At 34.7% G+C, this 72,089-nt stretch overlaps 1 protein-coding gene across 2 annotated transcripts; it reads right to left on the reverse strand.

Annotated features, from left to right (window-relative positions):
* Window positions 1-26,453: 26,453 nt before the first annotated feature.
* On the reverse strand, window positions 26,454-44,005 carry LOC127175192 (rab11 family-interacting protein 2). Of its 2 annotated transcripts, none has more exons than XM_051126123.1 (6): window positions 43,809-44,005; window positions 41,542-42,153; window positions 36,858-37,267; window positions 35,396-35,744; window positions 33,868-33,964; window positions 26,454-30,156 (listed from the first exon to the last, which is right to left on the reverse strand). In XM_051126123.1, the coding sequence occupies exons 2-6, from the start codon at window positions 41,892-41,894 to the stop codon at window positions 29,926-29,928; spliced, it is 1,440 nt and encodes a 479-aa protein (XP_050982080.1). In that variant the 5' UTR covers window positions 41,895-42,153; window positions 43,809-44,005; the 3' UTR covers window positions 26,454-29,925. The 2 variants fall into 2 exon arrangements, with proteins under 2 accessions (XP_050982080.1, XP_050982079.1); XM_051126122.1 differs by having other exon boundaries at window positions 33,868-33,967.
* Window positions 44,006-72,089: the final 28,084 nt, after the last annotated feature.

Consider the following 72,089-nt stretch of genomic DNA (forward strand, 5'->3'; position numbering starts at 1 on the left):
ATTTCACAATTCTGACTTTATAACTTGCAATTATGTGTAAAAATGTTGCTAGGATGGCCAAGTGAAGTCTTCTCAAAAAAAGAAAATAGGTGCATGACGCTTCTGCAGTAACGGTGTATTATGTATCTAAAGGTGCATTTCAAGGCCTTACGGAAACTTTCATCAAAATATGGCTTGAACAGGAATGGGTCTGTTATTCATCCCAGCTGTGCATCCCTACACTTCAATATCCTTTGCACTCACCAGCCCCCATTAATCCTAATGTCTAAGTTATTTCACTCCGGCAGTATCTACAACTACATTAATAATCTCTGAGAGCAGGAGAGAGAGAGAAAGAGCGAGAGACACGAAGGAGACAAGAGAGGGAAGGCCGGCCTGTCAAATGCAGCACAGTCTTAATCATTGCATCAAAGTGTTATTGTGCAGCACAGAACTAAGGCAGCCCATGGTGAGCTTTCTCTGGATTCTCCATGTCAGATGGACTATTAATATGAAATACAAGCTGGTTGAGGAGACTAATATTCAAACCTGCTGTGATGCTCAGGGGGGCAAAGATACTGAAACATGGCTCATATTCTGCAGACAATCACAGCACTTAGCTTTCAGTGAGAAAACCACCACACCACAATGTTGGACAACCACACGCCTGCTGTGACTGCTGTGAAATGCTGCTTTTCAAGCATGTGATTTAGTTTTGAATGACATTTTGAATAAACGGCATTTTGAAATATATTTAAACACATGCAGAAAAAATAACTAAGGCCACAAGAGCTTCTTTATTGGTATCAGTTGTTCCACAAAGAACATCTTTGGAATCTTTTGGAACATCTATGGAAACTTTACAAGGAACAGAAGATCTATATTATTGTCAGACACCTGTATTCACTGTCTCAGAATTCACTGTCTCATACAAGGTTTAAAACACAGCTTTAATGCCATTATACAAGTAAAAAATGAAAATCAGAGATGATTTCAAAAATGTCATACATGTCAAGTGCAATTCATACAGAACAATAAAAGCTACCACTTAAATGGAATATTGCAGCGTATTGCACCATATTGGAGGTGCTGTGAGAGGAATGATCCAGCGATGAGCAGATTAAGGGAATGGCTAGGGGAAAAATGAAAGGGTGTAACTCGATTAGCCACTTGATTTGAGTGACATGTAGGTCTTGGGCCGAGTCAATCCAGGGAATCACTCAAAGGAAAAGATGATGAGAAGAACATGCCTGCCATTGCCTCCCAAGGCTTATTTACATTAAATTAGATTCTATTAATTTTCCAAAAATGCCATTAAATGTGACTGCAGGGATATATATAAAAAAATCATATTGCCAATTTGACAATTGTGATTTGTTGGAGGCTTTGCTCTTTGCTCATTTAATTCATTAGATTAGATTGTTTCAGGGGAAATGAAATACACAGGAGCTGTAATGGAGGTGCATGGCATTGCCTGTTTGTGTATAAGGATGTGCATATGAGATTTGTCGCATTAGTGCACTTTTCTCATTTAAATGTATCAAACACAACACAATATACTGCTGTCTGTATTTACTTGAAATTGCATCTTCAAATCGCTGAAGGAGTGTGCATGCGAATGCATTTAAGCGCTTTTTATCTAGTCTCTGTAGTATGAAAACATATATTTTTTTCTTGCATATGGTTTAATCTCCCTGAATGCATGTATATGATTATGATAATGTTTATCCATGTGGATGTATTTGCAGCTATGAGCATAAATCTATGCTGTTGTCTTACTCATCCTCCAACACAATTTAAATCCACGACTGGAGTCAGGGCAGGTCAGGGGTGAGGTGGGGAGAGCTGATGTGTGTATATTCATGTGTGTGTGTGTGGATGGGGGGTAGTGTATCTGTGGTAGTAAAAAGAAGACTGGAACTCGATAGCATGAGCTGAATCACATTCAATCTGTGTACCAAATTGATGGCGATGAAAATTGGAGAAGAGGGACACAAAAAAACACTTGTTTGCAGATTAATGTTCTGAATGGCGGTCTGTGAGTCTGCCCTTTATGGATGGCTTCACATGTGGGCCTCAAGACCAAGTCTGAGGATTACCTACAACTCACTCCTGTTACACACTGCACACACATACACACACGTACACATACAGATAGCTAGCATACCTACAGCCCTGATTTTGTTGCATCTATAAAATAATCAGCAAACCACGTTTAGACTTAAAGGGATAGTGTAAGACCTTTGTTCGTCTTCAGAACACAAATTAAGATATTTTTGATGAAATCTGAGATCTTTCTGACCCTGCATAGACAGCAACACAACTGACACGTTCAAGGCCTATAAAAGGTAGTAAGGACATCATTAAAATAGTCCATGCGTAGCTTCATAAAATTACGGTTGAGCCACTGATGTCACATGGACTATTTTATCAATGTCCTTACTATCTTTTTGGGCCTTGAACGTCTCAGTTGCACTGCTGTCTATGCAGGGTCAAAAAGCTCTCAGATTCCATATATCCCAAAATATCTTCATTTGTGTTACAAAGATAAACAAAGGTCTTGCAGGTTTGTAACCATATGAGGGTGAGTAATTAATGACTGAATTTTCATTTTTGGAAGAATTATGCCTTTCAATAAGATTTTGAACATTTCCAACAATCCTAAAAGTAAATAAAAGTGACTATTCTATAAAAGAATAATTCTGTTATCAAGGTCTACTTTCAAGCTTTTACTTGCACTCATCTTGTTTGCCATTTGACACTGACACTTGACTGTAGCTTTCACTGCCACATTAAAAAGATTCACTTTAGTTCAATAAAAAGCATTAAAATGCATTTTTGCTAAAAATGTATTCACCCTCAGATGTAGATGAGTTTGTTTCTTCATTGGAAGAGATTTGGAGAAATTTAGCATTACATCACTTAATCACTGTTGGATCTTTTACAGTGAATGGGTGCCATCAGAATAGGCGAGACACTGCAGGTGAATAGCAGGGGGAAAAAAAACCTAATAGTTATCACTTTACCCAGTTGATTAATTACACTGATAATTGCAAACATTTTTTGTAATACAAGTTTTCTAAAATGATAGGTTTAAATATGCAAATGAGACATTATTTAAAGAAATATCCACTAATTTGCATACATTTCTAGTACAAATCTAAACACTGGATGAAGTCAGTCTTAAAATTCTTGTTTAATTTTTTTTTCTTGACACATTAGAGTCAAATGTTTTTACAGGGGGAATTTTGGGTATTTGGTCACTCCATAATTCAGAAAAAATTAGAACAGACAGAAAACAAATTTTTTTTTTTCACAGTTTTGGGGTGAATAAAATGTTGTACATAATCAAGCAAATTATATATGAACAAATCCCTCTGTAAAAACCTTCTGTAAAGTTTGGTGTGTGTAAGTGCTACTGAAGTGGAGATTTATGGCTCAGTGTAGGAGAAAAAAAAAAACTAATTTTGAGAAAACAGCCTTTAAAAATATGTATTGTAATTGATAAAGTGATAAAGTGCTATAAAAGACACACTTAATATTGTCTTTTTAATGTTTTATTTCCACTAGCCTAAAAAATAAAAACACTTTATGAAAAACCAAAAGCCTAAAATCTTAAACTTGACAGGTGCGTGAAAAAAACAGTGTTTTTGCCTGCAGTGTCTCCCCTTAAGTGTCCAAACAGCTGATAAAACATCACAATAATACACAAGTTATCAATATGACTCCAGTCCATCAATTAACATCTTGTGAAGCAAAAAGCTGTGTGTTTGTAAGAAACAAATCCAAAATACAAGTCCACAATCCATAATAATGCTTCCCTCACTGGACAAAGTCCCTACATTGTTGTCCTTTCACAACAAAATACATTTTGTTTTTTACTGTGTTCACTTGTAAATTGTGCTTGATCTCTGCATATTTCTCTCTTGATTCAGACAAGAAAACACATTTAAAGATGGATTTTTAATAACATTAGAAACATGCAGTTTTTTGCTTCACAGGACACTTATTGATGGACTGGAGTCATAACGATTACTTGCAGAGTGATGTAATGCTCTCCAAATTTCTCCAAATCTGTTCAGATAAAGAAACAAACTCATCTACATGATAGCCTGAGGATGAGCAAAATTACAGCAAATATTCATTCTTTGGCAAACTATTCCTTCAAAGACTAAAAATAGTTTAATGTCTTTATGTGAGAATTTAGGGATTAATATGTTTTGGACTCCCAGATGTCCCAAATTGAATGTTGGACCTCCCAGAATGGGTACCTACAGATGAAAAATGCATTTAAAGACAATAGATTTCTTACTTGCTCCTATTTATTGCACAATTTTAAAATGCAATGAATTTATCTTGAGGATTCATACAAATGTCTGTTGACTAACAGCAATAAATAATGCCATAAATATTCAATATTTTTAATCTAGTTTAATATATCCTCCCGTTTTATGCAAATTATGAGTCATTAGCATAATCACATTTGACTACATCCTTATAAACCAAGTGAAAGATTACAGCGCATTTTAAAATACACGTATATTAAAGACACATATTCAAATGTTAATGTAAACGTGGTATGGACTGTGAAGGAATTAGTGCGCAGTGTGTTCGGGCATTAGCAGACTCATATATGTGTGACAAATCGCACAAATTCTAGGTCGGAGCGTCCGTGAGGAAAGTTTCCAGTTGCCTAAATGTGTCATCAGATTGTTTTAAGACCTCACTCTTGTGTGCTCAAATACAATGTAAACTCTCTGTGACTTTTTCTGCATTCTTTATCAACTTTTTCCCCTGCAAAATTCATTACCGGATAAAACGAGAGCAAACGGGAAGGGGGAACAAATTACGGGATGGGGAGAGAGAGTGATAGTGAAAAGAACATTACCTATACCAGCACTTAAGTTGACATGGGGCCTGTTAAATCTTCAGCCAGATATCAGGCTGGATAAAGACGCCAGAAAAGGCCATTATGCAGCCGCAGGAGACTCTATCCTTCTCCCTTATTTCACTTGTCCCTCTCTCGTTCCCTCTCTCCAACCTTGAACTTGTCAGGAGTTCAGTGGCTGAGTGTCTAAGGGGCCCCCTGGATGCAAGTGAGCAAGAGGTCCCCTCGGATTCATCCGACATCTCGCCAGCCCAGCTCCGTTTTCACCCGGTTGCCCATCTCTCATCCCAACTTTCACTCTCTCACTCACACGCACTGACAAAACCAACAAACTGAGCTTTATCTTTGCCCCAAACATAACATTAACTACCGAAGAACTGGTAAGACACTATAAATCCGCCCCCAAAAGCCTGGATGGCTTCCTTCTCAAATAAGATCATTATTGCACTAGTAATCCCATTAAATAGATCATTTTGCAAATATCTAAATCCAATTAATAATGTGTTTTCAAAGGAGGTGAGGAAAAACAGTATGCTATAGAGAGTTGACACGCTGTGACTCACAGGCCTTTGTTGCCCGCCTCAGCGTCAGCACTGCACGTAAGGCTGAAAAAAAGCAAACTTAAGCCTGGAGCGTCATGTTGGGGAAAACAGGATGATGAAAGCCACACTCATTACAGGAAAATAAGACATTCACTTTCCACAAGCTTTTTAATTAATGCGTCAGACTCCGAAAAGGCCTTTCCCCACAATCCATGGTGCTTTAGAAAAGCAGAGCTTTTTTGATATCCATGAACCCTTGAATTCATAAGTCAAGGAGCACTCTGGTTAAGTGAATTAACATGTAATTAAATAAGTGAGCATCTGTTTTGTGGATTTTAGAGATATATATACCAGAGACTTTTTTTTTTTTTCATAAGATTTTCATAAGCACAGTCTAAGTACAAGCCAATTAAATGACTGGTCTGAAGATAATTTTAGTAGTCCAGAATAACAGTACCATGAAATGCTGTGCATACTGCCAGTGCAACAAATCACGGCTGCTGTGAAATAACAGAAGTACAGTTAATTAGAGCAATGCCTAAACAATGACTGCATGCCTTAAAGGCACAATATGTAAATATGTTTAATTAAAATATCCAAAAACCACTAGAACAGTGTTTTATATTTTGCTGACTTGTGTACATTATCCCAAATGTTTCAAAGAATGTTTAAATCCAGAGAAACGGGCTGTGTCATTAGCAATGTTTCCATCACCCTGTTTTTCTGCGTATTTTGAAGTATCGCATCAAACACCAGTGATGAAAACGCCACATTTAGAATAAAAATCCCTTAATTTGCAAAAAAGCTTTTATGCTCACTTGAGGTTGTGCGAAAAAGGGTAATTGCCGAATAAATTCCTCCATACGTGCCTTTAATAGCCTTTTGTATGGTCCTTTATGATTAATCCATATTGTCATTTTTACATTTTTTAAAAAAAGTTTAATATTAAAATTTAGTTTTTTCATAACTTTCAGTTATGCTGCACCGATATATACACTGCCTTTTAAAAATTTGGGATCAGTAAGATATTTGATCTTTCTTAAAGAGGTCTTTTCTGCTAATCAAGGCTGAGTTTATTATTAAAAATACAGAAAAAAACAGTAACATTGTGAAATATTACTGCAATTTAAAATAGCAGCTTTCTTAAAATAGAATTTACTCCTGTGATGCAAAGCTGAATTTTCAGCATCATTACCCCAGTCTTCATTGTCAAATGATGCTTCAGAAATCATTCTATATGCTGATTTACTATCAGTGTTGGAAACAGCTGTGCTCCTTAATATTTTTTCGGAACCTGTGATATTTTTTTCAAGATTCCTTGATGAATAGAACAGCATTTATTTAAAATAGAAATCTTTTGAGACAACATACCCTACCATTCAAAGTTTGGGTTGTCATTACAGTTTTATCTTTCTTTTTTTCTTTGAAAGAACTAATACTTTTATTCAGCAAAGATGTGTTAAATTGATCAAAAAGTGATAGGAAAGATTTATATTTTGAATAAATGCTGTTGGTTTGTATGAACTACTTTTCTTATATGTTAATTTATTAGAGACGTAGCGATATCAAAATGTCACAATATGAAAATATAGCAAAATGAAGCCCACGATACGATATTTATTGCGATATTTAAAATAAATAATAATAAAGACAAATGAAGACTTGGAAAAAAGTAACATTTTGTACATTTTAAAGTTAAATTCTTCTATCTAATGCACTTTGAGAGCTCCAACACATGTTCCTAAGAAAATTTAAATCAGAAAAAAAGTCAGTGAATTGAATGGTATCTGAACTTTAAAGCGGACTCCATCTTTTTAGTTGCGATATACTGTTCACATTCGTGTTTTAGCAAACCAAACAAATTAGCAGAATTAGAATTTTATATTATTGTTATTACTATGACAGTAATAGCCATAAATTGTAAAACAATTGCACTGTAAAAGAAATGAAAATTAATATTTCAAAGGTATAGCCTATTATTTTTGCTTTACACTACAGTAGGGAAATTACAATACTTTTTTCCTAATTTCTACATTCGAAACAGATTTGGACAGCAGTAATGTTTCTCATTTAATTTATACTGCACTTTTAAGATTTTATTTTGACGGGAAACTCCAGCTTCAGTGAAAACAGGCTTTAAAAAACACGTCTCACTACAAATCTAGTGAAATGCTGTAATTATCTGCCGCGAAAATAAAGCATAACTGGTGGCCGTTGGGTTTTGTATCGTAATGTGACCACGATAATATCGAGACAGTTTTGCTGTTGCGATACCACGATATGGCTAATAATGTTAAATCCATATTATTTATGTTATGTTTCTTTACACAGTTTTCTAAATTTTTACTTGGTCTTCCAGTCGTTGAAAGTCATACAGGTTTAAAACCACATGGGGGTCACTTTAATTTTTTGGGGTGAACTTTAACAATATAAACTTTTAATTTCATCTTTCATTAACGAGAGAAACCTACTGTACCAAAAGCCTCCATGTGCAGAACGCCATCATGTTACAATGTCACACTTATTAACACATCCAAGCATTCTCAGAAACAAGATGACAGTGCTAGTTAGTACTTCAGGTGGGGGTCATGACCGACACGCTGCTGTCAGAACACAAGCCTAACAAGAAACTAGAAATAAATGCACACAAAAGAGCAGCTGTTTACGAGGAATATTTGTGACCAGCGAAGATCTAGCACCTGTTACTTAATGCTGCCCCTGTATCTCAGCAGTGAAGCTTTACGTGTCTCATTTCCTAGCTCTTCCATAGACAAATACGTAAATATGTTATCTTCGGAGAGAAAAAAAGAAAAGCGTCTTGTGCATAAAGACTGCTGTTTTCATGTGTCTGAGCATGCAGATTGCCCCCTCTTGTTTGTTTTGATCGGTTAATGAGTGTGCCATTTAGATCGTTATCATGAATGAGCGTTCGAGGCTCACAGCATTACTGTGCCTGAAGAGGTGTGTGTTACTTTTGGGGAATTTATGCACAGACACTCATGCTGTTGATTTCATGCTTTTTGCTATCTCTTAGTTAACAAATGTAGTTAACAGAACATTGTTATGGTTGAAAGAAATGAGAGAGAAGCACTTGAGGGTGGTTATGACATATCTCTGCGCTCCACTGTCCTTATTTACACCTATATGGGGGAAAGTTAAAAACTAAGAGCTCAAATTATAAGATTGTGAACAACTGCACTGAATTATACTGTGCAGTCAAAGTCTGAGAGCACACTGAAAATTATATTTAAGTATAGTCACATACAAATGTAAATATTTAATATACATATACATTTAGTGAAAATGAATAAGAAATAATTCTTGATAGGAAACGCTGTTATTTTATAATATAAATACATGTGTACTGTGAATGCAACATAAGTCACTTTTGATAAAAAGTATTTACCAAATGCATAATAATGCAAAATGTAAATGAAGTAGGTTAGAATAATAATAATTATTAAAAATGCATTGAATAATTGTAGTAACATTACATTTTTTTATATTGAATACTGTTGGTAATTAAAAATGTTTGCTAGTGGTCTCAAACTCTAATATATATATATTCCACAAAACGTTAATTTTTAAATTTTGTTTTTATAAATAATAATAGTTATAATACTTATTATTATTATTTTATAATATAAATAAATGTGTACCATGAATGCAATGATAAAAGCACCTGCCAAACGCATAAAAATGTAAAATGTAAATAAAGTAGGTAAATTATCATTAATATAATTATGAATGCTAATAATGTATTTAATAATTTTAGTAACATTATTAATAATATTTTATAATATAAATAAATTTGTACTGTGAATGCATTGTAAGTCAGTTTGGATAAAAGTGCCTACCAAAGGCATAAAAATTAAAAATGTAAATAAAGTAGGTAAATTATTATTATTAAAAATGTATTGAATAATTTTAGCAACATTAAAAAATAAAATAAAAAAATAGCTAATAACAAATTTGTAATTTAAAAAAAAATCTAGTTGTCTCAAAGTATATAATATTTATATATTCACAAAATGCTTTTAATTCTTAATGTTTGTGTAAAATAATAATAGTTACAGTAATACTTATTATTATTAATATTTTATAATATAAATAAATGTATACTGTGAATACAAAGTAAGTCACTTTAGATAAAAGTACCTACCAAATGCATACAAATTTAACATGTAAACAAAGTAGGTAAATTATAATTATTATTATTATTAACAATGTATTTAAAAAGTAACATTTGTAAATTTTTATGCTGATAACTGTTAATTTAAAAAAAAATGGTAGTGGTCTCAGACTATATATATGTATATATATTTTCCCTCACAAAAATGTTATTAATTCTTAGCTTTTTAATAAAATAATAATACTAAAAAGTTATAGTAATAATACTTATTATTATTAATATTTTATAATAGAAATAAATGTGTACCATGCCAAACACATGATTGTAAATAAAGTAGGTAAATGATTATTATTATTAAAAAAGGTATTGAATAATTGTTAAACTGTTCTTAAAGAAACATGCTAGTGGTCTCAGACTATATAATAGATACTTTTTCACTAGTGGTCTCAAACTTTTGGATCCCATCTGTAAACTCTTGTCAGCGTGAAACAGAATCATTTAAAAGAAATAATCAGTACTAAATGTGTTTTGAAAAGATGATGTCGACCCTGATAAAACAGCACAGTGAAATGACTGGAAATGACCAATTACCATCATCCCAAAATAAAATCAGAAAGAGATGACAGTTAATAGAGAAAAACATGTGCTGAGAAAAAAGTTCGGGAGCGGAGAGAGAGAAAGAGGGAAAGATTCCGAAATGGAAGCTGAATGGGAGCAGAGGTCAAACTCTGGAGGTTAATACCTGCTGTTGAACACGGTGGCGAGCCTGCGCTGAGCTCATCTCACTAATGAAACAGAAACACATCCTCTCCTCAGCTCAAACGCCAATCGCTGCCAGCTAAAAAAGCAGCCCATTCATGCCTCCTGGCAGTCTGTGTTTAAGTATGTGTGCGTGTGTATGTGTGTATAAGGGGAATGTTACCTGCCCTAGTGGAGTTTGATTAATGAAGAGAACAATAGTGCTCTTGTGGATGGCTCTGTCAGCCCCACTTGGTTCTGGTCCAGTGAGTCAGAGGCTACTCCATACTCCGGCCTTAAACTCATCCACATCTATGCATCTGTGCATCCGTCTTCCTATCTGCTTTCTCCCTCAGTATCTATGCTCATCCCTGTCTCTCTTCTCATTCAATTCAGCCCCTTCCTGCTCTTTCAGGATATACAGTATATCACGTCTGTGTGTGTGCTGATAAGCACTGGAAACTGATGCAGACTTTCAGTCCTAATGGACATTCTCTGTCAAGGAATGAGAATACACCACCGCGAAGACTGCAGGACATTTTAGACATTTGTAGGTGTTTCCTTTAACTTTTTAAAACAAAAAATAATTGTTAAAACACTTTTCATGCTGTGGCTAGTTTATTTCATTTGTATGTGGACCACGTTTTCTTATTAAAATTACCACCATTGTTTCCACCACATCTCAAATTATTTTTATTTCTCTAAGACTAGTCTATATTGTTCTATACTGTTAATGTTGAAATGCAAAATAATATAAATAAATACATTAAATTAAATAAGACTAACTTATCTAAGACTAATTTCACTGATAGCATTATGTATCTCTCAAAATACACCCATGAAAATAACAAACTCACATTCTTTGTATAATTTGACAAAATTACAGTTTGATCGGAAAAAATTGCACAATAAAAATATGATCTTGAATAAATGTTATTGGAGCATAGAAAATGACACCAAGAATGAAAGACAGCAGTGATTTTTGAAAAATGTATACAAATAATTTTAACACAAAACACAAAATGGTATATGATGCCATGAAAGTATGTTTCATTTTTTGTTTAGATTATCATAGTCTTATTTTTGTTTGTTATAATTCATATATTTAAAATGTTTTTTTTTAGAATTTAAGATTAAAACTCTGACATAAATGTATAAAAAAATCGATACATAATAGTATTTATTTGAAAAGTGGTGAAAAACATGATTTTTTAAAAAAAAAATGACCATCAAAAAAAAAAAAAAAAAAAAAAAACACCTTATATCATACACAAGTCATACCTATACTCAAAAAGCATCCAAATAACAATTTATTAATTAAACAGATTTTTATAATTTACAATCAAAACTCTGAAACAAGCATAAAAAACATGTGACAAACATGATGAAGAAATAAAAATAAAAATTATAGTAAGCAAAAAAAAAAAAAAAACTGAAAAAAAAAAAAAGTTTGGGGCAAAAAACCCAACCAACCAAATGAACAAAAAAGCATGATGTTGCAGAAATAACCTTATATCATACACAAGTTATGCCAGTGCTCAAAAAACAGAACCAAAATAATAATAATAATAATAATAATAAAAAATTGTAGTGACCATCAAAAGTAAATAAATATATAAATAAATAAAACTGAGAAAAAAGTTGATGTTGCAGAAATAACCTTATATCATACACAAGTTATACATGTACTCAAAAAGCAGAATCCAAACAATAATAATAATAACAATTATTATTATTATTATTAAAATTACATTTAAGATCAAAACTCTGACAAAAGGACAAAAAATCTATAGATAAAGGTAATTAGAAAAGTGGTGAAAATGTGATGAAAGAGCACAAATAAAAAAATTAATAGTGACCATCAAAAAAAAATGTGAGAAAAAAATTTTGGAACAAAAACATGACGTTGCAGAAATAATCTTATCATACACAAGTTATGCCTGTACTCAAAAACCAATAAATAAATCCAATAAATAAATAAATAAAGTACCTAATTAATTAATTCATTAATTTAATTAAATGGATTTTCATAATTTAAGATCAAAACTCTGACACAAGGAAATCCATAAAAATCTACAGATAAAGTAATTTGAAAAGTAGTGAAAATGTGATGATAAAAAGTTGATGTTGTAGAAACAACATTATACACAAGTTATGCCTGTGCTCAATAATCCCAAAAAAAAACAAAACAACAACAACAAAAAAAAACAATTATATGTGCATAAGGATTGTATTATGTTAGGTCTTTGCATTCATAAATTCCATAACATGCAACAAAATAACGTATTGTTTACATTTCTGGTTTCTAGAAAGATGAAGCATGTTTCTTTTCCTTCTAGTATACAGGTGTATCCTTTTGCTCTTTCACTTCATCATGTGACAGCCAGCAATTACTCCACTTGGATGAGGATATAGGAATCTCCATTCTTACAGTCTGACAGCTTAATTTTTGGCCCGTCAAAACCGATGCCTCACAATTAATTACTCATATTTTCCCAGCTCGCACAGTCAGAGACCCCCTTTGAACCCCCCTCCCTCTATCTGTTGCCTAATTGTATCAAAACACCCCTTCAAATCGAACCACCTGCGAGTAGTTTACAAGGCCGACTCTTGTGCTCATTTTACTTGCAAATCGAGAACATTTCGGAGAAAAACACGGATGGGAAAAAAAGAGGGGTGACTGAGGGTCAGTGATATTCCAGCCAGCCCGTGCTTGATGGCTCATCACCCAGCTATGTGACACTCGCAAAACATTGGAGAATTTCCACCTTGTTTGCACTATGGAAACGGAGCGCGAGAGACCCTAATGAGGACATATGGGCGAAAAACGGCCCGAATGACGCTGTGGGCCTGTTTTGAGAAGTGCTGCGCGATTATCTGCCATGTTCTCGTGTTTATAAAATAAACCTTGGCATGTTTGCAAGCACGCCGCTAAGAGGGGATTGTGAGAGCCTGGGGTTGTTGGCCGTGACTGGGAACTGAACGATCATTCTTCATGTCAACACCACAATCATTTAGAAAGTTTGCCACAAAGGCCGAAAAATAAATGAAACATTGTGAGGCCTCCACAGGATAATTACAGCGTCAAAGGAAGAAGGTAAAACATCTGTGCTGACTCATATTCAGCAATGCTTCGTTTCTGCACCAAAAACTCTCCGCCATGATTTGGCAACGCTGTTTAGCATTATAGCCGAGGTGACCTTGTGACCTCCTGGATTACTAGAAGATGGGTTTTCAGTGCAGCGTTTGTGGAAATGGTGTCAAATCAGCAGAGCATTTGACTGTAATATAAACGCTCTGGCATACAGAGAAAATGAGAAAGTCTCTCGATAGCGAACGTGAATGACTCAAGCTAATTCATTTCTTAAACATCACTGTAATCCTCACTGGTAGCAGTTTTATAGTGGGGTAAATGATTGTTTATCTCAGATTAATTTGATTAAAGAGCTTTTAAGTCTCTTCTGTGGAGCGCCCATGGAGCTTTTCTTTGTGAGCGGCGGAAAGCAGCAGTGCATCTTTCCAGCCAGTCATTTTCTGTAGATTAGAGGATTGTAATTAATTGGGCAATTGGCTAATTGTCCTGTTTCTTAATGAGGGACCACAGAGAGACGGATGTCTCCTCTCGCGCGGTGACCTTTTTCATGCCGGAGACGCTCAGCTATAGGCTAAAGAATATCCGAACGTAAAACGTCCCAAAGAATGATTCTATTGAGGTTCGAAAAATGGGAAGAATGGGAAAAAATACGGCTGGGAAATCATATCACCTGTTGTTAGCGGCTAGCAGAGAGGATTAGAGTGAAATTACACTAAGTACCTTGACACCTCTAATGCAGGCAGAGAAATTAGAGTATTCACATGAGACTGACTGTTAAAGCTTTATGAAGATTTCAGACGGAGTGAGATGCAATAAAAGTGAAGTGACATTCACACCGGAGGAAGCCGGTTTGATTTTAGGCACCTGTAAAACTGAGGTGGCAGGTGTTAGAGGGATTGGGTCCCGACATCGTGATCTATCAAAACCAATCTCGCGTCATTACGTCTGCGGCTTTCTAAAGCAATATGTTCCATCCCATTGAATAAGATCACACTGCTTCACTTTGTGATGAAGTGCACGGGACTATCATCACTCTTAAAAATTACTACTGTACAAGAAAGGATGAAAAGACTTGGAAAATGTAAATAAAAAAAAAAAATCTGTAAATAATTGGAATATTTATATAATAATTATGGTTGTCAGTTTAAGGCATTTTTAATTAGTTATGAAAAATAACACAGTTAACGCAGTTAACACATTGGCTCCGCCCCCAGACCTGTAGGTCATCTTATATTACATATAGTTGACTGTTGACAAATACGATGCCCTAAATTTCAAGATATTGCAAAAAATGCCCCTGTATGTGTTTCGTCTCAAATTTATATATATCACATATTACACAATATCACACAGGCAGCAAGAGCAATATGACACGAGTGCTGATTTTGTCATGATCTATCACAAGCTTAAATGTGCTGTTATACAACAGTTCAGTAAATAATAAGTTGATATTGTGTAATATTTTAAAGACAATATTGTGTTTTTGCTGAATTTTGCAGAGAACATATTACCTTTGAACCCATAGCAGAATTGTTGCATGTCTTTGAGCAACACAGCGGTGTTTAGTTTCTGAATGAATCCCAATTTTGAAAGAATTGTGTGAATCAATGATTCAAAGGTCCATTCATAAAGAGAGCCATGTACTTCATTCGTGAATGAATCAACATTTGAATGAATTGAAAGAATGAATGACTCATAAAGACAATTACCGACACCTGCTGGCAGATTTTTTAAAAAATTATAAAAATAAAAACATTGAAGGGATATTTCACCCCCCAAAATTTAATTCTGGCATCATTTACTCACCCTCATGTCGTTTCTAAACTTTCTTATGTGGAAGATGAAAGAAGGTGTTTTGAAGACTGTTGATAACAAAGCCAGTTACCAATGACTTTCACTGTATGAACAAAAAATACTGAGTTGTTTCTCAAACGATCTTCTTTTATGTTCCATAGTTTACTTTAGGCCGTTGCATCCTAAATGTTTATGTGTAATTTCTTTCTAAAGCTACTATTTGTAATGTCTACTTGCTACTTTCTCATTTAACACAATAATAGGTTTAAATCATATTTTGTGGGTATTTTCACAGCCAAATTTAGTTTGTGATTAATTAATCGAAACATCATGTAATTAATTAGATAAAAAAATTTTATCGACATGTAGAAACAGTTTGTGCCAATCTTTTTAAAAATGCAACTGCTAAATTTCTAGGCATGTAATATTTGTATTTATGTTGTTTTATTTTTTTTTTAGGGGTGAAAAAAAGGGTAAAATAAAATCAGTTAACTCTAAAAAAATCACATAAAAATATTAAATATTTTCCTTCCACCTTAAATTATGTATTTAATGTATTTTTTTGTTGTTTTTTTAAATATCATGACAGTTTAATTCATTGATATCATGAGAAACATGACAAAGGATGCCAATAAAGAGCTCTTGAAAAGGTCTAAATATGTAATATAATTTTATAAAATTACTGACCTTGAAAAAAAGTGTGCATTTTTTATATTTTAATAGATAAAATAAAATACTAAAAAATAAAAATAATAAAATAAAAATAATAAAATCTTCGCCAGTGACCCTCAGAGGGAAGAGAGGGAAAAAATCTTATTTGAAAATACAGTAATAATGAAGCAAAGCCATTACACTATTTCCTTGATTATGTCTTGACAGCCAAACCTACAGTATTACAGACTGTGCTACACAGAGTTTGCACTTACGTCACAGTTTGGTCAGTTACCCGGATAGGCGTCTATATTGGAGATACTCAGATGAAAACAACAGCATGGATTGCATGGTTAATGTACTTAATACGTTGCTCGGCCAATTTAGGCTGTCTAAACCATGGGAAAAAAAGGTGTGGAAGCTGCTAAATCATATAAAGAAGGACTTGGTAAGCAGGTGCGATATTTTGACAAACTACGGTTATTAGGTGGTAAAGATGCGTACAAGCAGTATTATTTAAGATATTAGCCTAAAATGTCACCTACCTGACCGGAAATTCTTAAAAATCCTGGTTCAGTTTGACCAAACACAAATGTCTTTTGTTCCTTGGACAGTTTTTAGCACTCTTCTCCTTGATTTGTTTGAACTTTTGGCAGTCTATAGTACTCCAAATGTTTTTCTCGATCCGACTGATCAGTACAGCCTAAAACGTGATGATAATTGACCATTTTCAGCAGCAAGTAATCAGCAAAATTTGTGAGTTCAGTTCAGTTCTGTTCATTGGCATTGTTTTAAGTTCAGTGCCACTAACATGGTCGATTGATAACGTGTTGTGAAAACACTCTATTATGACACTGAGGCCATGTATTAAACAGTATTTAATATACTGTAACTAATATAGACTAGTCTAGTTGGGCCGTCCTGTCCTTCTTTTTCTCTGTGTCCATCTGGCATGAGCAGGCATTTGAATGTGCCCTCTGTTAGCAATGACATGAAAAAACTAGCAGGCCAGACATCTGCAGACTGGCTAGGAAACAAAATAACACACAAAGATTCTCAGAATTAAAAAATAAATAAATAAATAAACAAACAAACTGGTGCCTAGCTAGCTGGCACTGACAGCCTCAGTCCACCTGAGGTTCAATGATAGACATATACTGTTCATAAACACCACACGTACAATCTAGCATTCCTTCGTTATTCAACAAACATCGTAGTATTTTTCAATATGCAGTCTCAAAGTGAAACATGTGACTGGTGCTAATGACACCTCAGTCTTCAGAGTGTTTTTATCTCAATAGGATAACTTGATACATAAATGCTTTTGTGTAGTGAAGTATGGGAACGAATACAACACCTTCCATGTTTTGGTGTCCATCCATTTGGTCTCCATTTTCTCTGTGCCGAACATGCTATTAATCAAAACAACAGGGAGAAATACAGACTATTCAAATGAGCAGTTGTAAAAGAATATGGAGGAAGGTGTTCATCAGGTGACTTAATCTAGCCAATGAGAGAAGTTGGATTTCCCAAAACAAGGGTTCGGGTTTATATAAGTATATAAAAAGAAGACCTGGAAAATAAAATAGAATAAAATAAAATAAAATAAAATAAAATAGAATAAAATAAAATAAAATAAAATAAAATAAAATAAAATAAAATAAAATAAAATTTAAAAAATTAAAATAAAATAAAATAAAATAAAATACAGTTCTGTATCATTTATGGCAGTGGAAAAAAAGAACATGGTGTGTGATTTTTTTTTTTTTTTTTTAAAGAAAATACTTTTATAAATCAAACAAATGTGAGCTTAACTATAGTAAATATTTTCAGAATACCTGGAAATAAAATCGAAAAGAAAAGAAAAGAAAAGAAAAGAAAAGAAAAGAAAAGAAAAGAAAAGAAAAGAAAAGAAAAGAAAAGAAAAGAAAAGAAAATACACAACAGTTCTGTATTATTTATGGCAGTTAAAAAAAAGAACATTTTAAAGAAAATACTTTTATAAATCAAACAATCCTGAAACAAATTTCAAATAATATTCAACATTGATAATTATGTTGCTCAAGAACCAAATCAGCATATATTATTTTTTTCTGAATGATCATGTGACACTCAAGACAGGAGTAATGATGTTAACAATTCAGCTTTGCACCACATGAATAAATTGAATTTTATAATATATTAAAATAGAAACACCTATTTCAAATAGTAATAATATATCACTATATTACCATTTTCCCTTTTAGCCTTGGTGGGCATACAGAGCCCCCTTATTCAAAAACATTAAAAATCTTACAACCCAAAACTTTTAAACAGCAGTATATTTATATTTCACAACACATAGTGTTCGGAGTAATTTTGCAAAACCTAACATGAAAGCGTTAAATGCATTTGAGAGAGCTGGAAATGTAATCTCACACAAGTCTTTGGAAGGAAAATGATGTTAATATTCTCTTCACTGAAAATCTTTCTGCTGAAATTTCATTAGCCACATTAAGCACAGAACAGCTTTTCCTAATGTGCATCTAAATCCATCCACTTCAATTCTTCACCGTATGTTCAATTATCAGAAACAGCATAGAAGAGGAAGATGCGCATTTAAACACCACATTCCCACACTAAAGTGTCAGCAAGGTGCCGGAAGAATAAACATTTATGATGGTGAAGAAAACAGAGAGAGAGAGAGAGCAAAACAGGAAATAGAAAAAGGCAGGCTGCAACTTGCCCCACATTTACAAAGTGGATTATCATGGTTTAGGATGGTGATTTGAGTCTCTGAGAGTTGACACATCACAGATGTTGCATTTGAAGAGACCTGTTAAGGCATGGTGGGGAGCCACTCAGCCTCCCAGCTTCCATCGCCTCCCTCCGCCCAGATTGCTGTGATTTTGGGCCGTGTTTAGGTGTAAACACCATTACATTTTGTCAGTTTGTGATACTGTTTGTCTGGCCTGCAAAATGACAAGCTCTTGCACGGGAAGCAGTAGAAAATGGTGAAAACATTCTGCCTCTGAAATCCCGCCACCCCTCTGACACATTAGAATTTATGAGCTGGTAATTCCCGCCGGAGTAATTTGGCTGGTACAGGGTCCAGCCGTGCTCCGACTGGGCTTTTATGTTAGAGGAAAGGCAGGCAGACAACTGACTGATTGACTGTATTACTCCATGTTTAGCAGCATATTTGAGAGTAAAAGTGCTCAGGAGAGCAAGAGAGAAACCTGCTCCCCTGCGGGCCTGACGGAGAGTCGTATCAGCTTAAACCAGAAAATCTGGTACCGCCAGATGGGTAGACTATGAAGAATGTAAAGACTGACTAATGAGGCATTTACAGATCAACATATACACACTGACTCATGCAAGTCCTCCTTACCAAACATTCGTAAGTTCAATTTGTCGAGCATTTCAACAGAGCTGAACAAGTGTTTTGTTGGTAATTATACGACAAGAGCTATGAACCAGTCATTTCTCATGAAAACAGTGGTATTTTAAAACGGGAAAAGTTAAGATAAAATGCTATGAGTAAAAAAGACCGGCACAATAAGTGCATTATAACTGACTTCTCAGCTGAAAAAAAACAAACAAACAAAAAAGGACCAGCTTGACCAGGCTCAGGTCTGCAAACCAGGCTCAGTTTTTTTTTCCAAGCACAATTTCTAAATTAAAAATCATAAAATTTAATTTTAAATTTAAATGAAATAATACAAACATTCAGACTGAGATTTGAATTTATAATATGTGACCCTGAACCACAAAACATAAGTAGCATGGTATATTTGTAGCAATAGCCAAAAATCATTAGGATCATGTGAAGATCATGTTCCATGAAGATATTTTGTAAATTTCCTACCATAGATATATCAAAACTTAATATGCATTGCTTAAAACTTCATTTGGCCAAAAAACGATTTTCTCAGCATTTAGATTTTTTTGCACCCTCAGATTCCGGATTTCCAAATAGTTGTATCTCGGCCAAATATTGTGCTGTCCTAAAAACCATACATCATTGGAAAGCTTATTTATTCATATTTCAGATGATATATAAATGTCATTTATAAAAAATGACCCTTAAGACTGGTTTTGTGGTCCAGGGTCACATATGTATTTAGGATAATAAAAAAATAGCACAATGTTGAAGTCAGCTGTTGCTTTTCCAAGGTGTTGTATATTGATGTTTTTGTGGTTTAAAGCAGGTATTCCCAAATGTTTTTGTCAGCTGAACCTATTTGATTTGATATTTACCCCTGAGATTTTAAATAAATGAATATATACATAATTAAACAACACTTTTTTTGTGTTCAGGGTTCTCTTATGATGGTTAATAGTCAACATACAGATAAAGAATTTGTCCTAGATGTTGTTTAAAAAAAAAGTGACATTTTAATAATTTATTTAATTAATTAGCTTTTTATCAACTCATAAACCACCTGCAGTTCCTTCAGTAACCACCAGGGGTTTGTGAACCTCAAAAATTATTTATAGAGACATACAGTAAATAGTGTTTCCTAAACTAACCTAAAGCATCCTCCTCAAAAAAAAAAAAAAAAAAAAAAAAAAAAATTCTAATAATAAAATAAAATTATATACATTTTTAATTTTGTAGGGTGAAGTTATGTGTCAAAGGGCAGGACTGAAGTGATGCACATAAGCTAAATGGTAGTGTAAACAGCATAAATTATGTTTTTAGCCCTTGCAGCATAAAATGCTGTGCTTTTTAAATGACATTTCTGTGCACTCTTCTTATATCTGAAGTCATTTTTAGTTCCCTAAGAGAGTGCCCTTGAAAATGTTCCTTGTTTCCCCAACTTGCACTGATGTACCTATTTAGTTTGTACACTTTATCAGTTCCCTTTGAGTTTCCCTTGGCTTTCTCTTAGCTTTGGCTCAGCTCCTTTCACCTCCTTCTTTTAATTGCCTTGTTCATGTGTCTGATTTCCCTTCGTCTTGCACCTCAGGGTGTCATCTGGCCTTTGTTCACCTGATCCAGGACGCGTGGCAGCAATCAAGCACACAATGGTACACACAATAGGGCCTGATGGGGGCCCATCCTCGCGCTGAGAGGCTCATTTGACACCTAGTCGTGCTGCAGGTTTCCCCTATAAACCAAGTGCTTTTCCAGATTAACTTACTGTTCTCTGCTAAAGCTTCAGAGCAGGGTGAAAGCCCCAGTGGAAGCTAACCTTGACATCTGGCTTATGTTAGGTCAGGTTCAGCCAGAGCCGGGGCCGACAGCCACCTATGGCTGTCATACCTGAATAGCTCATCCATGTGTTGAATTTCACTTGTCGAACATCTTGTCGCAGAAATTGCTTGGGGTGTTTTTTGCTGAATGGACGCGTGCCGGGTGTCACCGATCCCTGTGCCATGACGCCCATCCATTTTTAACAGCAGCACAGATGAACTGTGTGTGGCCTCCACTTGCACGCGTGTCCCTGTAAACGCACGCGCCGTCCGGTGGGCTCGAACCACGGCTGTCCGCCCTGTAATTTACGATCAAAAACAGACGCTATCGTGTTTCATATAAAGTCCAGCCGTAGGGACGTGACGCACGCCACGTCCACTGGACACTAGACAAAATGAAACAGTATCTCGCAATGAACGTGTTAAAAGTTATTGTTCCAATTAGAGCAGATGAAAATGAGATGTAAACCTACGCCAGAACATTTACAGCGTCAGTCATTGCTAATTCATGAAAAGTGGGCAAAAAGGTGCTCCTCATTTATTTTTTAGGATTATGTCGCTTATTGTGGGCCAATATCAAAATACGGTACGCACTTGACTTGACCAAAAGAAGATCACATTTCTGATCCAAAGGGGAAAACATTATGCTGTAATGAATGTAACTACTGGCTTTTAGACGTCCTTCAAAAAGGGTAATTAATGTATTACCAGTCTAAAATGATCCACAGTGCACCTCATTAAACATTACACCGTCCACCCACTGTGTCTAATGCTGCATAATCATTAACAGTAGTGGTACAAAGTGGAACATTTACAATGACCCCAGAAAGTATTCGGACATTTAATTCACACTTAAACATGTTCAAATGTCAGCAAATTGTAAATATACATACAGTTAAAATTCTATACATACATCCATGCATATATGCATATATACACACACACACATAAATATGTATTTGTATACAATATACACTGGTGTTCAAAAGTTTGGGATCAGTAAGATTTTTAATGTTTTTAAATGACTCTTATGCTCATCAAGGCTGTATTTTTTTTAAATACAGAAAAAAACAGTAACATTATGAAATGTTATTGCAATTTCTATTGGTTTCCTGTTTTAATATACTTTAAAATATAATTTATTTCTGTGATGCATCACTGAATTTTCATCAGCCAGTCTTCAGTGTCAAGTGATCCTTCAGAAATCATTCTAATATGTTTCAAATAATCTGTTTTATTATCAATGCTGGAAATGGTTGTGCTGCTTAATTTCTTTTGGAACCTGTGATACGTTTTTTAAGGTTTCTTTGATAAATAAAAAGCATTTATTTCAAATATAAATCTTTTCTAACAATATAAGTCTTTACTATTACTTTTTATCCATTTAACACATTCTTGCTGAAAAAAAACTATATTAATTTCTTTCCAAAAAAAAAAAAAGAAAGAAAGAAAGAAAAAATATACTGGCCCCAAACTTTTGAACAGCAGCGTATATAGTTATTTATATTTTAAATAAATGCTGTTCTTTTTAATGTTTTATTTATTAAAGAATCCTCAAAACAAAGTATCAGAGGTTCCAATATTAAGCAGCACAACTGTTTCCAGCATTATTAATAAATCAGCATATTAGAATGATTTCTGAAGAATCATGTGACACTGAAGACTGGAGTAATGACGCTGAGAAAAAAGAAAAATGTTATTTGACACTACAATATTACATTTGTTTTTTTTTTCTGTATGTGTGATCAAATAAACCTCTTTAAAAAACATTAAAAATCTTACTGATCCTAAACTTTTGAACAGAAGTGTATATAGTGTATAAAAATATTGTGTATACAATATTTGTTTTTAAATATATATTTATAATACATATGAAACATAGAATGGAGAATTTTCCATATCTTGCTTTATATCTTACTTATAAAGCAAGACTTCAGAAATGACTGACTTTCCATTACAATTGTGGAAAACATCAAACATTTACAGATGGTGTGTTATATTTTAGCTGTACAAGAGTTTTTAAACTGTTAAAATAGTCAGCAAAGGTCATTACATTTCAAAAATTAACTTAAATGAAAGAACGGATGTATTTATAATGAGTGACTCTACCTTAATGGTTTCCCATATACCCTTAAAACTTCTAACTAAACACATATGTATTTTTTTAAATATATTTTAAAAATTATTTAAAAAATATTTAATACATAATTATTTATAAAAATATAAAAAATATATATTTTTTACTAGTTGAGATACTGCATACATTCCATTAAAAACAGTACTTAGTATAAATAGTATTTAATAAATACTCAAAATTAAAAAAAAAAAAAAAGTACATACTAAAAAAATTCCTTGCAAAAAAAGAAATTACTTTTGTTGCGTCGTAAGTTGCACTGGCTTAATGCTAAATGATTACATATGCATATATAAAAAAAGGCATTTATCTAGCATCAATTGTTTTATGATAAAATTTATATAAAGCATTAATATCTGTCAGTGAGTATTTATTGACAATTCTGCATCTGCTTTAAAACACTGAAGTGAAATAAAACAAATGAAAAGAAAAAGAAAAGGACAGAATGTGGAATTATTAAGCAAGAATGGAAATATAGAATGTAGAATCATACCTCTTACTCATAAATAAAGCAAGATTTCACAAATGACTACAAATGTCCATTACTACAATTGTGAAAAATATCACACATTTACAGATGGTGTGTGTTATACTTTAGCTGTACAAAACATTATTTCAAGCAAAATTTGTATTGTATTGAGTTATATTTTATTTTGGCCTTAATTATGAACTGTACTTTAATGGTTTTCCATTCACTCTTAAAACTTTGAGAACTTAAACATTGGGGAAAAAAAAAAAAATCTGGTTGTGAAGCTGCATACATTTAATTAAAAAAAATTCCTTGCAAAAAAATAAATAAATAAATAAAAAAAATAAATTAATTACTTGTGATTTTCCTTAGAAGTTGCACTGGCTAAATGCTAAATGATGCATGCAAAAAATGAATTGAACTGAATTGAATATCTGTCAGTATGTATTGACAGTTCAGGCTCTGCTTTAAAACACTACAGTGAAATGAAACAAAGAAAAGAACAGAATGTGGAAGTATTAAGCAAGAATGGAAATATAGAATTGGGAATCCTCCATATCTTACTTATGAAGCAATGACTGACATTTCATTATTACAGTCATGATAAATTTCACACATTTACAGATGGTGAAAGTTATATTTTAGCTGTACAACACTTTAAAACCTTTTTTTAAACCTATTAAATAGTCAGCAAATATCATTACATTTAAAAATGAACTTGAAATGATGAATGTATTTGTAATGAGTTGTATTTTATTTTAGCCCTACGTACAAACTGTACTTTAATGGTTTCCCATACACCTTTAAACCTTAAAATAAAACAGCTAGTCAACAAAAAAACTCTGAACACTTTTAAGCACTCTCCAGTATAAAGACAGCATCCGTCTAGCACGCCGCATTGTCTCAAGCTTCCTAAGACAGACTGCGCCTTATTGAAGGAACTGGAAATCCTTGCTTTGAGAAGCGTCTTGTTTCAATAGGGAATTCCATTAATCTACATCTCATTGCGTCTGAAAAAGCTCCATTTTCATCCAAATGTTGCAGAGAGAGAGTATCTCTCTATGTGGATTGTGAAGGGGCCGATCTTGTCAATGAAGAGCAATGATACAACTCCTCAGAAGGAGGAGATGGTAAACAGCTTGAGTGGTACTTGTACATGCAGCGGTTCGCACACACACACACACACACACACACTCCTGTTACTCATAAACAAATGAGGTGAGAAGTTTAACAAGCTACCTTTTGCTAAAGAGGCTATTTTATTTATTTGGGTGGGCATGAGAAATTTCCTTCCCATTAATTTCCCTGAAAGAAACGACATCCGTGAGGCTCGCAGTGTAATGCAAATACAAAGATAAAAACCCAAAGGTTGCGGAGATAATTGCAGGTTGTAATGAATTTTGATTTAATGACGTATTGATGTGGGCATCAGCAACTCGCAACTAAAAAAGTTTCGGTTTTCCCAGCTTGGAACGTGAAAATATATTGCCCTACAAGCTTTTTGGCTTCAACACATATATCAAAGCAATACAAGACACATGTCATGAAGTACAGGAGATTTATTGAAATGGGCTGTACCGTCATTCTCACCCGTTTATATGGTAGTCACATAGACAATACACTCAGATCTCTCTTCTACACTCATTCATGCCGCATGCCAAGAATGCAAAGACAGACGTATTACTTCCGGATGAATGATCAATATCTACATCTACGCAAAATGTTTAACCACCCTATTGGAAAATGTCACGTTGAGAAGAGTTTTCATCTATGATTTTTCTAACACCGTAAGCAAATTCCGAGGGTAAAAGTCTATGTTCTAAGTAGTGTTATTTACACACTATTGGAAATTCAAGTTTTTGGAGGAAAAACGGTATTTTAAAGGAAGGAGTGTCTGAGTTGAAAGTTGTTTACATCAATGGAAACCCTTATGATACAGAATACTGAAAAACCGGTACAAATGTATATATATATATATATATATGTATATGATATGATTTTGCAGCACCAGAGATTAATGTATAGAAGACACCAAATGGAAAAGAAAAAAATGTTAAGTTCAAATATATTTTTCTAATTTAACTTTGTGTTGATACTGTGGCTTTCATAAGTTTTCATTTTATTTTTGCCCTACTATCCTTTACAGAGGAAAATCTTTTTTTTGTTTGTTTGTTTTTTTTTTCTTATTTTTCAAGTTTCAATTATGCCATGTGAATTTATCCAAACTATCTGTTGGGGAAATAGCAGGAAAATAGCAGCATACAAACATATGATCACTTTAACACATTAAGAATTAAAAAACTATAAACCTCTAAACAAACGAATAAAAAGTTGGAAATTAAAGATCAACAGCCAAGCAAGAAACAAAAAGAAAATATTCCGTTTTGCAAAAAGAAAAATAGGTAGTCCAAACAATCTGATTATTAATAAACCAACAGATATATAAAAAAAGTACTCATTAAAAATGATATGTCTTCTTGGTAATCAAATTAAAACCATGCTGATCATTATACTGTTAATATTAGTGAAAGCAAACAACGTATCAGCATCACTTCAGCTATGTATACTGTAAAATGTGATAAAAGAAGTGCTTGATAATATCTACACAGGCTAATCAACACTGTGCTTGTGATTACAGACATTGCTGATTGGTCAAAATACATTCAGCGTACAACACAGAATTGCTCTTGAGAGAGATGCATAGCAGTTCCAGTTCAATGAGACAAAACAGACAGGAGAAGAAAAGTACTCAGCTGAATATGATCAATGTGAGTCAACACTTCTTATCCATCCGACAACAAGATCTACAGCAAATCTTAAGCAATTTGTACCTTATTTGATCGAAAGCTCTTGGAAGAAAAAAAGACAGAAGTCCTGATATGAAACAACAAATAGAGAGCGAGAGAGAGAAAACCTATAGCTAACTATATGCACAAGATGTACTATAGCTAACTTTACTCTTTAACACATAATTTTCAATCTGAATTTAATTCATTTAATGAAACATTTTTGGCCAGCAACAAATATAATGCAGAAAAAAAAATATTAATAAATAACATGCTTCTGGTGTAAATAATGTAAGCTTGGCGTACCACATTTGTAAATGATTTGTAAATAAAAGCTTTAACATGTTTATCCATATTGCAAAGGTTAAAAAATTTAGCACGTAAACAAAACTACATGGAAAAACTAGCTTCCGACTGCTCGCACAAAACTTAATGGTCTCATTTTTAGAAAACTGACCAGCCATGTCAGCACTGTGTAACACTGTATGCGTGAATAGTCAATTACACACATGTAAACCTCTCCAAATACATAAAATGTAAGCAAATAAAACTTTAAACGAACAAAACCATAATAATTTACAGCTAAAATACATCACTTAATCATTGCGACCCAATATTATAGAAAGACAGAAGACTTCCTTTCCAGCACAACTAACCAGCACAGTGTTTTACCATGTTGTTCAGAAAACTACTTCTGGGAAGCTTTCTGCAGAGCTATATACATACAGAGAACTATTGTGTCTTCAAAATATCAAAAAGGGGTATTACAGCATAAAGAATTGCCTTCACATGAGGGGCTAACATACAGCTGAGGTCAAAAGTTTGCATCCCCCTTTCAGAATCATTAAAAATGTTAATTATTTAACCAAAATAAGGAGGATTATACAAAATACATGTTATTGTTTATTTAGGACTGACCTGAATAAGATATTTCACATGAAGGATGTTAATATATGATAAATATAGTCCACAAGAGAAAATAATAGTTGAATTTATAAAAATGACCCGGTTCAAAAGTTTACATGCACTTGATTTTTAATACTGTGTTGTTACCTGAATGATCCACAGCTGTGTTTTTTTTTTTGTTTGTTTGTTTAGTGATAGTTGTTCATGAGTCCCTTGTTTGTCCTGAACAGTTAAACTGTCTGCTGTTCATCAGAAAAATCCAAGTCCCACAAATTCTTTGGTTTTCCAGCATTTTTGTGTATTTGAACCCTTTCCAACAATGACTATATGATTTTGAGATCCATCTTTTCACACTGAGGACAACTGAGGGACTCATATGCAACTATTACACAAGGTTCAAACACTCACCGATGCTCCTGAAGGAAAAAAACACAAATTAAGAGTCAGGGGTGAAAACTTTTGAACATAATGGAGATGTGTACATTTTTCTTATTTTGCCTAAATATCTCGTTTTTATTTGGTACTGCCCTTCAGAGGCTACAGAAGATAGTTACATGTTTCCCAGAAGGCAAAATAAGTTACATTTACCCTAATCTTCAAATTCAAAGTGTTCACCCCCCGGCCTTTGATTGCTGGAAAACAAAGAATTTGTGGGACCTGAAGGATTTTTTTTTTAAAAAAAGCAGGCAGTTTAAGTGTTCAGGACAAACAAGGGACTCATGAACAACTATGACTAAACAACAACAATAAAAAAAAAAAAACACAGCTGGTGATGATTCAGGTAACAACACAGTATTAAGAATCAAGGGGATGTAAACTTTTGAACCAGATCATTTTTATAAATTCAACTATTATTTTCTCCTGTGGACTATATGCAAACATCTTTTATGTAAAATATCTTATTCAGGTCAGTACTAAATAAACAATAACATGCATTTTGTATAATCCCTGTTATTTTGGTCAAATAATTAACATTTTTAATGATTATAAAACTTTTGACCTCTGCTGTATTAAAACAAGTTATTTTACAGACTACAATCATTCTAGTTTTCTCAAATGTACATTTTTAAGTATGCGGTGCGCACATGCACCACTGCTGTATAGTATTTCACTACACAGATGCTCCAGTGTAACAGCCCAAGGTGCAAAATATAAGCTCAGTTACCACTGATAATAGCCAATGTCATTTTCTCACCAGATATGTACTAGAGATGACACTAGATCACAGTAAACACTATAAAAAGTGTCCTACAAGAAAAGCATCGGGAAAGCAGTACAATGTCAAAGAGTACTGTCTTGCAATCTGTAAACAATTGTTCTTCAGCTAGTTTGTCTACATTGCTCATTTTGTTGCACAGAACATGCTATACATTGTAATGAATCAAACCGACTGAAATGTTTCCATGATGAGGCATCCAGACATGCCAAATTAATCCGTTATTTGCTGTGGTTTTAAATACGCATGGGCTAGACTTGCTGTGGTAAAATCAGGGGCCATTTAATACTTCTGTGCTTGATTGACTGACCGACTAGCTTAAGTTTAATTAAAAACCATCAACACTTTGGTGTAGTCAACTGTAGGCAGTCCACACATTTTGACAGTCCTACGGTATACTGAAGATATTCAGCAACGGTACATTCCAGTTCATCTGAATGACATTCACAATGAAGTCTTTGGAAACCAGATGCTCATTTCTACACTTCTGTCATCACTGTATACAACAGAGGCAGTTTGTTTCTTCTTAAAAAGTGAACAGTGTTATTCACATACACATTTTGCTCATTGCAATCAAGCTCAAAATAAATATTAGTAGTGTAATTCTGTACCAGTGTATTGTTTTATAGACGTACGATTTGAAAAAAGTACCAAAAAGGTTCCAGTACCGACGTCTTGTAACTAACGTATCAACATGGCACCAAACACATGCCAATATTACTCTTTGTCTACAGTGCAAACACCCTTCAAAGTGACAGGACAGTTACCCTGTCAAACCCAACACGGTCTTTCAGTAAATCAATACGCTCCAGTGCTAAAACATGCAGTAAATATTCACTTCTATGTCCCATGGTGCAATCAATCCAAGTGTTTCCTTGCTTCACCACATATTTGTGGACAGACATGTACGTCTGGTACAGCTTTTGCAGTGTGAATTCAGTCACAGCAAATTAAAGGCCTCATATGGACAGTCCACCCCAGTGATCATCGCAAAACACAGTGAGTATTAAGTGCTCAATTCTGTTATACTGACTGAATATAACGTAAAAGTCAACTTAAACACAGTTATTTTCGGTAGAAACATAACATTGGTCTCGCGCAAGAACGGCACTCAAACTAAGAATGGCTGCTTGTGGAAATTTTTGAAGTATTTGTCAACAGCTCAAAATATTCATTTAAAAAAAATCAAAATAAACTAATGAAAAAATCTAAAAAGGGGGTTTGGCATCGCCACATTTAGTGCCTATATTTCTTCACAATATATCTGTTTGTTCTTGCAAACCTAGAGTAACAATCTGTCTGCATGTGAACAAATATACTTGTGTTCTTGTCAGAACTGGCATTCCAGTGTCCTTTTGCAAGCAATATACTGTATATTTTGCCAGAAAACTTAAGTTACAATATGCTTTTTAGATCTTTTATTTTTTTGAGATCTTCCCAGCTTTTCTCTTGGGCTCATAGGGTGTTCTCAGGATGCTAGGTGTTTCTTCCATTACCCTGACCAGCAGGTTATCAATGTAGTCCTCCAGCTCCCGAATATGAGCATCTTTCTTTCTCACTACCTCCTTCTGCTTGATGAGCTCTTGCACAACTTCTTCAAACGAGAGATTGCTGTAGGCCGCCATATTCATCTGCAGATGTTCAGGCTCCTGTATGTAAGAAAGAATACATGACAAATGATTGTTACATCTCTGCTTCTTTTTATTGCCCATAACATGCTGGGAATTCAAACTGTTCTCTCAAGTAAATAAATCATGTGCTTTTAACCAGAAATTTGATACTTTAAAATCTGTATACATGGATAAGCAACAATGCTACATACGGTAGTAGCTGCACTAATAACTCTGGGATGCCAAACTTCATTCAAATTTTACAGGGGCAAAGTATTTTCAAAGTCAAGATCGAAATAAACATGTTATTTAATGCTGCCTTTAGAGCTCACTTGATAAACAAGCTTTTATTAAAGGTGTTGGTCTAAACGCTCAAGTCTCAGTTCTCAGGCGGCGTGATTATGTGTTGACATGAGAAGTGTCTGCTTCTTCCTTCACAATGATATTGAGGAAACGGCAATTTAGAAACATTTGCTCATCTGCTATCAAGTGTCTGACAAATTCACACTTTTTGCTGTCAAGGTGAAAACATGCACTAAATGCGGTCAGTTGATATAATATCTTGGAGAGATTATCCATTTCACTGGTGTCAAAATATGAATGGATGACTCTCAGTCAGGCCTAATTACTGATGCTTAGTTAATTACAATAAAACTGCCACCCAAAATCAACATCAACAGGACAGAGAGCAAAAATTCATCTAATTACTAAATCCAAATAGCTCCAGAAATGAAGTACTTACACCAAATCTACACTGATTAGGTTCTGTGTTTAAGGAAATTAAATTTAAGGCCTTAAAGGATTAGTTCACTCCATGTCATCCAAGATGTTCATTTCTTTCTTTCTTCAGTCGAAAATAAATTAAGGTTTTTCAGGAAAACATTCCAGGATTTTTCTCCATATAGTGGACTTTAATGGGAGCCAACAGGTTGAAGGTCCAAATTGTTTCAATGCAGCTTTAACGGGCTCTACACAATCCCAGCTGAGGAATAAGGGTCTAATTTAGCGAAACGATCAGTCATTAAAAAAAATAAAATAAAATAAAAATAAAAAATGTATATAATTTTTAACCACAAATGCTTGTCTTGCACTAGCACTGACTTCACACATTACGTAATCATGTTGCACTGTTCAAAAGTTGTTGTATGTTGAATGACACATATTTACACCTCTTTGCATCAGTTAATTGTTTAAAATGGTTCGTTCGTGTGCGTATCCTGGATCCTGGATGTTTAAATCTTTTAAAACCTAAAAGATTTCTTTCGCCAAAAAAAAACATGACCTCTCCAACGTGATTACATAATGCGTGAAGTCGTACACGCGCAGTATATACTGTATGTTTTTAGTAAAGGTGTTTTTTTTTTGTTTTTTTGTAGAAAAAAAACATTTGTTTCACTAGATAAGACCCTTACGCCTCAGCTGGGATCGTGTAGAGTCATTTAAAACTGCATTTAAACTGATATTTGGACCTTCAACCTGTTGGCTCCCATTGAAGTCCATTATATGAAGAAAAATCCTGGAATTATTTCCTCAAAAACCTTAATTTCTTTTTGACTGAAGAAAGAAAGACATGAACATCTTAGATGACATGGGGTTGAGTAAATTATCAGAAATTTTTAAATTCTGAACTAAATCTCTTAATACTTTTTAAAGCAAGTTATTATAATAAATATATTAAATTATTAACTAAGGTTTTAACAGGGACTAAAACATTTAAACATCTGTATTTTTCAAACTCATAAAACGTTTATGTAGAATAAAGTATCAATCTAGTTAAAATTCTTTCCTTTAATGTTTTTTTCACTAAATAATTGTAAGTTTGATATGCACCAAATTCTGTAAATGCCTGAGTAATTAAAGTGAAACAATATTTCCATTCCCAAATTTAAGACCTCCACAAACAACACTTAAGACTTTTTAAACTCTCAAATTTTGAAAAGTGAATTTAAGACAATCTTAATATTTTGAAGGACCAGCCCTGTGTGACGATATATATATATAAAATACATATAAATTATCTGTGTTTACATGTATAATACTAAGTGGAAGATTAACAATAACCTGCATTCATACATGGCACTTATTAAGGAAACAATACTTGGCAAAAACAAGCTTCAACACTTTCAACCTGAACCCTTAGAGTCTGAACTGCTTCTGGGTTTGAACTTGATCCACCATATCGGACAGCTGTTTATACATGTGACACTTTGATTATGATTATCCTCCTTAGATTACGGTAATGAAAACAAAACATTCCTTCTCTTTTTCCCTGAGGAAACAGCAGAGCAAATTTGACTCCATAAAACTGCCATTCTAGAAACTAAAGCAAAAATACAGTGGCCCTAAAAAGTATTTAAGCACGTAAATCACACGTAAAATATGTGAATTTCATCGCATTAGAGAACAAAAAATAAAATGAAGTAGCATTTATTTTAAATGAAAAAGTACAGTTAAAAAGGTACACTTTCCAAGCAAAACATTTGCTGAACAAATCTATCGTTTAAAAATAGGATTTATTGTTCAAAATTTAAGCAAAAAAGTATTTGGATGCTTTATGGTTTCTTGAGGGGAGCTAGCTTCATACATCCACTAAAATCATCATTTCAAAACACATTTAAAAAATGTATACATTTTAGGTGTGCTTGTTGAGTTGAGCGATTGGTAATGGTGGTCAACAGACAGCGCAAGCCAAAACAACACTCTCTGGCAAACACACAACAGCGAACACTGAATCAAAGGAAGATTTAGAGACAGAGATGCTGCATGAATAGCAAAACCACCAGGGCACATGCTAGTGGGGGCAGGAAAAGAGCCCAGGAAATGACCATGAACTGGCAAGCAGCTGATGAGCAGATTTAGGCAATCAGGAGTGTGGGAGAGATAAGACTTCCACTTGGCATTCTTCAGTTGTCTCATTATGGGCACTAATGAGGGCCTTTGCGTTGAAAATCTAAAACTCCAAGTCCTTTGAAATGCCTCGGCCGGCTCTCCCCCCAACCCCCATCCTTTAATTAAGGCCTTAGAGTGCCAGAGACACTATTTCACGGATGCAGTGTTAACATAACCTCAAAAATGGGTGAGGAAAGCCATTTTCAGCAACGCGTCTCCAGTTTCAACATCACTTCAGCGGCTATTCTCACACAGCAGGCGAGCTAACGTCGCGTTGCTCCGCGCTGGACACGATGACGATCGCAATCAGTATAATTATGACAAAGTGAGAGAGGGCCCCTTTCCACGTTTAACGCTGACCGCGCTTTGACCTATGGTGTAAAATTAGACCAGTGACAAATTGCGTATTATTAATGATTAGATTTCCAATTATTGAGTGAGAGAACATACTGTCCGAGATGGCTCGCTAACGAAATGGAAGCGCACTAATAACATCACACTACTTCAAATTACATGCAGATCAAAGACGATGACCACCCATTTCAGCTGTTAATTAGATAAACGGCCCTCCAAGCAGAGCGCCACAAGTGATACTCAGTCAGAGATCAGCATCGACGACTTCCATGTATAATAGGGCTGCGATAAATGACCAATTAAAACTTTGGGCAAGTTTTGAAAACTTATGAGAAATGTGGTCAAACTGTGTCTGGACAGACCGGACAGTGACAATGTGATAATGCATCCTTGTTTAGAATGGAAATGGAAAATAATATTACTACATTTAGTGTGGTTATGTGTATTTCAGCTTTGTATGTATAACAATAGTGTAAAATATAAAAGACATACAGTGAATTAACTTACATGCTCTCTTGCAGTCTTCATGCCGCGTTTCTTTTCGGGAGAGGTTCTGAATTTCTGTGTAAGGTCCTCGTTGCTAGTAGGATTTCTCATGTTGTCACTGCTAGACGGAAGAAAAGAAAACTGTTACTCCAATAAATATATAAAATGCACTTTTACCTTACAGGAAACTCCTTCATTTAACATTTAAATCAATTTAACAAGCACTATCATTTAATGCAATTGTTACTTGCCTGCAAAGTTTAGTATAACTGTTTGAGTTGACTTTTAGTTTTCTGACTGAGGGTCAGGAAATGGTTTGACTCCCCCTCACACACGAACAACAAGTGTACTTTTCATTTCTCAACAATCGGTCACTAACCACAACAAAGGCATTAAAGCCAGTTATGGCGCTCAGTAAGTAGGCGGTGTTACCAAAACCTTTTGTCACAGTATGAGCAATATTATACCACAGCAACGGTATATATGTTTAAACATTTCAAAAATTGGGGTGGAAGGTTTTTGAAAGTCATCCATTATGCTCACCAAGGCTGCATTTATTTGATCAAAAAAAAAAAAGAAAGTAAAATACTGAAATATTATTACAATTTAAAATTCTGTTTTTTATTTTAGTATAATTTAAAATGCAATTTCTTCCTCTGATGGCAAAGCTACATTTTTAGCATCATTACTCCAGTCTTCAGTGTCACATGATCCTTCAGAAACTATTCTAAGATGCTGATTTTGTGCTATAAGTAATAAGTTTTAGCTAATAAAAATAACGTTATTTTAATAAAAATATATAAGAGCAAAGGAGTTTAAAGTTATCTACACTGACAATGCTTGTCTGCAACACTTTTTTTTTCGTATAGACAGTCTGACGTTGAATTTTCTTTTTAATCATAACAGGAAATTTGGAAATTCAACCGGATGACACATTTGTTCCACCTATACCACAGCCATGAAAGACCACTGCAACTTGCAAGAAAGTAAAAAGGTCTTTATGCCTACGTGGGCAAACTGATATGAGTAGAGTTTCAATCCTTTCATAATCATTAAGCAGGTTTGTTAAATGTCTTTTTAGCTAACCTGTGACCCCTGGAAGACCTGTGATCTAAGATGAGAGAGTAATCAGAGAGGATGAACGGCCTAGTAAGCTACGACCAGATAAATTGTTAATTGAATGGTCTATCTCTCGTTCAGATCTCATTACTCTGGCTTGGTCGGGACCCTGTTGGGCCTAATGACATTGATAAGGTCTTTCTAATGACAGACTTTCTCTGATAAACATTAAGTGCTCTAACTCCACTGAGAACAGAGCAGAGGTTGGAAACGACAGGCTATAGTAATGAAAGACATGCTCCTCAGCATTTATTTGAATAAATATTTTTCACACATATATTATTATTTTAACCTAATTTTGTTCTCATTTGCCCTTTCTCATTAAACATTACTGTTAAATGCTAATGGCATTCAACCTCAAGTAACTGTAAGGCAAGGTTGAAAACTAGCTGTAAACGGCAACAACAAAATGGCTAAAAACTAGTCTTACCTGGATCTGTAGTGTGAGAGAAAAGGGTTGGTTTCACTTGAGGTTTCACTGGTAAAGGGGTTTGGGGATCGCAGGTCTCCAGAGCTTCCTGTTCGCGTTCCAGCAGCCGTTTTCTTTCCTTCCTTCTTCCCAGTCACTCTGCCCAGAAGACCGACCTTCTCCTTCTTCTCTTTCTTCTCTGCCCCCCACAGCATCCCCTGATCTCCCTCGAAGGGATTGCGGTTGCGTGGGAGAGTGGCGAATTTCTGGGGCATGTTGTCTCCTATGTCGGAAAAGGGGTCACATGGAACGTCGTTGGTTGGGCAACCATATCCATCGCTCTGAGAGTGTCTGTGAGATGCAGCGACCCCTGTGGATGAGAAATACAGAACATTTAGCGCTTCTCCACAGAGCAATGTAGGGATGAGGTATTTTGTAGGCTAAAACCCAGAGTTAGTACTTTAACACTTCCGGTTCCATCACTTTAAAGTCTATGGGTTATTGGCTGCCTGAAATAATGTCTATGGTTAAAGGAAAAATTCACTTCCAGAACAAAAATGTACAGATTATTTACTCACCCCCCCTTGTCATCCAAGATGTTAATGTCTTTCTCTCTTCAGTCGTAAAGAAATTATGTTTTTTGAGGAACATTTTTCAGGATTTCTCTTCATATAGTGGACTTCTATGGTGCCCCCGAGTTTGAACTTCCAAAATGCAGTTTAAATGCAGCTTCAAAAGAGCTCTAAATGATCCCAGCTGAGGAAGAAGGGTCTTATCTAGCAAAACAGTCGGTTATTTTCTGAAAAAATTGACAATTTATATTCTTTTTAACCTCAAACACACTTCTTGCCTAGTTCTGTGTGAACTCTGTGTATTCCGGTTTAAGAGCCGGTGTTTACAGAATTAACATGCAAAGAAGTTTTTTTTTTTTTTTGTTTGTTTTTTTTTTGCATTTTTCTTGAAAGGACAGTGGGGATATGACAGGATGTGAGTAGGACAGAGAAAGGGGGACAAGGCCGGGAAAGGTCCACGAGGCGGGACTCGAACTCGGGACACCCGATGGTGCAACTGCCCACAAAGCTATTGGTGATGACATAATTTTTTTTTTTTTTTTTTTTTTTGAAAATAAACGATCGTTTCCTTAGATAAGACCCATATTTCTCAGCTGGGATCGTTTAGAGCTCTTTGAAGCTGCATTTAAACTGCATTTTGGAAGTTCAAACTCGGGGGGCACCATAGAAGTCCACTTTTTGGAAAGAAATCCTATGTCTTCCTCAAAAAACTGTACGACTGAACAAAGGCATTAACTTCTTAGATGACATGGGGGCAAGCAAATTATCAGGATTTTTTTATTCTGGAAGTGAATTTCCCCTTAAAAATATTTTCACATTTTATTCTATGACATAAAATACATCAGTATTAACCCCTAAGCTTTTACTTGCCAACTCGACTTAATAGGACTACAGAGGTTGTTTGTCCTCACCTTTCTCCTCAATAGAGTTCATGGAGTCGAGTTTGGGCCTGAAGTGTGTTCCTATCAGATCAGACATGGAGTGAGCAGCAGAAAGTTTCTGCGTCCCAGTGAGCAGCGAGCGTTTTGGCTTGGGTTCAGGTGGAGCCTGAGGGTGCGGGTGCGGGTTCTGGTCTGGCAGAGAATCAGTTTCGCTCTGTCCTGAGCGTGGAAGGATGGCGGAAGATGTGTCTGAAAAGGCACCGTCGTGCTTGCGACCCTTCATCTTTTCCTTGAGCTTGGAGAATGGCGATCTGGGTTTGTCTCGCATTGACAAATCGAACATGCTGGCAGTCATGTTGTTCCGCATGAACTGGATGCTGACTTGAATCTTGCCTCGGTCCTTCCTCTTCTTACCTGGCCTTGAGTCTAGTGTGTACCAGCTGACAAGAAAGAGACAGGAAGTATGAGACATATAGCAAAAATGTTGTTAATAAAACTTGTCAGAAATGCAGAAAGGCATTTCTATAGCAATACATAACTGTACTGACAGACTACGACGGATTGGGATACAACTTATATTTCAAGCAAAAATCCAAGTGTCAGTGGAAAAATCTGTTTTTGTTGAGGGAACCAGGGCGATGCTGACTTACTGTAGAATGTAAAGTACTGTACTGTTTGTAAATTCAAAGCGTATTTAAATTCCGAGCACAGCTGCTAGAGCTACACATCTTTGGCCGTTGTGTCACGAACATGGTCAGCCTCTTAGGTGTTATTAAAAACAGCTAGGCTGGTGGTACATGCACCAGTAATTGCAGATGTTTCAGTGTACTTTCACAGCTTGATAAAAACAAACAGGAGAAAACCGCACACTCTTTCACTTCTCTTTCTGTGAAACCCCCCGGTGGGAAGACTCTCTTTCAGGCTTTGCTCTGTATGTATAATTCATACAAAAACGACATGGGGGCAATGTGTTTGTCTGGCCAGAAACCCAATTTCACTTCACACAAATCCACAGCATAGTCCATTTAGTCCATTTGAAAGCCTTCCCCCTTCCTGAGAACGCATATTATAGTAGGGATAAACATAATTCCCTGGTAACTGCAAAGGTTTGGGCCACATAAAGAATGTGAAGTAATACGCCCCCATCTACGCCATTCCCCAACTCCTGTTTATTTAACCTCTTGCTCTTTTTTTCAGCTGGAAGTAATGTGATTGATGCTGTAACTGTGTGAAAAGGAGGTGGCATTTGCACAACTCTGGCCTTTGTTCATTGATGCTCACACCGGTATTTGGAGATTATGAAATGGACAATATTTCAGCAGAGGCACATGAATCTCATGAGTGGCTGAATATTGATGCTCCCGCATTTCAAGACACTTGGAGCAGGATCATTAATTTAGAAATGGTGGTCGTGAACACTTAAGGTATAGGTACAACACTACACAGAGACTTTTATTCAATACAAGGCTAACCGGTTCAATGAGCGGACGCCATACATCATTTTACACCAGCATAGCCAAATATATGGTAGAAAACTATATTTCTGTAAGATATTTTTAATTACAGATTTTTTCCCCATTGATGTCAGTCAGTATTAGCCGTTATTGCATATTTATTGTGCAGATTCATTTATCCTGTTTTGGGTTTTTTTTTTTGTTTTGTTTTTTTTCGGCCTTTGCAGCCAATGCAACATTTCTCATTTTTATTTAGTTTAACTTGAGTAAAATAAGCAAATCTAAACTGAATAAAAATGAATAAAAACCAAATAGAGCCTATACATATATATATATATATATATACATAAAAAGACTAAAAAACACAAAATAACAAAAAAACATTTTAATTAAGATAAAAACAAAAAATTAATTAGTAAAAAACTAACAAACTAATAAACAAAAACAGACACTGTACTAATTAACTTTTTTATTTAATTTGAATTTAATTTTATTTTAATTTATGTAATTTTCCTATGTAAATGTATTGTTATAATTATTAATAATACTTATTTACTTATTAATTTAATAATTTAAACCATTATATCTGTTATGGTGGGAGAGCTTTAATCATTCTGTACTTTGTGCTGGTCCTTTGAACAGTATAACAAAAAAAAAAATCTAAAAATCAATTGAAAAATAATAATTATAGGGGTGTAATGTCTAAAATCTCTTGAAGTGTTTAAATTGACCTGTTTCATTATTTTGTAGTGCTGTTAAATCAAACACCAAAAATAAAAGTTTGTGTGTGCTGTGTATATTTATATGTATATATAAATACACATTTGTACATGTAAATATTTTAAAAATGTACATATGTATTAATATTTATATATGATTTAAATTATATATAAATATAAATATATATTACAATTATTTAATATATACTTAAATATATACATGTACGTGTTTGTGTGTGTGTGTGTGTGTGTGTGTGTATGTGTGTGTGTGTGTGTGTGTGTGTGTGTGTGTGTGTGTATATATATATATATATATATATATATATATATATACACATATATACATATATATACATATATATATGTAAACAATGTTCTGTAATGTTCTGTAAACACAAATTTATATTTTGGATGCAAATAATCGCAATTAATCGATTTGACAGCACTACTATTTTGCAATTTATTAAGACAGAATGGCATAAAATTATCTGCATGGTGCCCCTATATCTTAACTCATGAATTTTAAGGGAGATGATTCCATCCAAGTGTGCTAAAATGACACCCATTAAAACTGGTAAACTGAGTAGAATGTGATTCATTATTTTTGTAAAAACATCACACCAGGCCTCTCCTGACCTCAGTACTAATTAAAAAGACACTGTACACTCACAAACCAGCCCTCCAGAAATGCAGTTCAACACTTCCGACCTAGACACAGTTCTTTCATGCAAACACTACTGTAAACACTCCTTCAGTATCGGAACACGCTTCCCTCTGGGGTCGTCACAGGCTGCCATCTTGCTGAGTGCTCTTCTTCCACCATGGCACAGCTAGTGAATGGTGATTATGTTTCTTTCCAAGACCATCCACACACTGGGGAGCTTGTCGATCCGAGGGAAGAGGGTTTACCTGGTCTCAGGCCCAGTGAGGGAGCTCTGATCTGGGCATGTGGAGAGCCAGCCAGCCCCTGTTCTTCACATGGGAGTCAAGGCCAAGATAAATCTTCCTCTGCCTGGAACCACAATACTCCCACTCTGCGAGGGCCGCTGGGAACCACGGTACAATCAACAAACACAGGTGTGCGATAATTAGGGCCTGTCGACTCCAATGTCGAAACGGACTCTTGTACCCTTGCGTCAGTTAGAGGAAACCCTTGCATGAATACAGTCAATAGGGACTGCTAACCCTAAGAGTCTTTCCAGAGGATGCGAGGTTGGTAGAGTGATTTGAGTCAGGAGTGTCAACAGTGATGTTAGTAATCGGTTACAATGCATAACTTCCTCCCAAGGGTGTGATATCACAGGATTGCTAAATAAACAATGCCTGCACTGATTGTGACATATTGCCAATGAATAGAAGCTTTGAGGAAAAGTAAGGATGCATGGATAAAAATATTCTAGCAAATACCAATAAGTTGATAATTATTTTAATGCACAATGAAACATGGTACCAATATATTGTGCATTATTACAGGCAAAGTAATGCAATCATCTCCAGATCTCCAGTGCAAAGTGTACTTACATATAAAACTATTCCAAACTATTCATGCATTCTAAAAAACACATTAAGTAATTGATTTCAGTAACGCATGACAGTGGCACTGCCTTTTCCACTTTCCACAACAGGCCATACTTGTTTCTTTCGTAATACTCACATAACATATTGTCAGTATGTACATGCCCAAAAAAGTGAAATCAGAAAATATTAAGACTCTCTTCTGAAGTAGTCTTGACATTTAGTTACAGAAAGTAGCCTATGCCAAATCTGACAATGATATTTGAGGAAGTCAGGAGACAGAAGAACACAAAATCATGCAGTTTCCAAGAACAAAACACACGTTAGTCACCAGGAAAATATAATAGCACGCAGGATAATCATTCTCACTAGACCTGTTCATCTACCACAGGGTTGTGACTCAAACTGCATGGAGTCAAAAGGCCTTTATCTGAGTTTCATACCAGAACAAAACTGGCCTGTATGAGATGGCTGCCCTTTGATAGTAATGCACAGCAATGGCGTGTCCATAGACATTTAAAACTTAGACAACAGGTTTTAAAAACAAAGACAGGATTACGTCAGAGGAGTGCTACAAATGAAACTGCATCAGTAATTGTTATAGAAGTTAAAAACAGGCCAAGTCGTTTCAAAACGTTCCATCATGTTACTCTTTGAGTATTTATAAATGACTTGGCTTCAAAATGCTGACAAGCATTAAACGCTAGGGTCTACGTAGGCTGATATGTCAGAGCGAGACTTTGAGGTCTCCTTTTATGTTACATTTTTTGAGCCAAAAGCTATCATATAGCCTCAAATAATCGAAGAAAGGAAGGTCTGTGATTTCAAAAGATTTTTGAGGTTTGCATAAATAAAAAAATGTTTTTACTGTAATACCAAAAGAGGAGAAAACTTTTAGTGTCTGGTTCCTCTTTTAGGTTGCACTTCTGCTTATCTGAAAGAATGCTACATTTGTAGAGTTCTATAGGACTTTTGACAGATCCTTAAAAGATCAGCCATCAAAAAAGAATAAAGTAACTCACTTACTCAGTTTTCCGCCGTTCCTTGTTGTCAAATATCTCATTTAAGTTGATGATTTTTTGGCCCAGAAACTTATCTAATCCAACCAGGGACCGGTGCATGACTGTGAGGCACAGCTCATAAACCTCTGGATTGCTCTCCATCAGCAGCCCTGGCAGTTCAAACGAAGCTTCTTCCCTCCACACCGGGCTGAGGGTCTTTTCTGCCACTGATGTGGAGTACTTCTCTTTGCCCAGCTGGATGATGGTGTAGGCATCGTTTGTGCCATTCTTGCCCTTTGGTTGCAGGTCTGTGGCTTGAAGAACAGTGGCTTGGACGTGAGTTGGAAACCACTTCTGCGACTGCTCGCCCAATGACATGATGACTTCAGGTGTAAAATGATGGATTTTGGTGTGTGAAATGAGAAGTGTATTACTTCAATTTGGCCTTGGCATTTTGTTTAGCTTCTAATCACAGGAAATGAGCCACCAAGATTTGATAAAAAGTGTAAATTATGTTTAACAGCGTGGGAAGAACATATTTGTTATTTCAAAAGTCGCGACTATTAACAGAGCAGGTAATGATGTTGTTACACTCCGCAAACACTCCACACATTCACCCCGCTCCAACTCAGGTCACCTAAACCAAAGGAAAAAAAACAGTCTTAGAAAACAATATTAAAACTTAAGTTCATATTATAAATGACACAGAAAATATAATTATGACTTTAACAGTGCAACAAATTAAAAAAGGTAAATTGTTTAGTTGTTTTGTGTAATTGTTTAGATTTATCATGGAGACCAGGGAGTCTGTAATTTAATGTTTTTGCTGTTATTTTGTTTTTTGTTTTGTTGGCTGTATGTATCGCACAGTGTTGGGGAAAGTTACTTTTAAAAGTAATGCATTACAATATTGTGTTACTCCCTAAAAAAAGTAACTAATTGCGCTACTTAGTTGCCTTTTATGGAAAGTAATGCGTTACATTACTTTTGCCTTACTTATTACATATGGACGGGGCTTGTTTGTTTGTTTTTACCATATAAAGTTCTATTTTTGGCAGATGTAAAAGCCATTTCACACCAAAAGCTAAATGAATAAGCCTGAGGCTGATGGAAATGTACAGTCACATCTGTTCAACAGAATGCAGGAGAAGAAAGTTCAACATCAGCAAAAAAAAAAAACGTAACCCAAATGTTATGTTTATCTAAAGTCATTTTTGCTTTTTTGTATGGTTGAACTGGATCATCAAAAGTCAACAGCAAAGACACTGGTTAATAAAATGGGAATAAATACATAAAGTATATTTAACATTACTGCAGGTATAATTGTATAATATTCTGAGTTTGTATTTCACCATTTTTATTCATTTTGAGGAATCATAAATCTGTTTTTGTGCAGGTGAGATGATACATGATACATATTTAGTCTAGAACTACAGTAACATCATGTTCACACAGCGCCTCTGCACGTACTCCCAATTTCACTGAGCATGAAACAGCAGAGCTGTCAGCAAATACACAAGAAAAAAAAAAAGTAAAAAAGTAACATGTACATTTAAACATCACTAGTTACTTAAAAAAGTAATCTGATTACATTACTTACGTTACTTGTAATGCCTTACCCCCAACACTGGTATCTCACACATATATACTGAAAATTAAAATTGTGTAAATTCATGTCAAGTACATTTATTACTGTTCTTACAACCTACACTATTGGGACTGGCTGTAACTTCATTTGAAAACATGTTGAAAAAAACCCATGTGGTAATCAGATTGTCCAAAAAATTAACTATGTCCCATCATCCTACGTTAATTTTAAAAATGTTTAATTCAAAATGGTAAACACAGGGAATGCTGCCGTTTAGAAAAGAAAAGAAAATGTAAGCCTATACTGTGGCACTACAATTATTTTTTTATGTACATCAAATGTTGCGAGGTTTATACTGTATATCAAATTAAATGTGAACCTTGTCATTCAAAAAAAATACTAACGCTGTCATTTAACAGTGAATTTATAGTCGAGACTTGACTTTTTTATTATTATATAATTATTTTATTATAATTGTTATTATTTAGAATTACTATTGTTATTATGTTCCATTTCATTTATTTTGCTCTGTAAATCCTTCAAATGTCATAACACCGAGATTTTACTTTTACTGTCACCTCAGGAGGGTGGTCATGGGTTAAACTCGCCCAAAAATACTCGCCCAGAAACACCACTGCTAGTTTTATGACCCACAGTTATTGCTGCTGTCAAACAGTCATACAGCACAAGGCTTTGGTATTTACCTCTGAAGCATCTTTCCCGAACACAGCTAGCGACGCCACTGCATGTGGGATGACCGCTTATGCCAATCGGTATCAATTCTCTACATCTATGGTGGATGAAAATGAGTACGGTGCTGTAGGCGACACTAATTCATCTTAAACAAATGTGTGGCATTCCACATCAGCCTTGCACTCGACTTCCTAGTTCCTCATTTCCGCCGATGTGGTCACGGGTCGAAGTGCAAACTCCTCCTCTGTTGCCGTGGAAACACAGGATTTGATCGGTGCGCGCCTGGCGCTGTTCCTGGGATTCGAATGACTGTGAGGCTTATGAGAGTTTGAGCTGTTTCCCTTTTGTTGTTAATTTTATGAGAAAGCAATAAACAGCGTGTTTGTAGAACAATTAAAAAATTAACAATTTGTGTAAAACACAAGTAACCTATACACAATACAATTTTAGATAACTTGGTTAATGTTTTATATAAATTTTCTTTAGATAAAATTATATAGAATTATACTAGCAGGTCAGTCGTAACAATGGAAGTCAGTAATAACAATGGAAAAAAAGAATGAATATTAAATATATAGTAACAGAATGGCATATAAGCTGCATAAATTGTGGAAAACAAATAAAATGTAGAGGGAAGATCAAAATCAGCTCTCTGAAATACTGAGTCCATACAGGCTATCTGGGATTCTTATAATGTCCACTCAATAAAGTCAATAAATGTCCATTGGAGGCTCTTGACAAAACTAGACCAACCAAACATGTTAACATACTGTCTGTCAATGTTTCTTGAGTGGGGACGTTGAGGTACAGATAAGAGATTCATTTAAATGAGTACAGACGTTTGTGTGTCATCACAGTTGACAGGTACATCTTAACCAAACACACCTGCTCTTTCATTTTATTCTCTTTCTCTCTCCTTATCCCCATCAGCCTGCCATAACCGCAGAGTGTTGTGTACATACCAGAGTCAGAGGCATGAGTCTGGCACATTCGTCACACGTAGATTATAACTCTTATCTGGAGTGTATCTCAGGATGAAAATGGGCCTGGTGTGGTGAAATATTAGGTCATATAAAATGCATTTAAGACAGCTTAAACAGAGGAGGGGCCCTTCCATGTGCCATTTCGAGTTAAGCCTCACTGCAAACACTGGGAAGCAGCTGAGGAACCAGAGCGGAAGAATCACCCTGAAGATAGCTGTATGATCCTTCATGGACCAATGAAACAATGTTTAATATATGTCTGTATATAGTCATTCCTTATTTGTATCACTCCGTTGTGTATTTTTACGCATTGCAGACAGACTATCTGTGTATTAGTGGTGGACACATACCCATTAGTGGCTACTCTTCTCCATGTTACACTGTTATGACAGTAGGTGGCGATACATCTTTATAACGAGTGAGCCAATTGAGTCATTTACTGAAATAATTTGTTCAAAGGTCTAATTCATTCAAAAACTAAAGCTACTGTGTTTATAAGTCATTGAATTATTCACTCAACCGATTCATTTAAAAACAGATTTATCCAGGAATGCAAGAAGTGACTGTCTTTATGAAGGAGTCATTTATCAAACGATTTACTCATTCAGGAACAAAACACTACAATTGTCAGCCTTTTGGGAAGCACTTCAGCATTTTACAATGGAGGAAATGTTCACAGAGCTATGGCAATAGTACTCCTGCATATGATGTTTCCTTGAGGGACTACTGTGACCAAGTGAGAAAAGGTTAAATAAAAACTATTTTCCTTTTTGAGCTTTTCTTATGACAACACAAGACAAAACATGCTGTTTGCTAGCCATTGTTTGTTTACACTCATAGCGCCTTCTGTCTAGTTCCGCTGTATCGATGACAGCACGCACAGTGTTAAAGACGGCAAGCGCTGAATGGTCGGGTAGAAATGTATAGTCTGACATGTTTCTTGTTCATGACACAACCATTTTAGGAGACAAGATTTTAGGAGTCAGAATCACATAATCTGACACAGTGACTGTTGTAACCAACAAAAAAATCATGTACTATGAACAAGGCTTTAAATGTTGCGGCGCGGTGTAGACATGGTGTAAAGCTAGTATGTTTATGAGTGAGTCATTGAATTATTCACTCAACCGATTCATTCAAAACCACAGATTTATTCAGGAATGCAAGAAGTGACTTTAGAAATGACTCACTTAACCATTTACTTAGATGATTTGTTCAGTCAGGAACAAAACACTTCCCACAGCCTTGTGGGAAGCACTTTGACATGCATCTTACACTCTTGGTTTCCCCAAAGAAGTAAGAACAATATTTAAATAGAAAGAAAAAGAATATTTAAATAATCCTTAGAAACGTTTCCTACGGTAAAGAACCTTTTGTGCAATGGAAAGTTCCAATGGATGTTAAAGGGGTCATCGGATGCCCATTTTCCACAAGTTGATATGATTCTTTAGGGTCTTAATGAAAAGTCTATAATATACTTTGGTTAAAAATTCTCGATGGTTGTGTAAAACAACACCCTTTTTATCTTGTCAAAATGAACTCTTCAAAAATCATCTCATTCTGGTCGAGGCTGCTTTAAATGCAAATTAGCTCTGCTTGCCCCGCCCTTCTCTTCTCTCTGTGGAGAGACGAGTCCATTTACTTTAGCCGCATTTAGCCTTGTTTAGCCACTAAACTTGCTAACTAGCACATTATTAGGAAAGATGATTGCAAAGATTCATAAAAAAACTTATACTCACTTCTGCTGTAAGTGAAGCTGGACCACAAATGATTTGCGCGAACACAGGCATATGTAGATCGGGAGGCGCATTCCCTTCACAAACAAACGTAATCCACTGCATCTTCAGCGGGTCAGATGTCGGGAGTAAATGACGACCACTATGTTCATTATTACATCCAGCAATACAACACCTCAATCGCTCAATCTGAGATATTCTTGAAAAAGGAAATATTATTTTTACAGATTAATTAAAAACCACTGCATGGATTTTTATCATTATAGGGTAGATTTGTACATACACTGCCAACACACATTAATGTTCAAACAACATAAAAAACTTAGCATCCGATGACCCCTTTAAAGGTTTTTCATGGACGCCTATTAAAAAGATGTACAAGATGTAATATAAGTCTCAGGTGTCCCCAGAATGTGTCTGTGATGTTTCAGCTCAAAATACCCCACAGATAATTTATTATATCATTTTGAAAATGCTTATTTTGAATGGAAGCAGAAACACGCTGTTTTTGTGCATGTCTCTTTAAATGCAAATAAGCTGCTGCTCCCCGCCACCTTTTCCAGAATAGAGCTGTGCCTTTACAGCTTATACCTTAGATACTCTGCCAAAAATACATCTGTTTGGTTTTGATTATCATGTCCATTGTGCTGAAATCATGCATTTTAAACCATATTTGTTTAAACTTACACGCACCAAAAAATTGCTGTCACAAGGCATGTGAGTACTAAAAGTTCTCTTTCACGTCTTATTGCTCTTAAACTGTCAAACACACAAAAGTTTATGTTAAAAACACACATGAGTTACAAAAACAGTCGGTTATGTCTGTGAAAGTAAACAGCTGGGAAAGAAATTACATTTATATTAGATCTGTGTGGCAGCAGCGTAATATACAGGAAATAAATCAATAAATCCACTGCTCTCTTGTCTCCTCGGAGGCTGGGACTCTAAATAGTGTTCTATGCTTGTGAGTGCTGCCAAAGACAGAACAGTTAGCATGATTTGTCTGAACTTTTGCCATGATATGAGAACTGGTACACCGTTGTCGTTTGCAGAAACACAATGACTTGGGTGGAAACGTACAGATTAAGGGGTGGTAATATTATAATAAGATTCACTTTCTCCGTCATGGGAAAGCAAGTGTGGCTTTTTATTTTTTATTTTTTACATTTTCTGGGTTGGTAGATGCACCAGGGACCCGATTATAGCACTTAAACATGGAAAAAGTCAGATTTTCATGATATGTCACCTTTAAGAAGGTGTTGCACTTCAGACACCTTGAGTTCAAATTTTGGCTTGTGAGCTTTTCCGACCCCATCTCCACTTTGCTTCTTGTCAACGTTCTATCCTATCTTGTTAACTTTTCTATCGTCTGCCAAAAATAACAGTAGTAATAATCAAAAACACCACTACTGTGTGTTTCACCGTTTCTGTTGTGGCTTTGTTTGGAACTGTTTTAACTGGTGGAGCAAAAACAGACCAAATAAAGATAGATAGGAAAGAATAAAGTTTTTTCCCCTCTCCATTCCATAAATTTAGCTCTCAATTTTGCACTTTTCAGTTCTAAAGAATCTCATGGGGTGGAAGAGGCTCATGACTGTAAAGAGACACCACCAGGGGTCATGACACCAATCCTTAATTTGACAATTTGTTAGACACTTTCATGTATTACCTTCTAAGACCATAATACGCCTGTGTGCCTCTGGAGTGGGATAAAAACATGAAAGGCTCTACATTCCAACCTCACCTGCTTCCTTTTATTGTTCTCCTCTGATAGAGTATATAAAGGAAAAAAATCCATCAAGTCATAAATTAGCCTAGAGTAACGTATGGCCTCAGTCCACTTTTCCAGAGGAATGATGTTGTAGCCCATAAACTGTCCAATATACAACAGGACTCTGTATTGCATATCAGCAAGGCCCACGTGTTGGCCTGTATTAGGCATCATCTTTATGGGCCCGAATCCTCTGTAAGGTCTCTTGCCGCGGTCAAACAGCTGGTTCTGTTTTAGGCCCCTTTCTTCAACACTATATAGGTTGTTTTACATTTATTAAACACTTTTAAGCATCTCTGGCTGCAAGATTGCCCATCTGTTAGCACACGACAATATATGCGTTCCAAGTGCGGAGGGAGCACGAGAAGGTGAGGGGATGCCATTGTAACATCAATACGGCTCATAATGCGCTTCAGGTTTACGCTCGGGTTGCGAGATTGATTTAAAAGCCCGTGCTTTTAGTCGAGAGAACATTCAGATTACAGATGAAAATTTAATAATAAAAAAAAGTAGGAGAGAAGAGCACAAATCACTGCTGGCGCTGCGCTCTGTGGAATGTTAGGGTGTGCAGTGCACGGTGATATATAGATCTGCAGATGTGCATGTAGCCTGCGACGGCTGGAGCAGAAATTGTTGGGGGTGTGCGGCTGCCGAAAGGTCCATTGTGTGGAACAATACTTCAAGAGTGTTTATTTGAGTATCACTAAAGGCTATAACCTCTCACCCCTGTCACAGAAGTTAGGAAGTTGCACTTTGAGTGTGGAGAAAACCTCCGAGGCCGAATCATAAACGGTGATGGGTTCGAAAAAAAATGTAACGTTGTCAAAAGTAACATTAGGATGTTTTATGAGAACACATTTCTCTTATCTTATCTCGCGTCAGCACAAATTCTCTTCATGATGCAACCGTCTGTGTGTGTATATTTTGTGTGCATTCATATGTCTGTCTGAATAATCACAAGGGGATATTGAGGTTGCCATATATTTTAAGACTACAATCAAATGACAGAACAAAATAAAACATTGGAATTTTCACAGAGAAGCACAAAACTGCTACTGGTATGATACAGTCGAGTTGTGCTTATTTAACGATGCTGAGCATCGTGAACTGGCAAGCAAGTCATTTGCAAATGTAAACATACAGTCGGTATGTTGTAAGGTAAACATTTTGAAATGAACAAGTTATAGCATTTGCCAAAAGTCTATTCTATCTGCATTCCACTGCATGAATGGAGTGCCGCTTTTGAACGCTGCTCTGTATGCATGAGAGGATGTGCAGACCAGGGATATGACAAACAAATTAAACAAATGAGAGTGATTAAAACAGCTGGATCCACAAATGGCATGACCAATTCAGGGAATTATGGAGGCAAATGCATGCAATTATAGCAAATGAGGTACACCCACTTTGCGCTACTCAGATGTTGCATTAATTTAAATGGTCTGTTTCTGCGGTGCAATTCATATTACATTAAATTAGCAATAGAATCCCCTGTGTCCTTCTGCTGTAATTCAGCTGAAGTCTTCATAATGCTCTTCTCTCCAAAGCAAATCATTTGCAGTCAGAGATCATCGTGTCGAAATCCTCAAACGGCATTGCGTTTCATTATACTGTTGGGAAATTTGGAAAGAACACTAATAAGGTTGGTTTTGTAGGTGTTACGGTGTTCTTATCATTTTATCAAAACTAATTTTGGCTTTCCGAGAAGTGATTTTGTAATTGTTGGGAGTCTACCATAGTTTTATGTGATTTATGGACTTTTTTCTTTTCAAGACAAGAAACCGAGGGAGAGAAGGGGGGAATGGGAACAAGATGCTCTACCAAAGTTTTGAATTTTATATTAATCTACATTCATTTTTCAATGAAATATATCCTTCAGGTAACAAGTGAAGATTACTATTTTTTCTTTTTTAAAAATTATAATAATAAAAAGTAGAAAGGAAAAAGTATCCTTGTTACCTCAAGGATATATGTGACCCTGGATCACAAAACCAGTCTTAAGTCTCTGGGGTATATTTGTAGCAATAGCCAAAAATACATTGTATGGGTCAAAATTATGGATTTTTCTTTTATGGCAAAAATCATTAGGAAATTAAGTAAAGATCATGTTCCATTAAGATATTTTGTAAAATTCCTACTTTAAATGTATGAAAACTTTTTGATTAGTAATATACATTGTTAAGAACACTATTTAAAGAACTTTAAAGGCAATTTTCTCAATATTTGGATTTTTTTGCACCTTCAGATTCCTGATTTTTAAATATTGTCCTATCCTAACAAACCATACTTCAATGGAAAGCTTATTCATTCAGCTTTCATATGATGTATAAATCTCAATTTTGAAAAAATGACCCTTATGACTGGTTTTGTGATCCAGGGTCACATATTTCTAGTCAACTGCTAAACTACTGTAAACTAATTTGCCAAGTTGATTTAGTCTGATTAAAATTTTTGGCTTGAATAAAACCCACTTAAATTTACCTGTTACCACATGAATCGCATTTTAAGGTTATACGAAAAACACTTCCGTCTCGTTGCTGGTTTTTGCCCTACTGTATCTTTTCGATTGTAAAGCATGTCTAAACGTCTCATGTTTTTACCCAGTCATTCCATTCTGAATGAGTCAGTGACTGGTTAGCCGCTGCCATGTGTTCAACAGCCAGGATGCTGAGAGATTGACAGAGCAATACTGAGCTCATGTCTTCAGGGGGCGAGCGAACAGGTGTCCCTCCTGCTGGAGTTTAAGAGAAGTCCCCTGTGCCCCAGCCTGAGAGAGCGAGATAGTCAAGAGAAAGAGAGAGAGAAAAGACCCACATGTGTGTGCCCCGCGGCCCCTCTTTTCCCCCCTTGTGTGTATGTATATATTAGAGTGATGGGGAGGTATGCAGTGCCATAGTTCAGACACATGCTAATGTGCTCCCAGAAATAATTTGGGAATAGATGAAGGAGAAAGGCTTTGAAGGTGTTGTGTTAACGTACACGGGGGCTTTCTGAAAGATTTGAAAAATTAGAACATTATGGGCCGATAACTATAGGTTTTATCGACGATTATATTAAAATAGCAACCAGAAGTCATTGTAAGCAATACACTGATAGTACTGCATGTGTATGTAGACAAAGAAATTTAATTGTTGTTATTCAGTTAATAAATGACCCATCTTTCTGACTGTCACATTCTGCACTTGTGCTGTGATATCTATTAATTGACTTCCATTTAATGTTTGAGTATTTGTAAGAAGAGCCAACCCATCTCCATTTCACACTTGATGAAAGAAAACGTGTCAGGTTCATATCAAAGATCTGTCCATTAACAGAAGAGCCGTGTGAGTTTATCTCTCAGTAAGATCTCTCTGTCGGTGTCTGATGAGTTAAGCTAGCTTGTCACTAATTTTGACGCCTGATGACATGTGCTGGGCAACCGAAGATCAGGCATCTCCCCTACGGAAACTGACATGCCAGATTTCACAAGCTAAAAATTCCGCTGGAATTTTACAATGCATCATCTCTGCCTTCAGATTTCAGAATGAGTTTGTTTTTGATGCTTGTTTTGTAAATATAATATATCATTTTATTTATAGAACACTATAATGCTACAGTACTATAAAGAGTACTTTAATAAGGATGGCTTTTAAGTGTTACAATCCTCTTATAAATTTTGGCTTTGTGAGAAGTGATTTTGTAATTGTTGAGAGTTTTATACCATAGTACCATGATTTATGCACTTTTTTTCAAGACAAGAAACTAGGGAAGAGAAAAGAGGAATGGGAACAGGATATGAGACAGGACAGTCATGCACTTGCTTTTATTTTAAATATGTGTGTGTAAGCATACACAGAGCTTAGTAGTAACCGATCACATGTAATCTGGATTACCTAATCAGTTTCCAAAAATACTTGTAATTAGAGTAAATCACATTTTAAAATACTCGTAATCAGACCACAGTTACTTTTATTTTGATTACATGATTACATATTATTCACAATAGCAATAAATCATTCATAATTTATTGATTCTCCTTAATTCCTCTTCTTCATCTTTTAAATTTTTCTTTCTAAAATAGCCAACCGCTTATATACAGTCAGAAGGTCCAGTTTTGTGGACGTTCACACAAAGACCAGTCACTAGTCAGGTGGCTGCACAGCATTTGACCACTGGATTTACAAAAATCATTTCAGGTTAAAAAAGTTTCAACATTGCATCAACTACTCATAAACGCATTCATTTTTATTATCTGAATTATCACTCTGTAGGTTATTTACCCATGTGTTATTATGTCTTTGGAAGGTTTTTGTCTTTCAAACATATTATAATTAACAAATTCATGTTATTTCATATTTACATGTAATGTAGACATTTAGAGATTTAAAAATAAACATTTTAATTATTAAGTATCAGATTTGCATGTTCACAATTCTCTGACACTGGTCACATGGAATGCAGGTAAACATAAAATATATATATTTTTAAGTAAGTGCTTTAATTGTTATTTTTAAAAGATTTAATTTAGTTTGATATTTTTATGGTTTGATTAATTGTTACTAACCCCCTGCAGTTCCTTTATAAACCCCAGTTTTGGAAACCCTGATATAATATAATGCTTAATGCACTTTGTTAATTACAACGAATGGAATATATTTTCTCAATGTTTGTATTTTTACATAATTATGGTACAATATTATCATATTTAAATCAATGTGATAAACAAGTCAGGTCAAAAGTAAGCTAAAAGTAATCAAAAAGTAGTCTGATTATATTACCTAAAATGTGTAATGTAATGGATTATGTTACTGATTTGTTACTTTTGTCATGTAATTTGGAATCAGTAATGGATAAGTTTGTAAGTAATCTATCCAGCTCTGTGCATATGCATATTTTACCGTACTTATTAAATGTCAACACAACACACATACTCAAAATATGTTAATTAATATGTAAAAAATTGAAAAAATAAAAAAGAATCTATCTATCTATCTATCTATCTATCTATCTATCTATGTGTGTGTAATTATAATGTTACATTAATATGAAGGCTGTCAACAGTCAATAAACATGTTTTATTTGTGTAACTAATAGCTGCTTTAAAAATAATTGTGCTGACAGGTGTGTGTGTGTGTATTACGTATGTATAATAAAAACAAATACACACACATACGTGTGTGTGTGTCTTTTTCCTACCTCAAAATGTAATACAGGATGAGCAAACACACAGCTGTCTTTGAGGTAGGCAGTGAAACCTTTTTGCTCTCCGAATTTGAAATTATTATTCCACAGTTTTGCTTATAGCCTGAAGTAGGAGAAATGGAGAAAAAGCCGTTGCGGCATTCCATTTTTCCATGTAGGAGTATAAGAGCCTGTGTTATTTGCATACCAGGGACATATTTAAGCTGTATTACATGCAGGAGAAGTGTTACGGGGAAAGAGGCTATACATCTAAAGTAATGATGAGTTCAAAAAATGTGTGAGAAACAGCTTTACCCTGCATGGAAATACACTCTGTGGGATCATTAAGTCTCCTCGGCTTCAAAGTGCTAAAGCGCTCTAGTGAAAGCCTATTAGCAGTCACTGGGAAGCTCAACTCCGCACTAAACGGCGTGCTGTTTTCATGTCTTCCCTCAGTGATAAAGCCTTATCTATTTAAGATGCTTGAAAATAGCTCATATTGAGCAGCATATTAGAATAAATTAAATAAACACATTGCATATATATAAATCAAACTCCATGCGGTTAATCACATACACAAAGAAAAGACACCCACATTGAAAGCCTCGCCGAATAAGCAAAATCTTACCACAAGACGAGGCTTTTCTCAATCTGTTTAAACAAATCAATCAAATTCCTGAAGATATTTGTGAAAATGTGCAAAGATTTATTATTCAATGCATGCGGACAGGATTCTGTCAGCAGCTTTATAAAACCTAAACACAATGCATGATGCAATTACAGTAATCAGCACATGTCAATTAAACAGTAATTGCACATTTGAAATCACACTTTTACACTGTACTGAATGCACAACTGATAAACAATAACACACTCAGCTTATAGATAATGTACATATAGATAATACAATATATGATTTATTTTTGTTTATCACAAATAAAGCAGCCTTCTATGAGAGATTTAGCTAAATTTGCATACCAGTTGCTTATAGTTTGCATACTGAAATTACGTAAATTAAATTGTTACTAAGAATGTATACAAATTTACTAGTGATTATTTACATATGCACATTTGTATAAAAACTGTTTCACAATTTTACAGACAGCCTTCATTTGGTGCAACATATGCCTGCATGTACTGAATGATATTTATCCATCAAATATTATCTCAGCTGCTAATGTCAGTGCAGTCCTCTTTTGTAAAATATGAGATAAGTAGATACATCTCTTTTTATTGGTAACATTTAGCTAAATTGATGCCCTTTGTGCACACCTGGTGCCAAAGGTTAGCATTGTGGCGAAGGTCTTCTCTCTCCCACAAGGATGTGTTCAGCCGATAAAGGTCGTCTCGACCTGCCGTGCACGAGCGATACCATAACTGATATATTGTTGCATTGTGGGTAGGAGTTTCAACATGCAACCGAATAGATATTTTGTATATTTGTATATTTAGGGAATGAGAACTTGCATTAAGAAAATTTCATTCTGCATCGTTTTTTTCTTTAGGTGAAACATCTTGATTATATCTTTGTGATACTGTAATATGGTCATTTAGCTTTATTTTGAGTCATAAATATCCTAATGTAGTAAGATGATTTATAGTTTCAACATTTTAATTTATCAAGTGACTTTTTAAAGCAGCAAATATAAAGTAAATGGCCTTTTAAAAAAACCCCGGATAATTATCACAAATGCATTACTTCAAAAATAATATTTGGATCATTTAGATTTATTTTTAAAAATGGCATCTTTGAGCAATTCTATTTTTAACACACATTTACTAATCCATAACAATATACATAACAAATGCATTTGGTTACACAATATTTTTTTGAATACGCCTTTTCCGTTACCTTTTTTTTTGTCAGATAGCATGGTGAGAGTAGAGGTGGACAGCTGTGTTGTTGACTAGAGGCAGACAGGCACATCGGGTGAAGTTCTGCTCCAGCTAGAACAGCACACTCATCTAATCCCTGAGGCAGAAGAGAGCGCCGTACAAAACTACTGTACACACACTCACACATCTTCACTCTGCAGCTGTGATGAAGTCATCTAGGGGTCTTGACACGCTTTCGTCTAGCTTAGAAATCATTTTCAAATGTTTTGGGACCGGTGTCCACGCTAGACAGTTACAAGGCTAGTACTGTACAAACCCATTGGCAGAGCCAGAGCTATTTATGGTTGCTTAATACCGCAAATGGTGTTGCAAGTACCTGCAAAAGCCATGTACTCATAAATCAAGTTTTGCTGATCCATCTGGTCCGTGCATGTAAAAGAGAAAAGAAAAGAAAAGAAAATGTTTGTCAAGTTAAACGAAATAAGGTCATAAATAACAAATATATATACCGTACATTGTAACAATTGCTATCATTTTAGCTGTAAAAGACTGTAAAAATGCTACAATGTAAGCCTCTTAATTGGTTTACAATAAATGTATTTACTATATACAGTGATCAGCTGTAATAGATTTAACCATATATTTTATGTAATTTTACAGTAAAACTCTGTTACATGTAAAGTTCGTAGAAGTGAAAATGTACAGTGAAAAACCATAAAATGCCATTCCCAGAATTCCCTGTGTGACTTTTTATATTTGATGGTATTTCATATACTGCAAATGTGTTTCTTAACACATATAATACAAACCATGCTGTTTAATTAATATTTATTGCATTATTTCTGTCATGTGTTACCACAATTTTTTTTTTATATTTGTGTGTATGACACCTTCTATATATTAGTATTTATTTTAAGTTTTTGTGTACATTACATTTTAAGTAATATGTGTGTATGTACTGTGTATATTTATTATGTATATATAAATACACACACATGCTCGTATATAATTAAGAAAAATATGTTGTTAATATATTAAATATATTTTTATATAATATAACTTATATGAATATATACATGTAAATACATGTGAATTTTTTCAAAATATATACTGTATGTTTGTGTTTTTATACACACACACACATATAAACAAAAACTTTTATTTTGGATGCGATTAATCATAATTAATCGTTGTCCAGCACTAATTTAAATATGTTTACATTTTTGCTTTATTTTTACAGAATTACTGTGGAAGAATTATTCACAGGTCCCATTTTTGTTTATCTATAAATATGACATATTTAACATATAAAGAACATATATTTAAATACCCTTTTAAAATATATATTTACCATATATACATGCATATGCATACACACACACACACACACACACAGTACTGGGAAGATCACTTTGGAAATGTAACAAGTTACCCTATTTAAAAATGTAAGTAGTGTAACTATTTCAATTACTTTATTGAAGTAATGTAACTGATTACATTTGATTACTTTTTGATTACTTTTCCACATTTCTAACGTTTTTCAACTGTTAATCATTTTCAAGCATTTAAACCAGTAGTTCTTAACACTGATTACTGTCAGACTTTCAAATTCCTTCATCACTTGAATTAAGATCATAAAAATGTCATTTTAAAGCACAGCCACCACAAAATCAGACTTTAGCACCTCTTTTTACTTCATTCATTCATTCTGAGGTTCTGAGGTTAAATACAGACTTAAAATCATAACAAGAAATAGTAAATATTAATACAAGTCAAGAAGTATTCAGATGTAATCATTAAAAATTTAGTTATTAGTTACAACTGTTATTTAATTACACATTTTTTTTCTCAGTAACTGTAACAGATGACAATTACATTTATTATGTAACACCATTCCGTTTTACACACTTTACCTTTAACATTGCTGTGTAATTTATTGTATACTGTGTATATTTCATAAGTCTAGACTTGCACACTAAAATGTAGTATGCTGCAGTGAAAATGTCGAAACTTCTAAATGTTTTAAATAACTCCTCTGTGTGGAGCGTAGCTGTCATGGGTATTGTTAAAAACTCTTCCCAGGTGTCCCAGGAGTGGTAGCACAGGCGGGTCAGCGAGTCACAGCACTGCTTTACTGTCACCATCACTCTTCATCCTGCGCTGCACAAGACGTGTTAGTGACCTTACCAAAAAAATCACTTATATCTGACCAGACCGCTAATGCACTATCCAGATGTTACGCATTCGGCTTCATGTTTGATGTTTTTGTACACCTCCTATTCTCTGTGCCTTATCCTGAACGTGGCCTGCAGATCATCTACAATTTTTTTTTTACTTGTCATAGTCTGCAAACAAATAGGGAGGCTGCATACAACAGCGAACGTCTTTGTACAAGCCGCGTAATTATTTGTATATTTGCTGGCTGAACAAAGGGCATCTCTCATCAGAGAGGCGTTTCTATTAAAAAATGATATCTTAACACTAAAGGTTACCAAGATGACATTATGCTCCTTAGACGTGTTTGACTGACACATTGAGGTTTATGACCTTCAGAGGTGAACTAGACGTCCGAGACGGAGCAGCAGGCATTTTAATATTGCTTTATGAAACAATATGGATTTTTTACTTTTCTTTACAGAACATTCATTTCAATAGGATAAAGTATTTTGGAGAAGGACAAACAAAGAGCAGTAGGTCAGTTTCATGTACGTGCAAATCTCACGAGCGTAATGAAAAGTCAGCGGTTGTTGGGGTCACGTGTTGACAGAGTTCATTTGAATTAGTTTCAAGCGTTTGAAACTGAATGTCAAGCCAATTTGATTTTGAGCATTCAAGCTCCTATGACACTTCAAGGGGCTGCATTGATTCTCAGTGAATAAAAGGCAAGACGCATTAAATATTTCTATATTTTGCTAATCATTTAATTATTCCACCCACTCTGAGAGTGGATTAGAATGATTTCCAACGAGAACATAGTACCTAGCCACTTACCAGTGTAAGAGAATAAACACTATATACATTAAAGGGAGCACTTGGCGGAGCTGCGTTGGGGCTTGATACTGCCTCCTATCTAAATGGCTAATCCATGCAATGTGTGGGTGGGGTGATTAACGCTCACACAACCGCATGAAAAAAATACATTTGCTTTGAAACTTTGAATACGGCCGGCATGAATATGCAACTATGAATAATTGGCAGAGAATGGGAGCTGGCTTGGATTAACAACTCAAAATGCAGTTTATGACTAATTGTGTTAAGTGAAAATAAACTGGCACTTTTGTTCCCGGGATAATTAGCTTTTTAATGTTTGCCGGAGTGATTGTGGGAGCTGTGCTCTGGCGCCTGTTCTTTTTTCAAGTGGGCCCTCTAGCTTTCCTGAGGGGAATGAGACTTGGGTTTGTGTGTGTGTGTGTGTTGAGGACTTTTATTAGTGGGGAAAAGTGGCTTTCTAGCTGTAAATAACTTTGTAGTCAAGCATATTTGTTTGTTTAGACTTCTTTTTGATTTTAGGCCTGAGGCTTTGTATATTTTAATGGAGTTGCATTAATAGGTTTGTTGCTTTTGAATAGCCCCTTCATTCATGCTTAAACCACATTTACAGAGCAAAAATTGCTTTGTGTTTTGAACAAGCTTTGTGAGTTGCATTCTTCAATACTGTGGTGCACCGACTCGTGATTTTTTTTATCGTATATATTATATTAAGGTATGTATCACTGTAAAAATAAAAATATAAAAAAAGCAAAAATTGTGACTCCACATTTTGTTAAATAAGAACATGTTATTTATCCAAATTTCTAAAACATTCAACCTCAAACATGCCTTATATATATATATATATATATATATCTTTAATATGTACATTTATACACACAAAGATTATGTAATATAAACACACTTTATGTATATATTTACACACAGACACACACACACACACACACATATATATATATATATATAAATATATAATACACTTAAATATATATGTATACACGTACAGATATTATGTAAACACACTTTTTATTATATATTAGAAATAATATATTTATTATATATTATTTATTATACACTTTACATATATATCTTTAATATATACATTTATACACACATAGATATTACACACACACATACATATATATATATATATATATATATATTATATACAGAAATGTTTATATATAACATATCTCTTAAATGTTATTATACACTAATGCAAATATATAACTAATATATCTTGAACATATGCATGTATACACGTAGATATTATGTACACACACTTTTTATTTTATATACACACACACACAGTATATGTACTACGTACTTGAATATGGCTATGTGAATGTGTATGTGTATGATTTTTATTTCATGTCATTCAAGCATTTAACTATATTATCTAAAAATATTAATTATTATTACTTTTACATTATATTACTAACTTACATATTAAATGTTAAATTGTATAGTATATTTATAAATTATTTTAGAAATTAATTTAAAATATACAAGTTTAAAAACAATAATTATTATTTGACTATAATTATATCTGTTGATTATATAATAATAATAATAATAATAATAAGAATCCTCTTCCACATCATCAACCTAATTTTAGACAAGAAAAATAATTTCAAAAATATTCTGAAGCACAACTGTATCATTTTAATCCCCCCAATCCAAAAATATTCAAGAAGAGAGTCCGTTTAAAAAAAAGACCCAGTGATTCTGTGGTTCAGGAGGCTCCTGCAAACTTGCGCAGAATGCGCTCACGCGCTTTTGAGCGACTCGAGGACCTCTCTTTCACTTTAAACCCTGTACTTTTTCCCACTTTCCGACTGCAGCTCGGTCTCGCACCGAGCCTCGCGCTGCTTTCCTCCGCGAGAGGGGCACGGGGTAATTGGAATCAGTTATTCAAAACATCTCTAAATGTGATTTAAATGGCGAGGATTTATTAACATAGAAGGAAACCATTAAAAGGGGGTTCGGAACGGGGAGAGGGGAATTCCGTTTTGGGAGAAGAGTGGGGGCAGGACGGACTGCGGAGTGAAGAAGGAAGGGGAAGGGGAGAACGAGGGGGAGAAGAGAAAGCAATTACTGGATGTAAAGGCCACGAACAGAGCTCCCGCCGTCACTGAGAAATCAAATCTGTCAGCAATTAGGAGGATCTGAGGGGGCCATGCAGCACTCGCCGCTGGACAATAGGGGTGCTGGGACTCTGAAGAGGAGAAGGGGGCCGGAGCAATTATGAGAGCTGATAGAGTAGCTTTATTTATCTAAACAGCAGGTTAGTCTCTCATTCGGCCTCTTTTGTCACTTGTTGCGGATGTGAAAGGGGCACCACTTCATCCAAACGCTCTTCGACCTGATCGCCATTGTCCGGGCAGTTAGTGTCTGAAGTACCTCTGCTTTTCACTACCCTGCTGGGATAAACCAGTGCTTGATCTCATGCCCTAGCAATGCTAACCCTTCACCTTCAAGAGCAGATCTCCATACCTTACGTTTGAAGCTACTTATTAAGACATTGCAAAAGGGGCTGCACTCCTCTACAACCAGTCCTCAATATCAAAGGCCACAGCCTCAATGAATGGGTCAAAAGGCCCTTGTTTAGGACAGAGGTTTAGGAAAAAAGGATTAAAGCTGGGTAGTCTAATGTTAGTCTTCGCGTGAATGGCGGAACAGAGAATTGCACTGACGCAATGTTGAGAATCCCATCTGTAAAAGGTAACTAAATCTCGGATTTGCGATAATGACACCATAACAAATGAGAACAACACGTTTTACTGTGTGTAAGTGATGAATGATGTGATCTATTGCATATCATTACCTTAAAACTTGTTTCATTTCATTTCAGCTATATTTTAATATTAGGAACGGCCATGCAATCAGAAAATTATACCTATATGTGTCTATGTAATTTTCTGACAAAATAAGTCAGTCACTATAAAGCTGAACATGTAGTATAAATGGTAGGGTACAACGGGGCTAAATGCGCCCCGGGGTAAAAGGCGCCTTTAATATTATTTTCCTCTAAACTGCTAGATGGCAGAAAAACCAGACATTCGCTTTTCAAAATACACATGCAAATTTGGCTGATGCTTGACGTGATCGAGCAGCAGCGCAAAGTCGATTCTGTGCTTAGTAGATCTAATCTTTGGTGTTTTTAAAAATGTTGTAGATTTAAGTAGCAAATGAGAATCGCTAAAATTCTTGAATATATCTTGAGACTAATGTCTTCTTAATGATTTCCAGTTTTGTTTAAGATAATTAAAGCAGCAGTTTTTAAATAACAAAAGAATATGTAAAAGTATGATATTTGGTATAGAAAGCACCCCTGTTGTTAGGGCTAAAAGTCACAATAATTAACATGATAATTAATATAAGGCTGACTTTTCCATTTGTTGATATGACACTGTTAGATTCAGACGATAAATATCATATTAATGTTGGGTGTCCATCTTAGAGATAATCACCATGTTTAGAATGAAACCATCCTATTTAAAAAAACGGTACTAATTATATCGTATAATAAAATATAATTTATTGTTTCTACTGTAAATTTATATTAAATTACTATGGGATCTTCTTCAATGCTTTCAGAATCTTTACATTTTAAATATGAAAATTGCTGTATTTTAGAATATATGTTTTATAATAACATTTTATTGACAGTATACTTATTGAACAAAAATTATTTTATTTATCAAAATAAACATACAAACTTTGCTAAAGTGATTGTTTTGAACAAGTATTAACTTAGACATTATTAATAAAAACATTATTTTTGTGAAAAAAAAAAACAGAATTATTATTTCGTTGTACTCTACATTTATTAAATTATTCTTAAAAATACAAAACAGCCTTTCTGCATTGTTAATATGGATAATTGATTGGAATATAATAAATAAATAAATAAATAACTAATCAGTGTCCAGTATATATATGTGACCCTGGACCACAAAACCAGTCATAAGGGTCAATTTTTCGAAACTGACTTTTATACATCATCTGAAAGTTGAATAAATAAGCTTTCCATTTATGTATGGTTTTTTTTAGAATAGGACAATATTTGGCCAAGATACAACTATTTGAATATATGGAATCTATGGGTTCAAAAAAATCAAAACATTGAGAAAACTGTCTTTAAAGTTGTCCAAATTAAGTTCCTAATAATGCATATTACTAATCAAAAATTAAGTTTTGATATATTTACAGTAGGAATTGTACAAAATATCTTCATGGAACATGATCTTTACTTAATTTCCTAATGATTTTTGGCATAAAAGAAAAATCAATAATTTTGACCCATACAATGTATATTTGGCTATTGCTACAAATATACCCCAGCGACTTAAGACTGGTTTTGTGGTCCAGGGTCACACACGCACACACACACACACACACACACACGTATATATATATATATGCACTAGCACTATAACTCCACTACAAACACATTAAGACTAAAATGTTTTTAAAATTTCTACTTTTCTAATTTCTTCCCCATTATCCCTTTTAATTAACATGCATAAAACGTTGGATTTCACATCATAAAGCTGCTGTGTAAAATTATGTTTTAGTTTTACAAATTACAAATACAAAACCCTACATTCATACAATCAACTTCAGCTAATAGAATGGATTGCATTTTGTAAACATAATGCCAGAAAATCAGTATTAATAATGGAGAAAAATGTCTTTAAAAGTATATTTAGTATTCACTAACACAAATTCACATGTGGTCAAATCTTCATTAGATTACACAGAATGTCCTCAGAGGTCATCGTGCATCCCACGAATCTCTTAATGAGGAGCAGATGTTTGAAAATGAAATTCTATAAATTATTTCAGGTTGATTATCAGCCCTCATCATCTCAGAGTTGAAAAATGCACCAGGACATCACTCATAGCCTACAAGTATAGTTTTTTCTCCCCCGATTAAAGGCCCACATATTTTTTGTATAGTACCCTCTGTTATGTGGTTTTGCAGAGTAGAATCTAATAATCTGAGGGAACCAAAGCTTTAAGTGGGTATAAAAGCACGTGTATATCTCACACACACATACCAACATGTGCTTTCTGGCCACTACGCTCTGTCCTGGCCTGAAGCGATCGTGAATTTCACCAACATAATCTCATACCAAAACATAACAATAACAGAAAGCGTCATTAATGTTGAGAAATAAATATTTTCTGAGGTTATAGTGAAAGTAGTGGCAATATTAGTTTTAAAAGACATTAACCTCAGTAATGGATTCGGTTTTACTTGGTTTCAAAGCAGTAAACTGTTCTCTGGGAATCCCTGATAGAGCATCCCTCATTTTCAGGTTTAGCATTTGGAATATGTTATGAGGCACACAGTCTTACTCTTGTCAAAGTGCTTTTACAGCTTAAACAAATTTAATCAGAGGAGCTTTGAGTGACAGGGGGGAGCTCTCCCACAATGCTCTCTTTTTGCCCCGCACTCCTCCTACTCGCCAGCAGCTGTGCAGACCCGCTAGTGGAGGTGCGTCTTAACCCAACACTTCAATTTCACTAGGAGAGCATTAGAAAAACATTCCTTATTCAAATGCCAACTGAATAATAGTATGTGGTGGTCATGATAGGCTACTTGTTTTAACATTGCATTCTGCTGTAATTTCTTCAATTTTCTCCAATGCAAGAATACATTTGGTGTATATATAGACACTACGCTGTAAAAAATAAAAAACACAATTTGTTGAGTCAGCTTAAAATAATTTGTTACCCTGCTGCCTTAAAATTTTAAGTTCAGTCAACTAAAATAAGTTTAGTCAACTTGAAATGTTAAGTTGTACTAAGTAACAACTTAGATATCTGTGTTTGCTAAACTTAACAGATGGGTAAGTAACCCAGCTGCCTTCAAATTTTAAGTTGATTCAACTCAAATATCCAAGATGTCATTTAGTATAATTTACATTTCAAGTTAATTAAACTTAAGTTGACTGAACTTAAAATTTTAAGGCAGCCAGGTAATAAATTATTTTAAGTTGACTCAATAAATTGTTTTTTTACAGTGTAGACTAAATTTTTGAAAAACATCTGCTTTTATTTAATCAAAACAGTAATATTGTGAAATATTATTATAGTTTAAAGTTCAAATGCTTTGATTTGGTGCTACAAAACATTACTAAATTTTAAAATGTCTGGAATATCATATTTTGTTTAAGCATTTGCTATTAACAGGCATTATTTTGATAATAAGGAGTTACTGGCATAAAGTTAGTAGTGTTTGTTTGGTCATGTGACGTGATTCAGCATGGCTGCCCTGTGTAAATCAGTCTTTATCAGGCTACTAATAAACAATTTAAACATTTTTTAAAAACACTGTTCATTTTCCATTTTTAATTAGGGAAAAGAAACTTGCATGCAATTTTAAAGAAACTGAGACAAAAGGGAGATAAAAGATTAGGAGAGATTACAAAGTCAAGAGGAGATGTTGGAAAAGAGTGGGCGAGTATGTTGAGTGGAGGTCTGCACAGGTGGCTTTAAAGGCCTCAGGCCCAGTGGGGGTCTCCCCTGTTTCACTCTGTCCACAGGTGTTTATTAGCACATAGGAGCTGCCATATGTCCCAGCATGCAACACAGCCTCGGGGTGTACAATCAGCCCTCACACCCATAATCATCAGCAACCCTGGCAGCACTCTCTCTCTCTCTCTCTCTCTCTCTCTCTGTCTCTCTTTTACTCACTCGCTTACTCCGTCTCATGAGAGATCAAGTGGGGCAGCAAAGCATTTTGTAAATGTTTTCTTCCTTCGCTTTGACCCCAATAGTTCACTTCACTATATCAACATCCCTAATGTACTCTAATATATGAATATATGGGTTGTTGACATAAGATTGTCCATGATTAAGAAAATAGAATTTTTTTAAAAATGTGTATAGTTATTAGATTTTCATAATGTTACTTTTAAATTGTATACATTTAATTAAATCTGAATTAAATCTTTATTTAAAAAGGTAACACCTTACAATAAGGTTTCATTAGTTAACATGAACTAAGAATGAACAATATGTCTAAATGATTTATTCTTCTTAGTTAATATTAATTTCAACATTTACTAATGTATTATTAAAATCACTAGTTGTGTTTGTTAACATTAGTTAATGCACTACTCTAACATGACCAAACAATGAACAACTGTTTTTATTAACTTTAACAAAGATTAATAAATACTGTAAAAAATGTAGTTTTCATTGTTTGTTGGTTAGTTAATGTAAAATAATGTTAACAAATGACTCCTAATTGTAAAATGTTACTGAAAAAGACAAAACAAAGCAAAAAACATAAATGCAGTAAGTTTTGAGGGAGTTGCACCACATAATATTTTACATCTAAAGCCTCTGAGTCTTGCATTATTTTATTATTATTGGTTTTTTTTTTCTGTGTTAAAGTCATTGCATGTATGAATTAACAGATTTTAATGTATTGTTAAAAAAATTAGTAGGTAGGACCCCAAAAAAATTAAATGCATTTTTAAAAAGTTTGTTGAAAACCCATGTGGAAAGTTATTCATTTAAATTATTTTATTTAAATAAAATAAAACAATAATGAATCCATACATTTTTCAACCTGAGACCACATTGCCTTGTCATACGGATGTCAAATTCATATTTTTTTCCTGTATGTATCAATTGCTCTTTAATGTATTTTTGAATAAATAAGTGGGTAGGGAAAAAAAATGTTTGTTACGCACAACTGAAAAAAAAAAACTTTAAAACCTATATGAAAAGTTATTAGATTATTTTAAAAAATATGTTTTTTTGCTGAATGACTCAATCATTATTGTCAAAAAATTATGAATTCATAAATATTATACCATATGACATTTTACAACCTGAAACCACAATGCCTTGTCATACAGATTACATTTTTGTTTATTAATATTTAAATTAATATTTTTCCTTGTGTCATTGTATGTATGAATTGCTCTTTAATGTATTTTTGAATAAAATAATAGATGGGACAAAAAAAGTTAGTTTTAACCGCAGATGGAACGTTTTTATAGTGTTTGCTTTAATTAAATGACAAGTTATTATTTTCAAAAGATAATTATGAATTTGTGAATATGATTCACAAAAACCTTTAGTTTTAAAGGTTAGTTAAAAACATGTAGAAAGTAAAAAATTAAATTAAATAAATTGAAATCGAAACTGACATATTTATTATATTAATATTTTTGAGGTGTTGTGTGTTATCATAAAAATGTTAAATTATTATTTTTTCCCCCTGTATTCACATCATTGCATGTATAAATTGCACTTTAATGCATTTTTGCATCAATTATTGGTTAACACTTTACAATAAGGTGTCATTAGTTAACATAAGTTAATGTATTAACTAACATGAATGCACAATAAACAATACACATATTACACTATTTATTAATCTTTCCTAATGTCAGTTAAGAAAAAATACAGTCGTTCATTGTTTGTTCATGTTAGTTCACAGTGCATTAACTAATGTTAACAAACACAACTTGTGATTTTAATAATGCATTAGTAATGCATTAACTAAGATTAATACATGCTGTAGAAGTATTGTTTATATTAATGTGCTTAACTCCTGTTAACTAATGAACCTTATTGTAAAGTGTTACTCAATTAATAGATAGAACAAAAATGAGCATCACCTCATTGACTTAGCAGATATGAAATGGTAGTGCAATAGAGATAGAAAACAGAAATAACACAATTTAGAGCTCAACATTAAATATTCTGATGGCAAATCTTTGTGCAACAGATATCAAATGCCTTTCCATTCCCAGTCTTTCCCTCTGCAGGGATGGAAATGTTTTGCACCTGGTCAGTATGAGAGAAAACCATTGTCATTTTAACAGCCCCCCCACTCAGGCAGGCATGTGAATGATTGGGCAATGAATACATACTGGTTGGGGGGGAGAGATGGTGGGAAGCCAGCGAGCGGTGCCTGTTTGAAGTGGGCATATGGTTGCTGCATTTGCATTTAATGCCCTTCAGATTACGAGCGTTAACTCGTGCTAAACACCTCGCTCGGTTGGGGCTAATTTGATGAGGTCATGCTGTGACCTTATGACCCCTATACCCCTATGTCCTGTAAGTGAAAGCAGCTGGGTGCAGATCAGGAGAGATTTGCACGTGTACACACACACACACACTCTCAACCTGTTCTCATCTTTATTCTGGCCCTCTACTTATAATGTGCTGGTCACCAAAAATACGTAAACCCTTTTAAGTGTAGAACCTATGCTGAATGTGGTCAAAATCAATATGACACCTGTAAAGGTTTTTACAAATATTTAGATAGTAAAAATGACACAGCTCTTGAATGAACTAAATTGTGATGTTTATTTTTTAAAGGAAGTGCTCTATTACTTACCTTACTGGAACAAACAGAATAAAGCAAGGCAGGGCAGGACGGGAATATAGTGGGGTTCAAAACTTTTTTTTTTTTTTTTTACATTTAAACAGAAAAAAAAGGTTTATTGTTAAATAAAAATGCAAATATTTAGAAAATGTTTAATGTTAACGTTCTGCACTATTTCTTAGCCACAATTTTTTATTTATTTATTTTTTTAAAAAGTGGCATTGACCATGCAAACATTTAAAAAAAAAAAAATTAAGAATGAAATTCTCTTTTATTTATATATTTTTTAATCATGATCATCAGGTTTTACACAAACACACCAAGTACAATAACCAATTAAATATCCTGATAATCCTGAAATTCACACTGTACAATGTTTTTCAGTTTAACATTTCACTTAAATTGTCATGCTGATAATATAATTAACTAAAAATGTTAAAAACAAATAATAATAATAATAATAATATTTTGTTAAATAAAAGCCTTTTTACTTCTGGTCTCAGATATTTAGACCCTTACTGTATTTCTTCTCATACAAGCAGATTTGTAGTAGGAATTTGAATGCACTTGCTGCAAGGCACAAATAAAGCTACTTGAAGTTTAATTCTAGAACTTCCAGGGATTTTATTCCAAAAGCATTCCGACATGCACTCACAGCACACATTACGACCGCCGCAACGCACGTATACACATATTGCAGGCACACAAGTAGCTTTCATTGTGTTTTCGTGAAAGGGGGCGTCGATACACTGTGACTGAGCCTCTCCATTGAAACGGGGCAGAGTGAAGAGGAGCGCCCAGATCTGTTTAGTACAGTCTGAGAGGCTGGTTTAGCTAACCTCCAAGGCCACAACAGCAAGGGGGCCTCTGGAGAGGCTCTCTTATGTCAAAAGAGGGGAAAAGCCGCTCAGCTTTTAAGACATCGCTTGGCCTTTTGATCAGTTCGCAAGTTACAGTCGGAAACTGAGGCCTTTTTTGATGCAAATGGGAGCTCATCAAAAGCAGCACCGAAAAACATCTCTTTCTTTGGGACGGTAATGGGTCTCGCTCTCGTTCTGGGAAATCACACAGCCAAGGACTGTGTAAAGTGTCCACTCAGAGTGCTGAAAAGCAGTCGGCTGCACAGGTGTGGACATTGTACACGTCTTCCTGCTACCATATCCGAGTCACACACACTCGCAATTAAAGGATTACGGTTGAAATTATTAGGAGCGCAGTACTGGACAACACACCGCTAATTTGTTCCCAGCCCCCTGTTTATGGATCAGTAAGCCAAATAGTAATGAAGTTTAAATGTAATTTGAGTGTTATTATGCTGCAGTAGTGATTAATTAAAAGGGGCTTTGCAATAAACGTGAGGGAGATATAACAGCAGTTAGTTATAATGTAGAGCAATTAAATATTTTTCATATTAATGAAGATAATTGCTCATCAACAGCTCGGGCATTTGATCTCTTTGTTCAAATGGAACAAGCACGACTTGTGAGAAAATACTGAATATTAGAGATTCATAAGAATTCATATAAATTTCACATGATTTTCTTTCTTCAGCAGAACACAAAAGAAGATATTTTGAAGAATGTATCATATATTTTGTCGATATTCTTTAAATCAATAGAATGCAAAACTCTTTAAGTTCTAAAACACACACACACTTCTGGTCACATGTTTGGAAGAATTTTTTTGATGTTTTTCAAAGACGTTTCTTATCAACTGTTCATTTATTTGATTAACATGCTGATTTGGTGCTTGTTCATATTATAAATATGGTGCTTAATATAGATAGATAGATAGATAGATAGATAGATTTCTAGTCTTTCATGTGATACATTTTTTTCAGGATTCTCTAATGAAGAGGAAGTTAACAAAATAAAAAAAAAGCATTTATTCGAATTATTATTTTTTTTTTTTTAATTTATTGATTTATTTATTTATTTTTGGAAAATTGGAAAATAAATGGTAATGGTAGTGTATCAGTTTCAACCAAAAATATTAAGCAGCAAAAACTATTTTTAACATTCATAATAATACATAATAAATAATAAATTATAAGAAAATTCTTAAGGACCAAATCAGCATATATCAGAATGATTTCTGAAGGATCATGTGACACTGAAGACTGGAGTAATGATGAAAATTCAGAGGAATAAATAACATTTTTAAATATTTTACAACTGAAAACAGTTCTTTTAAATTGCAAGAATATTACTGTTTTTACCGTATTTTTAAGCAGACTTTGTGAGTGTAAGAGACTTTTTTAAAAAAATAAATAAATCAATAAATAAATAAATAAATAAATAGACTTCATTATTCCAAACTATGACTGGTAGTGTAAATGTAGATGTGGTAGATGTGAAATGAATCCATACAGGTTAAATAGTATCATTTTTTACACAAATAACAGCCAAAACATTCTTTAAAATATCTTTTCATGCCACAGAATAAAGAAAGTCATACAGGTTCGGAAAGACAAGTGGGTTAGTAAACAATTTTTTGTACATTTTTGTGTGAACTATCCCTTTAAATCACCGTCAGTGTGTTTTATGTCTGTCACTCTGGAAGGTCAAGTTGTAGGAATTCATTACCAGTTGTTTCGCTTTTATTTCAAAAGGACATGAAACATGACACTTTTATATACTTGTAAATCAGACCTCCTTTGGCATCGTTGAGCGTTATCCTGTCTGTTGTGGGATCAGCGGCGCTCCCAAAGCATATCATTATGTGCCGTTAAAGAATATGGTGACAGAGATTGTGGAGAGGACAGGGAGGGGCTAAACTAAACTCCACTCAAGGTCATGTTCTCCGACAATGGCGCTACTAATCCTTCGCCCACTCAGACGCGATTGGACCCACACCCCGCCGCTCCGAGGAAGAGTACGGGGGCCGGGTCTCCTCTTCCTCACCCCGTGTATTAGGCTTCCAAGAGCGGCCGGATAATCTACCAATTAGCAGCAATTGTGGCGGAGGGTTTTAATGTGGGGTTCTGTATTTTTTAAATACCGTTTAATTTTCCCTCTCTCTGGCACAATCGTGATTGTCAGCACTCTCTCTGGCTCCCCCATTTAAAATAAAAGAGTCCGGAGCTTAATTTGGCATTAAAGACCGTAGAATGTGCACAGCCAGCGATGTGATTGTCAGTCAGAGCCGGGGCGAGAGAAAAAGAGAGACTGAAGGGAGAAAATCATTTTAAAAGGGAGCTGGTGTGAAGGACTTGTTTGAACAGGCCTAATGCCTGCCAGAGTATCAGTGGAAGAAGCCGCATTGTGCCCAGATAACATGCTGCCCCAACGTTTCACCCCCTGTGGTCCACCGAGTTGGTGTGTTTGGATTAGGACGGCCCATTACATTAGCCTAATAATGGGATAAGGCTAACTTAGCGACATACTGCGCAAGAACACCAGGCAACATCAGCACAACTATGTGCTACGAGCTCATGAGCTTGGGAAACGTAATGGAAAAATGAGCCGTTTTAATACAACTGCATTTCTGTTTGGGTGGTAAAACAGGTGGAGCACCATCTTCGTGAGAATCGTGTTTGCGTTAAGTGTTCAAAAAACAACCTGCTGGTGGGGCTGTAAAACACAGCTTTTACCAAACGCTTCTGTGATTATAGTGCTGAAATGATAATAATTAGCCGACTATGTGGGTATTTCCATCGTCGGGAACTGAGCCAACACTGCATACAGTTCTTTAATTAAGCAATAAATGTTATGTCGCATGAACCTACAAAACCTATTTTTTAGGCAAGCAGGTTGTCAAGGAACAGACTACAAAATCGATGTCATTAAAGAGGCCTGCCTGGCAGTAAATATAACATTTGTGTTTTAGCATTTTTCGTCACTGAAAAGTTATAATAATATGAATAATTCACCTGAACACATATGGTGCATAACAGCCGTTTACAGTCAAAGCTAAATTTAGTCAAATGTAATAATTAGAGGTGCTCAATTAAAAAATGAATAGCAGTTTTGAAAAAATATACATCATTTTGTGAATGTGACAATAATGGTATAATAATTTGTGCTTATTACCCAAATTCTTGAATTGATTTTGCTTGACAAGCCTCTCAAGGCTGCGGTTCTCTCGGTTGGTTGTGCATCTTTTTCTTCCACACTTCTTCCTTCCACTTACTTTCTGTTAACATGCTTGGATGCAGCACTCTGTGAACAGCCAGCTTCTTTGGCAATGAATGTTTGTGGCTTATGCTCCTTGTGAAGGGTGTCAATGATTGTCTTCTGGACAACTGTCAGATCAGCAGTCTTCCCCATGATTGTGTAGCCTAGTGAACCAAACTGAGAGACCATTTTTAAGGCTCAGGAAACCTTTGCAGGTGTTTTGGGTTGATTAGCTGATTGGCATGTCATATTCTAATTTGCTGAGATAGTGGATTGGTGGGTTTTTATTAAATGAGAGCCAAAATCATCACAATTAAAAGAACCAAAGACTTAAAC

The sequence above is a fragment of the Labeo rohita genome, chromosome 13, assembly GCF_022985175.1.
Source record: "Labeo rohita strain BAU-BD-2019 chromosome 13, IGBB_LRoh.1.0, whole genome shotgun sequence".
Taxonomy (NCBI): Eukaryota; Metazoa; Chordata; class Actinopteri; order Cypriniformes; family Cyprinidae; genus Labeo; species Labeo rohita.

Coding starts and splice junctions, on each gene's coding strand:
- LOC127175192 (XM_051126122.1), bottom strand. CDS start 41,894: ATGTCATTGGGCGAGCAGTCGCAGAAGTGGTTTCCAACTCACGTCCAA. Junction 37,268..41,541: donor AAGGAACGGCGGAAAACTGA/GTAAGTGAGTTA, acceptor CTTTCTTGTCAG/CTGGTACACACTAGACTCAA. Junction 35,745..36,857: donor GAACTCTATTGAGGAGAAAG/GTGAGGACAAAC, acceptor TCTCATCCACAG/GGGTCGCTGCATCTCACAGA.